This window comes from Juglans microcarpa x Juglans regia, chromosome 7D (genome assembly GCF_004785595.1).
Source record: "Juglans microcarpa x Juglans regia isolate MS1-56 chromosome 7D, Jm3101_v1.0, whole genome shotgun sequence".
NCBI classification, from domain to species: domain Eukaryota; kingdom Viridiplantae; phylum Streptophyta; class Magnoliopsida; order Fagales; family Juglandaceae; genus Juglans; species Juglans microcarpa x Juglans regia.
The window spans coordinates 20,494,183-20,546,750 of NC_054606.1; the positions used below are offsets into that span (position 1 = coordinate 20,494,183).

A 52,568-nucleotide genomic window follows, 5' to 3' on the forward strand; every position below is an offset into this window, starting at 1 on the left:
TATAAAGAACAAGAACTTCTTCTTCCAAGGTAATGTGAGATCTCATACACCACCTACCATTACCCTTATCATATAAGATATCACAATCTACCCCCTTAAATTTCCGACGTCCTCGTCAGGCCTATCCGTTGTAGGTGACATGACTCAACTTCCACATTTCTAGTTTTGATAGGTTCTAATTTCATTTATAATGCCGTAATGGAAGACCCAAACTACATGACCTATACTCTAAAAGAACTAGTAATGATACAATTGAAGCCCTATTAGAACCTTATAAAGAGCAAGAACTTCTCATTCCCAAGCAATGTAGGATCTCATACATCAGTTACTCTTATTCTTATGATATGAGATATCACAAAATCCCTCTACATTTTCTCAGTGTATTGAGAGTTTGATAGTTTTTTACTCTGTGTACCATCATTGGTTGTAGAAGTTTCGTAACTTAACTTATTCTAATCATTGGCCATTGACTCTTCGTGTATCTTATACCGCTGACAACCCATAAGATATACTATTAACACATAAGTGTCTTACTTTTTACTAGGTCATGGTGGTCGACCGATATCAATATTTAACTCCTTTTCCTCACTAAGAATACCCTCATCTTCTATATCTATAGGTACCCAACTACTTGCACAGGAAGTAGCTGATCCAGATGTAGGTCTAGGGATGGAAGTACCTATCGGTGTAGAAATTGTGGCATCCTTTTGTGGATGATCACCTTAAGCAAGTGTAGCATCCATATCCATATAAATTGCACTGAAATAATTAAGAAACAACAAATAAAAACATGTTACGAAAATAATTTAGACATTGGAAACACATTAAGATCATTTTGTCGATAGACATATTGTTTTATTTTTTATTTTTTGAGAAAATACCTCAACTTTATTGAAATCCCTTAGTTTTGGTGGAGAAAAATCGTGGTAACAAAAACAAATACCTAAGGGTTACATATATTCATAAAACCAAAACCCATGCATAAAGAAGGCATATTGTTTTGAAAAGAAAAAACATGTGTTATGTGTATGGTTTTAAAAAGAAAACAAAAAAAACTAAAACTCATACAGGATTTTAAAAAATACAAATCACTCATATTCATTGTGGAAAGACAAAACTCGTTTAATTAAATTAACCTATTGTTTTTGCTTAACTGAGTAGTTCGCTCAATCAAGCATCGAGCAAATAATCTGTATGAAGTTTGCTCGAGCCACAATTGAGCAAGCATCAAGCGAACAATTTGTATGAAGTTTGCTAGAGCCATAATCGAGCGAGCATTGAGCGAACATTGTTTGGATGGCGTTTTCAAGTTTTCAACAATAAAATCCCCCAATTCAAAGGCTACAAACCCAAATCCCCCAATTCAAACAACAAATACAATAAACAATCAACCCAATGCAATTTTGGAACCCTAAATCGGAAAGGACAATGATGCCCTTCCAACTAGTTAAAAACCAGTTTACAACCAAGATAACAAAATTATTTTGTAAAATTATAAGATATGTTTTATGTCATTTTTTGTTGTTGTTTGATTTGTGGTTTTTTCGTAGCTTGAATTGTGATGGCCACAATACTTAGCTATTGTTGATCCCCAAGAAGCCTTTAGTTGAATGTTCACACCTAATCCACCGTCTACACTTTCTACATTTACTCCCGAAAATTGAAATAGAAAAACAGCAATTGTAACCTTCCGGTCCGCTAAAGTCAGCCTCACGGTGTGTCACATGACGATGTCAGGCAACAGTAGGAAGGTACGACATGGCTGAGTCCCTATCGGGCAGAGAGATCCAAAGAAGAGAGAGAAAGTTCACGAAAGTGAGGGGGAGAAAGGGGATCATGCATTTTGGACTCCCGATGTGCACAAAATGAAATGGAAATACTTCATTTAGTTAACTTAATAATTCAAACTATCTAAATAAATAATAATAATAATTCAAACTATCATATACATTTGACCCTTTTTTTTTTTTTTTTTTTTTAAGTCTGAGTTTGGAGTCCATATGGACTCTAATTCCAAATTCTGACTATTCCGATGGAGTCGGAGGTGGAGTAGGTGTTGGAGTCGGAGTCGGAGTCGGTGGAAGATTGTTATTGCCCTAACAGTTCCCTTGGGTGAGGGCCAAATCGAGCCACCACTGTGAACACTTTCCCTTTTTTCTATTTTTTATTATCAAGTTTTTGTACTTTTTATTCTATTTTATCATATATATATATATATTAAAATTCTACTTAGCTAATATTTATATTCATTTGAAGTTTTATTTTCTCAATTTTAGTCTATTTTTCGTTTTTATATTAGTTTTATTTCTGTTATTTATTATTTTACTATTTATAATTATTCTTTTAACAAAATTATTGGCATAAATATGTGACATATTAGTTTTTTATTAAAAAAATGCTAGTTTTACTTACATGACCATAGGTACTGTTATGTTGGTTTTTCTGTAGCTTGAACTGTGATGGCCACAATCCTTAGCTATTGCTAATCCCCAAGATGCCTTTGGTTGAATGTTCACACCTGATTCACCATCTGCACTTCCTACATTTACCCTTGAAAATTGAAACAGGAAAACAGGAATTGTAACCTTCCGGTCCGCTGTAGTCAACCTCACGGTGTGTCACACGACGATGTCAGGCAACAGCAGGAAGGCACAACATGGTTGAGTCCCTGCAGGGCAAAGAGATCTAGAGAAGAGAGAAGGTTCATGAAAGTGAGGGGGAGAAAGGGGATCATGCATTTTGGACTTGCATGGACCCCCAATGTGCACAAAATGAAATGGAACGACGTCGTTTAGTTAACTTAATAATTCAAACTATCTAAATAAATAATAATAATAATAATTCAAACTATCATATATATTTGATCTCTCTCTTTTTAAGTCGGAGTTTGGAGTCCATATGGACTCTAACTCCAAATTCTGACTACTCCGATGGAGTTGGAGATGGAGCGGGTGTTGGTTGGAGTCAGAATCGGAGTCGGCGAAAATTTTTTATAGCCCTAGCAGTTCCCTTGGGTGAGGGCCAAATTGAGCCACCACTGTGAACATTTTCCCTTTTTTCTATTTTTTATTATCAAGTTTTTGTACTTTTTATTCTATTTTATCATATATATATATTAAAATTCTACTTAGCTAATATTTATATTCATTTGAAGTTTTATTTTCTCAATTTTAGTCTATTTTTCGTTTTTATATTAGTTTTATTTCTGTTATTTATTATTTTACTATTTATAATTATTCTTTTAACAAAATTATTGGCATAAATATGTGACATATTAGTTTTTTATTAAAAAAATGCTAGTTTTACTTACATGACCATAGGTACTGTTATGTAAGTTATTGAAAATTGTAAAAATTTTAAAATTTAAAATTTAAATTAAAAAATTACTGATAAAATAAAATTATCACTCAATATGTATAATATTATGCATAAAATTATATTATTCTTTTTTATAACGGGAAGGGAATAAAATAAAAGCGTAACAAAAGTAAACGTATTTTCAAAACAATTGAAACCAGTTAATATTTGGTAAATGAAAAACATAATATGAACGGCCACGATCCAATCAAACTGACCCGTATCGGAATCAGCTCGAACCCTAGCTATATAAACCCCAACTGCGAAAACTGCTCGTTCCACCAGAACAAACCCTCGGCGCTACCTCACAGACTCCATCAGTTTCCAACGCAGCCTCTGCATCCGAATCTCCACCCGGTACTCTATTTCTCTATCCCCTTTTTCTGGGTTTTTCTTTACGTATGTTCGTGTGTATAAGTCCGAAGCTGATTTGCTGCATATGTTTTTGGTTGATTTAGCAGAGATGAAGGTTGTCGCATCGTACTTGTTGGCCGTGTTGGGAGGCAACACCACCCCTTCCACTGATGATTTGAAGCATATCCTCGGATCAGGTACTCCTTTCTTGTCTGATAGTTTTACCAGTGATTTTTATGAAGACAAATCGTTTGAGTTTCACATATTTATGTGCGTAAGAAATCGTTATGCGTTTTGAATTTGTGTGTATAATGTTTCTGGGTCTGATTGGTTCATCAGAATCATAATATGGTGTGTGAGTTTATTTTTTATAGTTGATTTGCATATGTTTCATACTGTTTTTCGTCTTGTTCGTAGAGCATTCTTGTAAAAAAAATAAAGATATCACAAATCGTTTTGGTACAGTTTCTTTGCTGATTTTTTTAAATGACCTTGTATGTGCTAAATATCAATATTTCCGATGTTCTGATCTTTTGTTTTTGGATTTATTTTGTTCCATACAAGTTTCTTGGTACAATTATTTGCTTGATGCAGAATTTTGGGGACAGTTTTGTCCCCAAAATGACTTTAATGATATTGTTTTGTTGATTATAAATTATTGTGAGTTGAGCTTGCATTTAAAATAATCAGAAGCTGTATGCAGAATCTTCACACCCCATTGGGTTGTTCTATTTGATTCTTGTGCAATTCTATATGAAATACAGCTCTTAGGGTTTATTAGTTGAATTATATGCAATTTTTTTTGTTATTATATGTTATTTATATCTGAGTTGTAGACACTTGCGTTTTGGCCACTATTACATTGAAAGATGTGCTTTGAAGCAATTTGTAAGCTTTTCTTTCTGCTTTATGTTGAAAGATGGGAAACCTGCTTTGAAAACATGATTATATGGATAAAATATTTTAATTAACAGGAACAAAAATTAAGATGCCACAATCTAGATGTTTAGTAATTTTGAATTGATGCTTAGATAAATGCTATTCAAAATAAAAATGCTATTGAAATGATATAGATTTTGAACTCATGCTAAAGGATATGAATTTCATGGGTTACAGTTGGAGCTGAAGCCGATGATGATAAGATTGAGTTGCTCTTGTCTGAAGTCAAGGGAAAAGATATCACAGAACTGATTGCAGCTGGAAGGGAGAAGCTGGCATCAGTCCCATCTGGTGGTGGTGGTATTGCTGTTGCTGCACCTGCTGGCGGTGCTGCTGCTGCTGCTGCTGCAGCTGAGCCAAAGAAAGAGGAGAAAGTGGAAGAGAAAGAGGAGTCTGACGATGTAAGATTTTGCAGAAAAGAATCTATATGGATTTTTTATTGCCACTTTCCATAACCCTGCCACATTCATGTTTCCTCGCTACTATCTCTTGTATTACTATTCTATTCTAACTTGTGGATTTGTTTTGCTGCAGGATATGGGTTTTAGCCTATTTGACTAAGAGATTGAAGCCTGGTGGCTTGTTTGCATTAAGACTTATCTTCGGCTAGTGTTTTTAGTAGAATTTTGAAGTTTTTTGAGTCTGTAGTTGGATGTGGTTTTAGCTATAATTGCCAAAATTTTGGATTTCCGTCAAGACATTTGAGTTGAACTATTAAAGTTTGCATTTCAGTTAATTTGAACGTTGAATTCAATTACTATAGAAGTTCATATAGCTTGAGGCTATTTGGGAGTGTATAATCTGCTTGTGCATCTGCAATCTATACTCGTCTGAATTGAACTTTTACACCCTGACCTTTCTCAGTGAGTTCGTCAGATCTGTGCTTGGTTCAATTGGTGTTATATATCAGTTGTTTAGCAGAGGTGCATCTGACTTACGTTATGGATGGCATGTTTAGCCAGGGCTTTACATCACCTACTAAATAACTAACTCTTTTGCTTAGTATGAAATATGAGGTAGGGGGCAACGTTTGTCGAATGCGTCGGGTTATTTGGGTCAATTTCAAACCCTATATAGGAATAATTAACAGGTGACTTTTTTAAATGAAGATGGCACTCTCTTTATTGTCTCTAGAAGTACCAAGAGCAAGTGTGAAAAACACACTTTCTCCTTTATCTAATAATAGGGCTATGAAACTGATGTGAGCTGCCCATCAAATCTGACTCTATTTTGGCTTCGCTCCAAATCCGATAAGTCGGGATTGGAGTATTTTTAATCAAAAAAGTCAAAATCAAAGTTGGAGGTGGGAGTGTACCGGCTCCAATTTCTATTTTATAAAAAAAAATATATTTTATATATATTAATCAATATATATTTTTTATATATCTAACTTATATGGTTAAGTAAATTTAATAATATACTAGTATGAATAAATTATTATAAAATAATATGATTATGCTATAAATTAAATAGATTAAATTCACAAGTAATAGTTTAGTATATGTAAATATCATGTTACTAACTATTATTATCATGTAACACTAATGTATAATAACAATTGGGGCTGAGCTCCGACGGAGTGAGTTGTCGTTTCCAAACTTCGACTCTAACAAGAGTCGGAGAGGAATTTTTACTCTAACTCCGAACAGAATTTGAGTCCTTAGAGGTCGGAGCTCCGACTGTCTATAGGGCTAATATAAATATTAAACATTGACTTTTGAGGAGATGATGACATGCATACTGTGTCCATGAATATGGGTTCAACAAAAGGGTTGGTAGATTCTTGTTGAAATCTTTATAATTGAATTTAAGTGGGCCTACATTACATAATATATTAGAGGATAGACTCAGAGAGAACAATTAATCAATTTAAGGCATCTTGGGACCCATGTTTTTTGTATTTTTGCTCTCTAATTAATTTGTATTTTTGAGGGTCTGATCAGGTTTGATCTCTAATTGACATGATATATGATATAATATCAACCAACATCAATCTTGTAATATTGTCTCCAAATATATTAATATAATAATGTGGTCAATTTCTTTTGTTAAATAAATAATGTACAAAAATTAATTTGACCCATTACACTACATAGCACTATTAACAAAGGTAGATGTGTCTATAACTTGATCTAAAAATAAATATAAGAGCATCAAGTGGTGGGTCCTTGTTTCAGTATTTGCTTGGATCGAGCACAATAAAATGTAGAAAGAATACAAGTTTTGTGCATTAGCCTGGGCTGGGGGAAGAGAAGAAAACTAAAAAAGTGCGAGAGGAGTGAGTAAAGTTGGCGCTGGAGTTTTGTGGGTAAATATAACTAGATAAATATGCTCACCAAAGCCTAAGTCCAAACTTGTAAAAAAAAAAAAAAAAAACTAAAAAGATAAAAAAAAAAAAGAAGCTTAAATACAATAGTTTAAAAACTAAATAACATATATGATGTAGCCTGAGTTATAATAGTCTCATTTATAACGTAATAACAACATTGACTTAGCCTTGAAAGATAATTACATAAATATTAAACATGGATTCTCAAATCTCAATAGTCCATTAGTCATACCTGAAATGAAGATAGAAAGTTGCAATCAATAAATGAAAAAAATTAATAATAAAAAATTAAATACGGTAAAAATAGAATTTGATTTTTACCAAAAAATAGGGTTCTCTCAACTCCATCCCAACTCTCAATGGGCGTTTGTCTCAGACTCTCAGTTATCGGCAATTATGTTAGAGTTCACAATTAGGTTTATAAAATCATAAAAAGTAAAAGTTAAAAACATTAAAAATAATTAAATAATCATTTAAAAGTATATAAAGTTACCCGATTCAAGTCTATAACTCTCGGCATCAACGCCAATGGTATCTAGTCCAATAGACGTTTCACTTATCTAATTCTGTGTGCAAACGAGGGCCTCCACGGTTGATGGTGACAATGAACTCCGATAAGCATCCAACACGCGACGTCCAGTGCTAAACGCCGACTTTGAGGCAACCATAGTGACAGGAATGGCTAGCACATCTCGAGCTATACGAGAAAAGACAGGATACTTGGTAGAATTAACTTTCCACCAAGTTAATAACTGAAATACAGCACTAGGTGCCTCGACAGCTTCCATAAAATATCGTTCAACCTCAGATGTATACTACATAATATATCTTGTTGCAATGAGTTGATGATACTGCTGCATAATACGATGGCCTGTAACCTATATAGATGGGTCAGTATCATCTAAGGAAGTTGTCGACCCCATTGGCCTCAGATCTAAGAAGTTACCAGCTGCGGATGAAGACTAACAACTATTGTTGTAGTGACTATATAGGTAATTAATATCACTTTTTAGCACTCTAATAAACTCTGCAGCCTTCACTGCCCCGAGGACGGAATTTACCCAAAATTCTAGAACGGCCAACTTATATCGAGGGTCAAGGATCACAGCCACAAATAATAATCTATTTATCTTCTCAATATTTCCCTAATATTGATCATATTTGGTCTTCATCTTAGTAGCCATAACAGATAACAATCCCCTAGAGTTTGCACAACTATTTTCAAAGTGGAAGTGAAGCTTTTAGACCTTCAAAGTGGAAGTGAAGCTTTTAGACCTCGCTGAAGTGCAAGTTCGCAGTCATATATTTGGATTCAGATATCCACATGGTTATGTCATTAAAAATTTTAAAAAATTGAACAAAGTACCTCACACTGGTCCAATCATGTGCGTTCTGCGCACCGAGCCCCTATCCTACTGGCTCTAACAAAGCATACATCAGGCCCCCATCCTCGACCTTCATTTGCTAGAACACTCTTTGGTACTTCTGTACTATATCCAACATCATGTATGTAGAGTTCCATTGAGTCAGAACGTTCAAGCACAATATAATAGAACATTCAATCTGAAGATCTTCAGCTATTACCTTAAACTTGGCAAGCCTTTGGGGGAACCCCTCATATATTGCACATTGCTGCGGACTCGAGTAATGGAATCATTAACCACTTTTAACCCCTCAACAATTATGAGGTCGATAATATGAGCACATCATCGAACATGACTGAACTTGTGGGCCAGAATGACATCATCTTTCACCTTCGTGTTCCACTTAAACCAATCAATTACTGTTTCATTGATACTGGCATTGTCAACTGTAATACACAACACTTCTCAAATTCCTCGGTCCTTTAACCAATCATCCGTCTTTGTCCCAATGGATGCACCTTTATGATCTACAATTTTTTTGAAGCCAATAATTTTTTTGTGTAAAATCCACTCACTGTTAATGTAGTGTGCTGTGATACACATGTAGCATATGTTCTGTATGGATGTCCATGTGTTAGTCGTAAACGACACTCTCTGGCCAGTGGTAATAAACATCTTCTTCATCTCCGCCTTGTCATTCGCATGCCTCTTCATACAATCTCGCATCACCGTATACTGTGATGGAATAGAAAATTGTGGCTCAACAAAATTTAGAAACTTTTGAAAACTGTGGTAAAGGGCATCTCATCAGTAATTATCATCTCTGTAAGCATGTCCTTCAACATCTTCACTGTATTGAGGGATGACTAATTTCTTAGTCTGTGTACCATCAATGGCTGTAGAAGTTTGGTAACTGAGGTTGGTCTAATCAGTAGCCGCCAATCCCTTCGTGATCTTATATCATTGGCAACCATTTAGATGTGCTATTAATACACTGGTGCCTTGCTTCTTTGAATGACATCCACAATGTTGCCCACAGTAATGACATCTTGTTACCGGGTTTGCAATATTACTAGAAATTTTGGTGAAATGCTCTCATGTCCACGACATTTTTTTAGAAGGCCATGGTGGTTGATCTTACTCAATGGACATCTCCTCCTCTTTGTTGAACATATCTTCATCCTCTATATCTATTGGGAGTGGGAGTTGACTACTCACACAAGATGTAGCTGCTCTAGATGTAGCTGCCCTAGATGTGGCTCTAGGGGTGGAAGTACCTACCGGTGTAGGAGCTGCAGTATTGGCATCCGACACATCCCTTGTGGATGATCATCTCCACTAGGTCTAGGATCCATATCACAATCAGAGAAGCTGAAAAAATAAATTAGAAACAAAAATTAGTTTAAAAAATAACTAGGCTATATTAAAAGGCATCAATTCATTTAATTAGGAGAAAAATAAATTAGAAGGTAAACATAAACAAACATACATGAAACTAGCAAAAACCAGAAAACCCATAATGAAACTATAATAAAAATTGAAGGTAAATACAAGCAAACCCAATATGAATATGAATAGAGATGTTAGATCGTCACCTTTCAAAAAAAAAAAAAAAAAAAAAAAGAACAAAGGAAGAAAGAAAGAAAAACCCCTTATTAGTCTACCGAGTGAAATAGGGCTGCTGCCCACAGGCACAGATGCCTATATTTGGTGAAGATGCTTGTCGGCACAGCTGGGTTTATTCATTCATTTATCAGTTATACCGAGCTTTTTCTTCTTCTTCTTTTTCATTGTGTGGTGAGGTCAAGTGTGTTGGGGTGGGGGGCTTCATATTGTCCTTGTGAATTGTAGTGTCGAGGTGTTGTATATTAGGCTATCCTGTTTCTGCCAAAATGATTAGAGCTTAATTATTTATTGTTAACTTGAAATTCTCGTGTGATTAGATAGTTAATTCGTTCATGTATATTAGGTGTTGTACATATAAATGTATATTAGATAGTTAATTCGTTTCCTCTCTTGACATGCTTTACCACCAACATATGGTCTGCTACTCAATCAGCTTTCTTTTTAGCTCGCATAAAGTCTAATCACTTGGCAATTTATACAACGTTATGTTTCAATGAAAACAGCCAACAGGAATAATGGTTTGCTCTTGGGAAAAAAAAACAAAGATACACAATACACATAGATTAAGTAACTCAAAATTCATTAGTGTTTGCAAGATTTGAATTTGGTAATACAAAAACTAGTGTAACTGTAATGATAACCCAAGATTTGAATTGGTTGGGTCATATGGTTTTGATTTTTGAAGGAGTAACATCCCTTACACATTTTATCAAACACATTGCATGCATACAACACAACTTACAAACACATCACACATTTTATCAAACACATTTCCTTACTACAAATTTACAAAACAACTTCACAAGAATCACAACAATTAATCCCAAAACAAACTAATTCCAAGCAATTAAATTCCAACAACATGGAAAAAAAGAATACATAAAATTAAATTCCTTGATTTAATTTTAGGGCTCGGAATCAGGTACTCTCACCAGAGGCTGAAGCTGAACGGAGGTTGAAGCTTGGAATCCTGTTGCGTACTACGGAGGCGCAAAGAGGAACGGTTGCAACAGAGAGGGAACGAGGCAGCGAGGAGGCAAGGTTCACTGTTCAGACTTCAGAGAGAATGAAGAATGAAGAAAGGAATGGGGGTCCTGCATTTTGGACCCCCCATGTGATGAAACGATGTCATTCCACATTAAGTGGAACGAAGTCGTTTAATATTTTTTTTAAAAAAAATTTAGATGTAAAACAATGTCATTTTACCTCTGGAATTTTTTCAAAAAAAAAAATGAAATTTGGAGCTACTCCGATCTCCAACTCCGATTTCCGACCACTCCGACTCTGTTGAAGTCGGAATCGGAGAAGAAGTCGGGCGAAGTCGAAATTTTTGGAAGTTTGCACAACCCTAATAACAACTAATGTATTAACACTAATGTATAATAATATGTAATACTAATTATTTAATAACTAACGTATAATAACATTTAATATTAATGTATTGTGTATTATCATAAATATATAAATTTATAATAACATGTAATATTAATATATAATAACTAAAGTATAACAACATGTACTAATAATGTATAATAATCATTGTATAATAACATGTAATACTAATGTTATAACAAAAACTTTATGTGCAGTCACTTTTGCATACTTCTTATGCACTCTACTAATATGATTGATTGCGTCAATTTTTTTTTAATATAAAATAACTGTTTTGGCCAATCATATCAGTGAAGTATGCAAGGAGTACGTAAAAGTGACTGCATGTAGTAGAACTCTAAAAAAAAATTAAAATCTAGAAGTCCAAATCCAATTAGTAAGAGCTCAAAATTGTCAAATTGAAATTTCAAATGGGTTAAAAAAAAAATCTAATAAAAAAGTTCAAATCTGACTCTGCTCCGACAAATTGGAGTTGGATCGGAGGCTATGCAAATCGGAGTGAAAGGTAGGACACTCCGATTGCGACATTGTCGGTACACAGCCCTACCACCAGCCCATGAACTGAACCAATGCTCTCTCACCTATAAACATCGTTGAATCAATGATCAGCAATGTTATTGGAGAAAGTGAAAAAAATTGTCGTCCTTGGTAATACATGTTTATTTAGAGTACAACATTTATCAGCAAAAACGTTCCAATATGTACATGTAACGCCCCGTCCCCGAGGGTCCGGAGAATTAACTCAAATTACCTGATAACCAACTCCAACATTGCTAATACTCTTCCCAAAAGCTCAAAATCCAACGTAAACACTTCAAATTTAATTAACCACGCATACTCGTATATAAAAATCATCAATACAGTAACCTCAAAAATTACCAACTTCTCTACATGTCACTTAAACTCACATTTCAACAATATAATTAAAAAATCACCAATATTCATCGAAAGCTTTCTATTCTCAATCCATTATTCTTAAATCATCTCACCCAAGTCTTCATAGTTCTGATCCTCAGCTGAAATATCCAAAAATCATCTGAAAATATTAGAGATAAGAGAGGGGTGAGTTATCAACAACTCAGTAAGCAGAGAACATATACTAGCGTGCAAACATGAGCTTTTTCAGAAAGTTCAGTATTCAGAAACAAAATAATATATTTTTATATACAGATCTCAGAAACGTGTTATTAGAAAATCAGAGCAACTTTTCAATCTTTTCATACTCCAAAAGAGTCAACTGTTCATATTTAAAGATTCATTTCATATTAAAAAACACTTTGGCATAACATAACCTAAACATTTTCGTCATATCAAAATAGAGTATCTTATAGAGCAAAGACCATGTTTCACTCCCATGGTAGGGTTATGATATCCCTAGTGGCCAAACCGAGTAGAGACAGAGGTGAAATCTTTCCCTTATTCTTCTTGGAGCCCCGAGTGTGCACACAAGAAAAACCATAATAAAACTATTTTGTTTCCAAAGTGGGTGCACTCAGAGACAGAGAAGTTGGTACCAACCCAAACAGAGCAGAGTATATCAGAGCAGAGCAGAAATAGAGTTAGATACAAAATCAGTACACCATGCCAAAGGTTTTCAGATGCCATATCAAAATAAAACAGTGTACCAAAACATAATCAGATCATTCTCACATACTGAAAATAAAACTTGGACCATCTTTCTAAATAAATGCACAATTTTTCAGATTCTCAGTATCGCTCTTTTTCATATTTCAGAGGCAACATGACAAAATTTAGCTTATGGCTACACAAAACATGTCAGAAAATATTTTCTCTTTTTCATGCAAATTTCATGAGTAATGCAAATAAGCGACCGAAGTTGGTTTTTCCCAAGTTCTCATTTCATCACAAAAATATGCAAAGTTTTCAGAAAGTCAACCTCAGTCTCAATAATTCGTGTAAGGTCTAGCATAGGAACCCCGCTTATCTAGAATTCTTAGCTTTTCCAGAATTTTCCTCAAAAATGTCGAGTCGACTATAAATCGTCACCTATGAGAATAATCACTTAATTTATGTAAGTTTCCAATCAATCACATATTTCGATATTTGAGCCTATACTTCTAAAATAACCTATTTTAATTCCTCAAAACTTAAAACCCTCATAATTCCAAAATATATCATTACTTTCTAAAATCATCAATATCCACCGTAACCAACGTCAAACTCAAAACACCAATATTTAAACCCGAAACCGCCAATAAATCTCACATCATAAATCAATCATACAAACAATTTCATAATCCAATCCAACCGATCCCCTTACTCTTCAGACTCAGTCCGGCACAACCAACTAATTCACAGTAAATATGAGTTAGCGCAAAATACATTTAAATCTCAAAAGTTCTTTGAGAAAATACTTACAATGCTATAATATAATTTTTGAAAGGTCACGGAGGTGTTAGAAATGGCGACACAGCAACAGAACAGTGCAACATGCACTGTGGCTGTGGGTCTCAAAAACTCACTTTTGAACGGAAAAAAACCAAGACCCGAGATTGATAGGGTATGCCTTAGGGATGTCGATGAATCCAATGGTGGTGGTGGTTGGCCGTGGGTGGCGGCGTAGAGGGAGGTCGAAGACCACAAAGTTCAAAACGGAAATGGAGTTGGATGTACTTCACCGGTGACAGATTGGGGCTAAGGATGGGTGCATTGGGTTGTTAGGAGGTTGATGATGAAGTGGTGAAGAGATGGTGGCCGATGGCGGCGCGCGAGCTCAAGAGGTGCCGCGGCTTAGTGAAGGGCATGGGGGCTAACGGCGGCGTGGGAGGAGCTGGGAATGGAGGGGGGTGGTCGCCGGAGGGAGGGGGAGCTAATGGGCTGGGCGGTGCCAGTCATGGCGGCAGTGGGCTAGGAGAAGAGAGAAACGGACGGGAAGGGAGAAAGGGAGGGCTGGTCGCGCAGGGGAGAGGAGAGAGAGAGGGAAGAAAAAAAGAAAAAGAAGAAGGAAGAAAAAGAGAAGGAAAAAGAAAAAGGAAAAGGAAAAATTGAGAGAAAGAAATGAGGTCTAATCCTCACATCTTGGGTTACAAAAATGATCCAACGAAAAATATTTTAAAACAGCATCTCAATTAAAATAATTTAAATGTAATGATAAAATGAAAATAGAATAATTAAATCTAACAATCAATTAATTTAAAATAAAAAGTAATTTAAATGCATAACAATAATTAATATTAAGAAAACATATCAAATTAATTTTTTCACAATTTAAAGATCATAAAAATAAACAATTTAAAAATCTGATAATTTTAAAACGAGAGAATAAATTTTTAAATTAATAAAAATAATCTTTCAATAAAAATACACTAAAATACAGGATGTTATAGTATATCAACTTGAAACAATACGTTTCACAACCGAATGACACACCATCATGATTTCGTACAGAGATCACTGTAGATGTCTGCATGGTGCATAAATAGTATGTATGATGAATATTTCTGTTTTTACGAGGAAGCTTTTCGTGTTTCTCTTTTAGCAAAGAATACGATCTAAGTAAACTCCAGGAATCTAGGGAAGGCAAGTGAAAGATAACAGCAGGAAAGGAAGGATCCATTGGAGGTAAAAGAAAAAAGATAAAAGGAAGAATAAGATACCAGAAAGGATAACCATTTAGGGCTATAAATTAGAGAAAATTAGGAAATACGAGTGTTATATTGACTTTCTGATTAAAACAAAGTTCTCGGCCATTGTCGTGTAACCTTATGATCCAAGTCTGTATCAAGGATTTTGTGATAAGAGTTTAGACTATAAAAGAGACAGACATATGAAATAAATCATATAATTGTCAGAATGAAGTCATCAGCATAATTAAATGCACAATAAATTCTATATGATCTATTTTATGTGTTTATCTTTGTTCACTCAAAACCCTAAAATTTATTGCTTTAATATAAATCCATTCTTCCACAAACTATCAAAGGTCTGTGGTCTAATTGACATAAACCTCCAACATCCAAAATGGAGGTCTCACCACTTTTTCAAACCTAAATAACAAAATTTTCATAAAATTTATATTCCTTAAATATATTTTTAATGGGTCTCACCACTTTTTGAAACCTAAATAACAAAATTTTCAGAAAAATTTCTTGATCCAAATACATTTTTAATGGTTTCCGTCCCATAAATACCATCTTCGAAAACATTCTAAAAAATTTCATATTTTTTAGAGAGTAATGTTAAGTACTGCGTGTAAGTACCGCGCAATCGTTTTGAAAAAGAATGTAGTTTACTATTAAATAATTATTATTTTTTATGTAGATTCCATATTTATTATTTTTATCAAAGAGATTATGTGGTACCTATATATTCCATGAATACAAATATCATTTCTCTTTTTAGAAAATTGAGGTCCGAACATCTCCAAGATACTAAGGTGACATCATGAGCTAATCCCAAGAAGTTTTGATTATATTACGTTTGGATAGTGAAGTATTCTCAGGTATTCTGTGAATAATAATGAAAGAGTAATGATATAATATTGAATAATAGTAAAAAATAATAATAAAATAATAAATAATAATTAAGTATTCTGAGAATACCAATACCTAATACTTGATCAGCAGCTTTATCCTTGAAAATTTCCGTCATCTTTTTAAACCAAGAAGTTTTTCCTTTGTAATTATGCCTTCCAGTTGTTGGGTTTATGCTCCTTTGGAGTCCCATGTCGGTGGGAGAAAAATAAGGAGGAGGCCCCATGGCCTATAAAAAGGAGGTTTAGCCTCCTAATTAATTACACCAAGTTATAAGCTTAATTAGTAACTTGTGACTTTAAGAAAAGTCTTCTATTAGCCTTTTCTTGTAAAAAGGAAAGAGGTGAGAGTTAAAGTTTTACTAGTGGGAAAGCTTTGTGGGTGTCATTTGGGGTGAGGAGAAAAATTGTGTGATTGTAATAATTTTTCACATAGTGTATTTTCTTCTCTAGATCTGGTGGTTTTTCTCCTGTTTTTGAGAGTTTCCACGTAAATTCTTGTGTTGTTATTATTTCTTTGATTTTCTTCATATTTCACCAAAAAGTGGATCCTATGGGTGAATTTGGTAGGTCCAAATTCCTAACAAGTGGTATCAGAGCCACTAGGTTCTTTTTGGTGGGTGGAGCTTTGGTGTGGTAGTGTGAATACGTACAGTCTAAGGAGGTTATGTCTAGGAGATTGGTATTTAAGTGGTCCAGTGTGACCCTCCAATCTTTCTTGAGAACCTTGAAGATCTGTCTAGGAAAGAATAATCTTTCCTGAGAACTTACTTAGTGAGTACTATTCATTTCTATGGTAAAAATTCATCGAAACAATGTCAGGAAGTAAGGTTTCAAATTCTATTAGATATGAGGTGAAGAAATTTGATGGGAGAATCAATTTTGGCTTGTGGCAAGTTCAAGTCAAGGATATTTTGATTCAATCAGGATTACACAAGGTGTTGAAGGGCAGACCAATCCCTAAAGTCAGCAGTGATACTAGCGTGACTGATGAAACAAAGAGCAGATCTGTAATGAGCGATGAAGATTGAGAGGATCTGGATTTGAGAGCAGCAAGTGCGATACGTTTGTGCTTGGCCAAGAATGTTCTTGCAAATGTGCATAGAATATCTACGGCAAATGAACTCTGGGAAAAGCTCGAAGAGTTGTATCAGACGAAGGGCGTCTCAAATCGGGTGTACCTGAAGGAGCAGTTTCATACATTGCATATGAGTGAAGGTACAACTATTTCAGATCATTTAAGTGTTGTCAATGATATTGTCTCTGAGCTAGAATCTATTGGAGTTAAAATTGATGATGAGGATCAAGCCTTGAGACTCATCTGGTCTCTTCCACCTTCCTATGAGCATATGAAGCCTATTTTGATACATGAGAAGGAGAAAATAATTTTTTCAGAGGTTACCAGTAAACTCTTTTCTGAAGAGAGAAGACTAGGTGGTGGAGGAAATGGTTCACCTGAGAACTTAGCATTGGTAGTAGCTGGTAATGGGAAGAAGAAAAACTCCATGAAGATGAAAGTAGTCTGCTGGGGGTGTGGACAATCTGGGCACGTCAAGAAAAATTGTCCAAGAGCAAGAGCAAGTTCGGCAAGTGGCTCCAAGTTAGTAAATGAAGATACTGATAATGAAACTAACGTTGTGTCTCTCTTCATGGAAGGCAATGTCTGTTAAAGGGACATGTACATCCTCATGGCATGCCGCTAATTCCCAAAATTGCCATGATAGAGGATGTGTTAATGTTAGTGGGTTCACAAGTTTGCACACAGGCATTGGTTTGGCATTAATGCAGAGTGTGCGGTGGAAATTTATGTCGATGGCTGATGAACTTCCAGGAAAGCCAAACGTGGAAGTTGCACTATAATTTTTCAGTAAAGTTATTTTCGACATGGGCCGAAATTGAAATGTTTGGAATTGATTTATTCTGAGTGGGTATGCTTTTATGGTGGAGCATGATAGCAGAAGTTATGAAGATCTTCATTGCGGTGGAGCGTAGCTGTGGGATCGGCCAAAGTCGCAAGGTGGAGATTGTTGGGTTTATGCTCCTTTGGAGTCCCACATCGGTGGGAGAAAAATAAGGAGGAGGCCCCATGGCCTATAAAAAGGAGGTTTAGCCTCCTAGTTAATTACACCAAGTTATAAGTTTAATTAGTAACTTGTGACTCTAAGAAAAGTCCTCTATTAGCCTTTTCTTGTAAAAAAAAAAAAAGAGGTGAGAGTTAAAGTTTTACTAGTGGGAAAGCTTTGTGTGTGTCATTTTGGGTGAGGAGAAAAATTATGTGATTATAATAATTTTTCACATAGTGTATTTTCTTCTCTGGGTCTGGTGGTTTTTCTCTTGTTTTTGGGAGTTTCCACGTAAATTCTTGTGTTGTTATTATTTCTCTAGTTTTCTTCATATTTCACCAAAAAGTAGATCCTGAGGTGAATTTGGTAGGTCCAAATTCCTAACACCAGTTGCTTCGTCCCGTCTACCTCTCTCTCCTTGTATCCTCTCAGCACCCACAGAGGTTGAGAAAGAGAACAGGCGCAAACCATTGGAACTAGTACGCACTCAACATCAGGCAATAAGCAAGAAACCACGCTCACAAAAATGAAAAATGAAAGAGGATTGGAGAGTTGAGCATGGAAAAATTAACTTTTGATTTATAATCATGAATAATTTCAGAACATCCCAAAATAAATTCGGATTACAATATAGGAGTAAAGGAATTTTCGCCCCTTCATTGGTGTTTTTTTTTTTTTTTTTTGGAGGGGTTTGAGATGGAGGATGTAGTAGTTTCATTATCAGAAAATGGCATGTTCGGGGTATAGTCATGGAGAGGGTGTTGCAACATCAACATCGATAACATTGCCTCGTTTGTTTTCGTAAATGAGATGAGTTGAGATTAAAGTTAAAAAGTTAAATAAAATATTGTTAGAATATATTTTTTAATATTATTTTAATTTTGAGATTTGAAAAAATTGAATTATTTATTTTATTTTGTATTGAAAGTTAGAAAAGTTGTAATAATGAGATGAGATGAGATGTTTTCTGAAAACAGACAAGGCCTAGTATCAATGATGTGATTGTATTTGCAAGTCGGCATAAAATTACGAAAGAGAAAACAGAAAAATTATATTTGCAAGTCGGCATAAAAGACAACTTCCATATCAATGATGTGACGTGATTTAATTTGTAAAAAAAATTGTAGATGGGTTTAGGTTGTGAGAATATTTAAAAAGTGTTGAGAATATTTGTGAATAGTAGTGAAAAAATAATAAAAAAAGTAATAATAAAATATTGAATAATAGTAAAAACTAAGTGAAAAGTAATGAATAGTAGAAAAATAAGTGAAAAGTAATAATAAAGTAAAGAATAATAGTGAGAGTACTTGAGATACTCTCAAACCCCATTCGTTGAGTAAGATGAGATGATTTTTTATGAAAGTTGAATAAAATATTGTTAGAATATTATTTTTTAATATTATTATTGTTTTAAAATTTAAAAAAGTTGAATTGTTTATCATATTTTGTGTGAGAATTTGAAAAAATTATAATAATAAGATAAAATGAGATAAAACCATTTTTGTATCCAAACGGATCTTATATTCATAAAAAGTTATTGAATGTTAGAAGGTAAAAAAGCTTACAAGTTATATAGCCAAAAAGGAAAGTTAGGTGATAAAAATTAAAAATGCTCAACCACATTTTGGAGATCAATATCTTAACATTAACACTCTTTTTAAAGGTTTTATTTATCATGTAACGAGTTAAATAACTAGTTATGCATAGTATTTATTCATGAAATAAATTTAGCTATACCTCATGTCTCTGATTAGCTCGTTTAGATAGTAAAATGAGATAAAATGATTTTAGATGAGATAATAAAATATTGTTAAAATATTAGTTTTTAATATTATTATTGTTTTGAGATTTAAAAACGTTGAATTATTTATTATATTTTGTATAGAAATTTAAGAAAATCGTATTAATGATGAAATGAAACGAGATAAGATGATAATGCTTCTCTATCCAAACGCGGCCTAAAGATACGCTTATTTCCTAGGACCTAACCTGGTACTCAAACTCAAATTCAGCAGAGTTCTAATCCAACTGTGAAAAAGTTACTTCCAGCTCGAAGAGGAACAAAAAAATTAGACAATTTTTGCTTTATAAGTAGTATTAGCCAGCATGAATTATAGTATTCTGTCATTGCAGTTTCATATTCTAATGGCAGTGCTGCATTTAGCACACTGCTCTCTCATTTCAGCCTTTTGCATGCTCCTTATGTTTCAGATTCTTCTTTCGAGAACGAACTAAAGAGTTTTCCGGTGATAAGAAAGAACGGAAATCGGGTGGATTACACAGATGTAAACTAATTATCCAAACCCCGGCATTAGATAATAAGGTAAGGAAGCACTTTTATATTTTAGTACAGTAGCTGATACAGACACCACTGATGAAAACAGATAACAGAACAAACAAGACACTGGACTGCTCAGAAACAGACACCATGTTCACTTATAGTGAATTTGCTTACTTGGGGAACAAGACACTGGACTACTCTCACACAGACACCATGCTCACTTATAGATGAGCTTATTACTTAAGGCTTAACAGAAAGTTTGATATTCAGTAGATGCGGCGCTGATGGCACAAATACTACCAGATCTTCAGAAGATGCCCGCCATGGCGTCATCAGTATGGATTGACCTCTCCATCTGTACATGATTATGAATAGAAAAAGTTATTAGAGAAAGTTTACAGTTGCAAGTACTAAGAAGTAATACAACAGATATTGATAAAAGCAAATCAAAAGATGACAAGGAAATAGATTTTTTCAAGTAGCTGGACTACTGGATCATTGAAGGGATCTAATTTATAGAGGGAATTAAGCATCAAAGATGTGTTGCTTTGACTTACCAAACAGTTTTTTTTTTTTTTTTTTAAATTAATTAATTTATTTATTTTTATATCATCTCCCTTTCAAAGTTCTCTTTTCTCTGTAGATTCCAGAGACTCATGCTATAAAGATTTTAGGGTATTTTTCTTGTTTATTAACTTGCACCCATATCTCTATCTTGCACATTTTTTTAGCAGATCTATATGATAAGATATTCACTAGACGTATATAAAACATGTATACTAAACCCAACAGGTCAAAGTTCATTCTAAGTATTACCTTAGCTATGGCATTGAGATTGTCACGCACAATGAAGTATTCACGTTTGATCTTGTTGCAGGCTTCAATGCACCTAAAAGCAGAAAGGTTAGCTTAAAAGAGGATTATAAAAGAAAAAAACGTTTTAGATGTATAAAGATATAAGAAGATGCTAGGAGCACTGAGAGTAGTGTTAAAAACACTATGCATTGGTGCACTAAAGATTTCATAATGGAGTTAAGAGTAGGACAGATATAAAATGACCTCATCTTCTTGAAACTTTGGCCTCATTTTCGTACTAATATAAGCAAAGGTTGTTCAGCTGAAGACATAACCTTAGCAAATACATGAGGTCGAATGTAAACCTTTATCAATCATAAAGTATAAGGTTAATGGCACCTTGACAAGGATACTTGGGCACCAAGGTTCTATTGCTAAAAATGTTTATACCGATGATCTCATGGTCACTTGTCTATATACACAACTGCTTGACAAGACCAATAGAGCTGCCCTAGACCTACTACAAACCAGCCTTTCTAATCCAAATGTTACATGAAACCTTCACAATAGTTAGGGCAACAACTAGTTGTGATTTGGCCTGAACATAACATCAGAACTTGTATCCAATTGCATATACCTGGGAATCGGGAACCAAAGTACAAGCATTTCAATCATTTATGTGTTCTATTAAAAGAATGCAAGAACTCAAAAACTATTTGTTTGAAAATGAACAGAGTGGTACTTTGTAAAAAAAACAAACATGTGACACGTTTGGGTTATGAGATAGCAAATTAATTAGGATTATTTTCTCAATTAGTAACCATTTATATGGTAAGATCAGATATTTTGCAAACACATCATTGTAATGATAATAGTGCGGGAATGAAAAGTGACTTCATACCTTTCCTTCATTTTGTTTTCACTAGCTTTTCGAAGCTCACGACAGGCAACGACAATCCGACAACCACCGACGCTTAATTACATTACACCAAATAAGATTGAGATACAGTCAATATACAAATAAATACAACTATAGTATAGGAAGAAAGAAGCATTCTCTTAGGCCTGTATCAATGGGATGAAAAAATGGGATGAAATACTTGTAATCGTATTTAATGCATCACGATTAAGGATGATAAAGCATTATTCCATATGAAAACCTACTCTGTGGGTTTGCACTTTATTAGCGTATAAAAAACTGCCAACTGAACAGCTCAGATTTAGAGACTTGCAGCTACTAACTTCTTTACTTGGCCCATCATTCCACGTTTTACTTCCAAGTGAAACTATATTAAGCAGCATTTTATTGGTTTTATTTATGCATTAGTAACATTTACTTCACAATTAAAAAACAAATACTACAGAGTCATATTCAAGCCGATTTATGAGAACGCATCATGATAAAAAGGGGAAGGCCATAACAAGGTTGCTTAAGGCAGTAATAGAATACAAGATTGGTTGTGATTCAACAAAGGATCCTCCTCCCCAAGATAGAAGTGCTGCAAGAAAGAGTAGTTTGTCGCCTCTTCTAGGTGTGTGTCGGAAATGATCAATTGAGGGGGAAAAAGAACTGAAGTAAATCTCACGCGCCGGTATGAGCGCGTCCACATGCAATTTCTTTTAACTCTCGATTCAAGGTACTTCCAAATTTGGGTATGCATGACATGCCAAGCTACGTATATGCTGAAATGGAAAAACTATAAAAGATGAGATTGTTCCTAGACTTTTACAGATCCGATCATATGCTAAATAAGAAAAGGTCTAACTAATGATTGCTCCCCGTGTTTTGGTATAAAATGTATGGAACTGGCATAACTAGTGATTGCTCCAACTGTTTGGGACATACCGTGTGCCAGCCGCATATACTTCTTAATTAATGATCTCTTTTGTATGTCTAAAATGGAAAAATATTAACGAACTCACGATTCATACCGTTGTTAACACGTGTCAAGCCCCACACTCCTGTCTATAATGAAAAGTTCTTGACTAATGCATGATCCGCCCCATGCAATGCACGTAAATTTCTTAACTTGAACTCTTTTAACTAATTTCATTTTTTATTATATCTACATGAAGCTCTACTAACTGGTCGCATGCAAACAAGAGAAGGTGAACAGAGCTAGTTTACAAAATGCTAAAGTACCTTGAGCTACTTCCCTTCAGTTGGTGGATAAAACAAGTCACCTTGGCATAGTCTACAACAGGCTCATCCCTGATTTTAGATCAAATACACCAAAACTGATAAGAACATAGGGGGAAAAACAGTTGCATGAAATGAGGCACCATTAGAAGATTTGGTATATAGAAAAAATTACACATATTTGGTCATTTCTGCTATGGAAATTTCTGCATCACGGCAGAACATTTCGATGATTTCCAGAACAAAGTGAGGATTTTCTTGACACTGCAAATTTTGCACATTCTCAAAATTGTGGTCCAGTATACCCTGCAAGGAAAATGCTCGGTGATCAAATCAAAAGCTCACTTATCAACAACATTAGCAAATTATCTCAAACTTTTTTCATATAGTCAACTACAACACTCTCAAATTGACAGGCCCCCCTCCCCCATAAAAAAAAAAAAAAAAAAAAACCAAACAGAAGGAGAAAGGATCTTTTTGGTGGAAGTGGAAACAGCCTTCTTGTTTCCTTGAAAAATTTTATTTCATTTTTAGACCAAGAAAATTCACTTTAGCAGCTCATTCAACTCTTTTTTCATGACTTAATCGAGTAGTTTCTTCTTTTTTCTTGTTCTCTCATGGGTTTTCAGCCAGCTACCAAACAGAAATTAAGTAGCAGAGTTATTGATTTACAGTAAAATCACAAGATTCAAACAAAATCCCTCAATCTGATACCTTTAACTGATTCAAACTAATAGATTGACATTCAAACAAAAAACCTACCAAGCTTTTGAAAAATAAAAAAATCAAAACCGAGGTCTTTAATCAAAGATTAAAAACCGGATTTGAGCACACCTGCTCATGCATGGTCTGGACGTAGTCCTTGATTTGTTGCTTGACATCAGTCTCCGCCATTTGCTTGCCCTGAGAGAAAACTAGAAGAAAGCAAGGAAAGCCAGAAGAAGGCAGTTGTGTGCAAGATGAAGTGCCACACCCCCTCTATTTATAGCAGCGACCCCTCCACACATTTAAGCCATGTGTCAGTCTTCAGAGCAGTCTCATTTGGGTTTGTTTCTGAGCAAGAGTAGCACAGAGGATAACGAGCGTTTCAGTTTGAAGGTGACATTGCTATTGTTATTTTGTCATGATTATCATGTTTCTAAACTGGCAGTTTCTTCCAGCTTTGGCAGTCAGAGCTGCCCTCTCCCATGCATGGAAACAAACACCTTTACTCCCAGCAGTTACCAAGACAACTCTGAAAGACAACTTCACTGTTGTAATAGCCAAGCGCTCGCATGTTTTTCTGTGGCTTACAAAGGAAACGGCATAGCTATTTTTTTCCAACAATAATTCCATTTTTATATTTAATTCTATTCTATTTGACTAGAATCAAAATGTTGTGCTGGTTTTATTTAGTTTTCAAAATAAGATAATGATTTCTTTATAATTATTTAATCCAAAACATTTTTTCTGTAATCTAGAAGAGATAAATAGAAATAATACCTGAATTTCACGGTATTTAATTTTATATGTAATTAATATACACCTCAATTTAAAATGCTGCTTCTCTCTCTCTTTTAATTGGAAAAGATTACTCCTTTAGTAAGAGATAAACAAAGCAAGAAATTATTCAAAAATTATTAATGCTCAATAAATACTACACAACTCAATTTATTACAATGCAATAAATGCCAATGAAAATGAACGATTAAATGAAACACCTCAAATTATTGTCAATCTTTAAAGAACACGCACACACACAGAAAAGATGAACTCTTGCACTTGTCTTCACCTTCATTAATAGATTACTGAGTTGGTAAATATGGTCTTAATTAAGTAGAACATTGGGTTAATGACATTGTTACACAATGGCTTTAAATGAGCTCCATTAATGAACTCTATTAATGGCAGAATATGGGATAAATGCACAAGTCATTAAAAGAAATGCACCAGATAATGTTATTCTTGGGCTTCCATATGTGTTCTTAACAAATATAATGGACGCTTTACTCCATTAAGTACTTACTAAAAAAGAATATCTATGATTTTGTTGGCAGGGGCCATGGGGAAGGAGCATTTATTTATAAATAATGTTGAAAGTCCAAGAATATTTTAAAAAATTAAATTCGAAATTCGTTTCTTGAAATTCAAAGCTAACATTGTGAAAGAATATGTACTCCAATTTCAAAAGAGAAGGTGTCAAATTTAGAACCGGTTTTCTAAACCCAAAATCTTGCCAACCTGCAAACAATTAAAACTAGTTATATTATTTGGTTTAAGGGTTTAACCGATCCGGTTCAATCCAAATCCAATTGTAGATAAATTTTAAAACTAAATCGATATATACCACAATTTTAAAAATTTAAAAATTGATACAGATCGATTCATCATCGAAACCGAAACTTTTAATTCTTCCTATATCGATCCGATTTGATATGATTTTTTCGATTTACCATTTATACATGTGCACTATAAGTTGAGGCTTGAGAGCTAGTTTCCCTAATGTTTGTTTTCTTCAAAAGTAAGTTTATATCAATAACTTAATATTAATGTTCACGTCTTAGATTAAAATTTTATGTTATATTAATTTTATGTTATAAAATTAATAGACATGAATAATAAGCTTAAAATTTCATATTATAAATTAACAATTTAGCATATAATATATATAATATAATATAAAAAAAATTAAAAATATATATATATATATATATTAATCCTGTTTGGTTCAAAATATAAAAATCAGTACCGGATTGACCTGGTTATGAATCGGACTGGTCCGGTAGGTTCAACCATTCCCCTTTTTTTTTTACATCTCTAATTGGCTTAAAAAGTAAAATCAGCTCTGCTTTTTGACATATTTGTAAAAAGCTCTATGAATTTTCGATTTTAGCATCTTAATTCTTGATTTTAAAACTTTTTACAATTAACTCCATTCGTCCAACTCCGGTTAGAACCACAAAGGCATAATTATCGCATTAACCAATATCCGGCACGGCAAAAAATGGCACACTAACCACCTTATTAGAAAAGTTGTAAAAAATTAAAAAGCATTTTAAAAATCCAAAAATGATTTTAAAACCCCAGATTCATTTCTTAGACAAAAAAAAAAAAAAAAAAAAATAGGAAAGAAAAATCTCTCAATAAAACAAAAACTATAAACACGTTTAAATAAAACAATAAAAAATCCAAATATTTATTAACTAATAGAAAATAAATAGATCCTCCACATGCGAGAGGAAATGTGGGGATGAAAGGGGTATAACCACCACCCCCAACTCGGGGGTGGTGGTTATAGTTATTATGTTTATAATGTGAGCTATTGACTCGGGGTGGTGGTTATAGTTATTATGTTTATAATGTGAGCTATTTTATTCTTAAGTCGATGTGGAGATCACACTATCTGCATTATTTAAATGATAGAATTTAGTTTGTAATATTCACATTTTAAAATTTATTTTCCAAATCAAATTATTTCTTGTAATTACTTTATTATGTGTGCTATAAACATCAACTTGAGAATAGATTTTTTCCGTGACATTCTTATGCATGGTAACCCGCATAGTTTTAGTGATAGTTGGAAGAATTAATTACAAAAAGTTTCCAAATGAAGGGTTAAAATGAAAAAAAAAATGCGAAAAAAAAAAAAACCAAGGCTAATTTTGCCTTTTAAGTTTTTAACAAGGCCAAGTGATAAGCACATCGTGACTCGACAAGAACCCTTACTATTTCAAGTGAAATAGATACTATGCATTTAGTATAAAAACATGAGCTACTTTAATCATTTCACATTATGGTAACATGTAATAATGACCAAAATATCCCATGATTTACATTTACAACATTTCACTTGAATTGAAGAGGAACAAAATCTTCCATAGTAAGTGGATCTATTGAGAGTTGGACCAAGGAATTAATTGCAAAGAATTTCAAACTCAAGATTAAACGCGAACTGATTAAAAGTGACAAACCAAAAATCCCTGTATTATTGACCAACCAAACACTCCTAATTCTTAAAAGTGAAACTTCATTGAGATACGCTACAAAAATCCATGAATGAATCTCAACAACCTCTATCTTTTCATATAAGGATTGGAATGCAATATGAATAAAAGTAAAGTTAATACATCAGCTTTGTACCGAATGATAAATGTAAACACCTACACTTGATTCAATATACTAAAAATTAAAAGAACTAAAATTAAAACTTGGAAAAAATACATACTGGTGGTTGTCCACCCCAACAAGGGTTAATCTGCCCACCCCGACAAGTATGGTCACAGGCCACCCACCTGGCCTAGCGTGGCTGCAAACCACCCAAAATCCACCCTGTCGGGGTGGTCTACGGCCATCTCTCACTCAAGGTTGCTCCTACCACCCCAAGAGGCAGTAGGAGTTGTGGTTTGAGGTGATCTTAACAGTAGTCAAGGTTAGGAATCTTGGCTTAGGCTTTATATTTTAGAGATTTATTATAAGATTTTCAGGAAAAAAAAAAAATTGATAATCTTGTGTAGATTTTCCTAAAAACAGTAGAATCATTAGGTGGTTATTTGTTATTGAAGGGCGTAAGAGTAGTTTAAAACCGCCTGTTGACAGCAGACAAATGAATTGGGTCGAATGTTCCAGCGAGAGAAACTACTCGTACATAGACAATACCGCATCTCATAGGAACTACGTTGAGCAAAAGATTTTCAGCTGACTACAAATTCAATAAATCACTCTCCATGCATTCATTCATATGCAAAGCGTACCTGACAAAAAACGAGTAAATCACAGTGTGCTGTGCGTTGCAGGTGATTGATTACACATCATCGAGTGCACTATACACAATAGAGAAAATGGGATTTTGATTCCCTAGAGTTCCTATTTGGACTTTAGGACCTAAAGTAGGAGAGAGATAAACACATAAAATGAGTCTCATAACATTTATAGCTGCCCAAATAAATTTATTGGACAACATTAAATACTTAATAAATGGTGTAAGACCCACTTTATGTGTCTATCTCTCTCCCACTCTAGGCCTTAAGAGTTCATACAAAATCTCTAAAAAATCCAAATCCAAGAAAATGTGGGTTGTATGATCCAATTTTTATGTGTGAAACTATTCTAGAATAAGAAATGATATTTACAATTATGGCCTATGGGTTGCGTAAGTGCCGCATACTCATTTTGAAAAAAGTGAGTAAATATGGGACCCAAATAAAAAAATTTAATTTTTTAATGATGGACCCCACTCTTTTTCAAATGACGTGCGCGGTGCTTGCACAAGCCATGATTGTATCTAACATTACTCTTCTAGAATAATGGAAATAGATCTTCATGCAGGCACACTGGTATCAGCATATTTAAGGACCTTATGAGCAGTGAAGTTTCTTTCTACTTTGTTCCGATAGATGTTCCCCAATAAACATAGAACAAAACCTCAAATATGCTCCAAGGTAACTGCCTAAAGAAGATAGATAAAACAATTACCAGATGTATGCCCAAAGGTCAGCAATAAGGAACCACAAAACATATCTTGATTCTTAAGAGTTCAACCATTAGCAGGAAAAACCTTTAAGACTTGGGAACAGTCATTCGGAAATTTCACATCTTGGTATCGCTTGATGTTTATTTTGTGTCTATCAAGTAATAATGATGTGGTAAATAGCTAAACTCAACAATACCTGTAAGACATCCATTTAACTGTATGCTTCTTGTCCAGCCAAGGAGTAGCGACTGTGGTTATAAAGAACAGAGATCCATTGGTGTTAAAGGCCAGCATTTACCATTGACACCGTGAGAGGCATGTCATGTCGTAAACAGCAGAAACACACATGATTCATCTTATGTAACTACCAATTAACATATATAATTAAACAAATAACAGTGATCAGTTGCAGAAGCAAAAGGAAGTGTCAGTTCTTATCCACGAACTGATTGCCACTCATTTGGCACATTTGTAAACCAAACTTTATCTTCTTTAACATCAAAACTCTCTGAAGGTCCATTGGCGTTTGACCATGTTTGCAAATTATTGCCAAACATGGATTAGAGTGGAGCATCAACAGAGTAAAACAAAGCACAAGTAACTATTAAGTGGTTTAGACGAAAGCCTACCTCTGTATGCCAAGGCAAGTTAGAGATTTCAAGAATGGAAAAATTACAGAAATGGTACCCAAAGTTCAAACCTGAATAGTAGTTGACACAGAAGATGAGACTCTATTTACAGTATACAGTCTTATTTGTCCCGCCTTATTATTTTGAAGTATTGACACCATTCTCATGGTTGGAACTCCTCCAATATCTTGAATGCAGGTACAGGGCATAAAAGACTGTTGAAGTAGAAATGCAATTCATATCATAATCTAGGGTCACTTTAAATGCTTGTCAGCAACCAAAACGAAGAAATGCAATGAATATCATAATCTAGCGTCACTTTAAATGCTTGTCAGCAACGAAAACGACCTCACCCTCTACCCAAAGATATATCTAATATAAGAAATTCTCTTATGATAGATAGAGTACCAACCCTAGGGATTGGCTCAAGTGGGTAAGGGCCCTGGTCATGGGTCTATTCCCCTCCCCCCAATTCCAAGTCCGAGGTTCGAATCCCTGGGGCAAACAATTTTAAGGGACATGCTCCATTGGTAAAAAATTGATGATTTACCTAAACGTGTGATGAGAACACGTTACAACTTACACAGGTCTGAAGTTTAAACTGGATTAAAGAAATATTCTGTTTGCACGTTATCCAGGGTTCCTAATCATAAAAAATGATAGATAAAGCACCAAATAAGTCAACAAGAAGAATCTCTTTTCCTTTTATCTACTATGCAGCATCATATCTCAAGCTAACTATGTAATGCCCCAAAGGAGGCCCAAGCCACATATGCGCCCAACTCCAAAGGGACTAGTCAATAATACAATTGGAGCCCATTTGAATCATTATAAAGAGCAATAACTTCTCCCTCCCAAACAATGCGGGGTCCCATACACCACCTACACTCATCAGTCAATATAGGGCATCACAAACTATAGACTACAACAAACTGTCCAAGTTACAACCCAAAATTCTTTACTGCCTCCCATTGTACTCATTCCATGTGAAGAAACAATCTTGGCCAAATTTCTCGATTATCTTCAATCATAAAAACCTGTAACTAGGTACATAGGCAACAAATTTTTTCACTTCCCATTACTTTTGACACTCATCCATCTCAACCACCTCACCTCAATTACACTCATACCATACAATTGTCCTGGTTTTGTCTTGCCTACCAAAGAACAATTTACTCAAAAGCATATCCCACCGATTTTAATTTGTACGCAATTAAAACAAAGTCCCTGACCCTAAGGGGCATACCTTAGGGTCAAACACCACAGCCACCAAATAAAATTTGTTAAACAAAATGTTGTCGACACACCACTTCATGTGCAAACAAACTTAAACTTATACTACACCAAATAGGATTTGTATTACTCCATTTCCACATCACATTAGAATACCACCATGATATTTTTCTAGACGCTAATTTATGTACTAGTATAAGAAAAATAAAGCTGGTTATATCTCTTCGATGAATAGAAAGTATGTACCACAACGTGTGTTAATGAGGGTAGTTTGTGTTAGCTAGTGGTTACACTTAAGTTTGCAGTGTTGTGTGTAGTTTATATGCATCTTGTGCTAGTAGAATACAAAGGTGCTTTACCCACCCATGCGTAGCCCAAGTGGTAAGGGCAAAATTATGTGAATGAGCCCCCCATGTCACAGATTCGAGTCCCCCTGGGATCAAATCGCGATTTAAGTGGGAGACCATGGCCGTGGGTTGCTGTGCTAGAGTCTCTCCAGGGGTTTAGGTTCCATAGGTGAGTCCTAAAGACTAAGTCGTGGGTGGTTCCCCATCATCAAAAAACAAAAACAAAAATACATATGGGTTTCGAGACAGAGGATGTGAAATATGAAAGATTTCATCGTCATCAGCCCACTGATTATGCCCTAACTCTTCATTGTCCCTAAGACCCATTGGCTATGCACAAACTAAATAACAATATCTCCTACAAAAATTGGGATTGGAAGAGTGTTTGCATAGGTGCTATGGGTTCCATGTACTTGGGTTATGCCCGCTTCTTTCATCAATAAAATGTCTCTTTACCGGTTCAAGAAAAATAAATAGCGTGAGACCGAGGACCCCATTTCCTTCCAATGAGTACGTAAATTTATTTCTATGAAGCAAACGACTCATTAAAACTCTATACTAAGACTACACCTTAAATAACAAGTCCAGGTTGATTATTAGGGGTTTATGAAATAAAAAATAAAACGATAATTTTGGTTTTACCATCAGCGCTCCTAGTGATGAAAAAATCTGCCGAAGAGACAGCAACATGCGTAACCACGCCACGGTGCATAAAACTTTTCTCATACCTGTAAAACCAAGCTTCAAGGATGAGAAATCGTCTATAATACACACAAACTGTTATACCATAACTAAACAATCTTGCTTCAGAAAGCACAAAACATTCTTAAGCACTTCTATGGAACCCGAGTTTGTCCAACTAATAAAATTAAAACCTCGAATTGTAAATATTTTGAAAACTTAATTCATAATCACATAGCACAAGCCTTAAACCCTAAGCAGAAAATTCAAATCCAGCAAACCCAAAACCCTCGACAACACAGAGAATGTACCAATCCTACAAGTTAGCGGAGGGAAGCGCGTCGAGGTAGGACTACTTGAACTGGAGAGGACGTTTGGAGCAGGCTCGTGCGGCGGGACCCGGTCCGATTAGGGGGTCTTCCTCGGTCTCTGCTCGTGGGGTCGAGTTTACGGTGCCGTTTTGTGCTTCCTCCATTATCTTGCTAGAGTTTCGAGTGCCTGCAGAAGAGGAAGAACGAAATGGAGCGTAGGCATGTATGGATGTTATCAGACTTTTTCCCACTTATCAATGCCAGTGCATACTCAAAAACCTAATCTCAAATTATTGAAAAAAAAAAAAAACCCTAATCTCATATCATGGACATCTTAAAATCTAATGAGGTGGGAAGTCTGAGTTTTACGGCCATCAAGAGGGAGACACGTGTGCGTTCTAATATTACTACGTATCTAAATATAATGATAAATAGTAATAATACATATATTTACAGTTTTATTTGTATTTTTATTTACAAGACTCATTTTATTAATTTTATTTTGAATTTCAAATTTTATAATTTTCAACCTATCAATAACTGACATGTGAAGAAATAAATTTTTTATAAATTTTTCTTAAGTACATTTAACATTTTTTTAATGATAAAACTCACTTGTAACTCCTTACTTTCCCACCGATCTCTCACAAATAGGGGTGAAAAAAAAATCGGATCAGACCAAACTCGATCCGATACCGATTTCATTTTTCTCAAAACTGGTTGAAATTGGTCTGGTTTCGATTTTCTTTTTTCTAACACCAGACCGACCGGACCGATTCATATATATATTAATTTTTATATTGTATAAAATATTTTTTATATGATTTTTTATATAATATATATAATATATATAATTATATATAAAATAGTTTTGTATTATATGATAAATTACTAATTAAGATAATATTAAATTTTAAAATCCTATATAAATAACTATATATTATCAATATAGTCTATTGTATTAGTAGTTATACTAATATATCACTATATATTATAATATACTATAATATATCACTATATTATATATTATAATATATATTATAATATACTACAATATATTACACTACATTATTATATACTACACTATAATATATATATATATATATATTATATACTATATAACATACTGGAAAAATTAGATCTAATTGGACTGAAACTGGTAAAATCGGAAGTATCGGTTTATGAGTGTAACCGGTGCAGTATTGGTATTTCAAATCTCAAAACTAGTATACCGATTTAGCGATTTGATTCTAAAACATGTTCAAAACCAGACCGAACCGAACTAGTTACACCCCTACTCACAAATGCTCTCTCGCCTTTTCTCTCTCTCTCTCTCTCTCTCTCTCTCTCTCTCTCTCAAGCCTCAAGACCAACAGTCTCTCAAGCCCGTCGCTTTTTGATCCAATGCTAATTTGTGTCTTTTTCCATGTATAAATCATCTGCTTAGGCTTATATATATTTGTATATGAGATCAATGAAAATAAGAGAATTATTTCTACCAATTTATTTCTTAACATGGTATCAGGCAAAAATCGACCCTGACATACCTTTTACGCAGCCATGGCTTCCTCTTTTGATGCTTCTCCAATTTCCTTCACTGGAGATAATTCTTTCAAATGGCAACCTGTACTTCGTTGAGCCCTCAATGTCAAAAACAAACTCTGTTTTGTTGATGGCACCCTCAAAGCACTAGCCACCACCTCTGCCGATTATGCCCCATGGAGTAGGACCAAAGATATGGTCCTTACTTAGATTATAAACACCATAACTCATTCTCTAGCCAATTTTTTGGACTATCATGATGACCCCTGCGATGTATGGCTTGACCTTGAGTCTCGGTTTTGCCATGACAACAACACCCGTCTCTTCCATCTCAAACGAGAAATCTCCAACTTCCACCAAAATCAACTCTCAATCCCTAACTATTATAACAACATCAAACAATTATGGAATGAACTCGGCAACATTCAAACCCCCACCGACACCAACGTCTTGGAGAAGAGAGTAGAGGACGAACGTGTCTTCCAATTTCTACTGGGACTCAATGATTAATTCGCTACCCTTCGCAGCCAAATCCTCGCTATCGATCCACTCCCACCCGTCAACAAAGTCTTCTCCACTCTTTTCCAGGAGGAACATCAGCGTCTTCTCCAAGTTCCAATTTATTTCTTAACACCATGTGGCAATAATCATTAAGAAATAAAATTATAAGCAAATAGAGAAAATACATCTAATTCAAGATCCAATCTGTGATCAACAACATGCAATAACATAAAATATTATTAATTTTCTGAATTTTTTATTAGTTTTTATTTAATTTATTTTGATCAAATATTAGAGATTTACTGGTAATGTTTTAATTTTAAAATTAAATTAATATATTTGAGTAATACTAGATACAATCATGGATTGTGCAAGCACCATGCACTCATTTTGAAAAATAGTAGAGTCAATCATTAAAGAATTAAACTTTTCATGTAAATTCTATATTTTTTCACTTTTTCCAAAAGGAGTGCGGCGCTTACATACTTAATAACTGTAAATATTATTTCTCGAATATATATCTTTTAAAATAAGTATTGTATGAGAGTTTGTGAATGTGAATATATAAAGTTAAATTTTTTATATTATTTTGTTTTTAAGTTTGTAAAAGTTGTATTGATTTTTATGTTTGAGTAATGATTAGATAGTAATTAGATGAAAAGTTTAAAATTTAAAATAAAGAAGTATTTCGTATTTGAATGATGTTTGAAAATGAAATTATGATATATTTTTTTTAGAAACAATAGATTTTATTGATAACTTCCATCAAAGAAGGAAAATAATATAGGAGGGACAATCCTCCAAATCAATGATATCATTCAATAGCTAAGAGCATTCTTTGCAAAAAAATGAGCCACAACATCAGCTTTCCTTGTAATATGTTGGACAGAGCAACTATCAAAGTGTAAAAGTTGTTGTTTAACATATGTGATTAGCACTCTTGCACCGTTCCAAGAACTTTCAAATTGTGTAATGTTATTGACAACTTGGAGAGCAGCACCTTCTAAAATAATCTTCCTTGAACCAATTTCAGCCACAAAAATTGTTGCTCGAAAAATCCCAAAAGATTCAACTAGGTTAGGGTCAGGAAACAACTCTTTATGCATTCTTTTTTTGACTAACACTTTTTACCTTTACCGTCTCTAGCTACTATCCCAATGCCAACTTTGCCAAGAGTAATGTTACGTACAGTCTTCAGTTGGAGACTGTATTGCAAGTCTAGTTATTAAACGTTTCTAAAATAATAAGCTTCAATGTCATTTATGTATCCCAAATGATGTTATTGGGCTGGTTTGAATAATGAAATAAGATGAGATAATTTTAGATGAGTTGAATAAAATAGAATATTATTTTTTAATATCATTATTGTTGTTTAAGGATTTGAAAAAGTTAATTTTTTTATTATATTTTATGGAAATTTGAAAAAGTTGTAATGATGAGATGAGATGAGTTTATAGTGTTTCTGTATCCAAACGGAACCTAAGTATTTGATATATACTAATATTTGTTTATCTGATATATTCTAAATAACTTTTGATTTAAGTATTTGATATATGAAATCACTTAAAATGTAGAAAATCATCAAGTGTGACTATGGAAGAAAAAATCTAAGATTAATAATAACATTTCTTATTTATCTAAAATATAAAAATTGTTGTTCTTTATTTTGAATTTTATAATTTTTAGTCACATTAATTGATGTGTTATATTTTAAGAAATTACTTTTCATTTAAATGGTTGACTTACGCAGCCAATTAAAACATGTCTGCTCAATTTGTGTGAATGAAGATAATAAATTTCAAGATCAAGACTAATTTTGCTCTAACATATATTTGTTAGAAATTCTTTTATGGGGATTTTTCAGAAATTGTATTTTCTGTTTATGTAACATTTTGAGCTTTAAACGTAAAAACACAAAAGTAATAATTAAATATGAAAAGAAATGCAGATAAAATTTCAACTTATTTTTCTTTAAAAAAAAAAATATTACCTTGCTTTTTGGCTATTTCATCGAAAGTTCTTTTGTAGAGAAACGCTACTTCAACCGAATTTTTATACCGTACGTATTGTATTTTTATTTATTTTTGCTTAATGGTTAAGAAAATATTTTTTAATAAATTTGTAAATTTTAATTTTTTTTAAAATGATTTAAAAAATGTTTGAAGAAAAAAAAAAAAAATTTACACTCTTCGATACCCATTCGGTGCCAAACTTTCGGTGGAAGTAGCACCGCTCTCTTTTTTATTTCTTTTTCTTCTTCGTATACAAATTTAAGCTAAGATTATATTTAATAAACTGGATAATCGTATTACTTTTTCTAAGAGAAAGTGGGATAAAAACGTAAATGGAAAATTTAATTTATCTATTTTCTATTTTTTTTAATTCAAATGAAAACTTTTGATTGTCAACAATATATCATTTAAAAAAAATTCCAAATATAATCAAATAATTAATTTAAAATATACATTATTATTTGGAAAGAGATATAATCAAATTATGATAATTTAGATGTAAATGGGCAATTTTAGTAGTTTAGATTGCAAATTAGAGTTACTAGTTTATTAAATAATCAAAATAAAGAGAAAATATAAATTAAAAATAAATAAAATTACAAAAAAATACGTGAAGAACTAAGTCGAATTGACAAAAAAAATATAATATAAATTATATATGTAATCAAAATAAAGAGAAGAAAAATTATAAAAACTAAAATTTAAACACAAAGAAGAAAGATATGATGACTTAAGTCGAACATACGAAAATTCTAATAATGATATATATAGGAAAATGATTTAAAACACTTAGTTTAAAATCATTTGTATGAATCGATCGCTTTTAATTTCATAAAAAATATTGCATTTGAAAAAAAAAAAGAAAAGTAAACTCGAACTTGGTTGTATATTCAAGCTAAAAACAATGAAACTTGTTCGAGATCGTTCGTTAATTAATGAATAAAATTATACCTTAAAAAGATTCATGGTTTTTGCTTGTTACTCTCCAAATTGCAAATAAGGACTTTATTTTCTTCCAATGATGTCTTGTACCACAATTGGTAGTCGGTAATATTACCCAATAAATTCTATCATAAGGGATATACATTAGCAGTATTAATGCCCGTAATACATGATATTTTTTTATGATAAAATGTGAGTAGCAAGTCATTTACACACGAGTACTATCGATTAGTGTGTATAGTAGCAAAATGATTTAAATTAATATGTTTTATGGGATTTTGAAAAACGAAAAAGAAAAAGTTGAATAAAAATATTATAAAGTAAAAATATTATTAGAATATAATTTTTTAATATTATTTTTAGTTTGAGATTTGAAAAAAAGTTGAATTGTTTTTTGTATTTTATTTGGATTTTGAGAAAGTTGTAATGATTAGATAAAAACATTGAAAATTTGAAATTAAAAAGTGTTTGTATTTGTGGTGTTTGGATATTGAGATAAAATATGATGAGATGCGATGAATTTAAAAAACTTTGCTATCCAAATCAAGCCTAAATGGCATGGATCATCCGTGCATATATATTAAACGAGAGAATACATTAAATAGAGAAGAAAAATATATAGAAATAAATAAGATTTCACGAATCCCGACTTTTAGAAAAGAGGAAAATGAATTTTCTTTACTTCATTATTTTCATTATTATCATTATTATTAGTGTTATTGTTATTGTGGAAGAGAAGAAGCAAGTTGCATGTGAGTTTATGAGCTAAAAGAAAAGCAAAGAGTAGCAGCTCGTAGAAGACACAAGCCATTTTCCATCAGCATAAAGCTGCAAAGCACATGGTGGGGGCATTGTCTTCACAACCAAACACACAAACAAATACATTATACACCCTCCGCGTTGGCTTTGGGTGTGTGTCTGAGTACATCAACCAATGCCCATGTCTCCACCCCACCCGCCATGGGTGGACCTTGACAGCCTATCACGCGGTGCCACTCTCTCTTTACCCTCCCAATCCAACACCATTCTTTATGTTTTATGTTCTTGGATCCACTTCCCCCCACGCTCTATTTACAATAATAATTGAGTTTTATAGGTACTTACTTAGCACTTGTTGTGGAGTGCATTATAATTATAAATATATATATATATATATATATATATATATACACTTTTATGCTAATTATGTATCAAGTTTTCATTTTTTTGTGAAAAATTATTTTCGTCCGTCACTACTCACTACCTCACATCTTATGAAAAAAAAAACTGTAAATATAATGTGTTGATGAATAATGGTTTATTACAAGAAACTTTTACCCAAATATGTTGAAAATTGGAGCACATTTTTTCTGATCAAAATTATCGATCAGACGGTAATCAACTTCCTGCCACCTTGATTGATTGATTGAGGCAAGTTTGTGAATATCCATCTGCTGATATTCTACTATTTTTGTTTGTCTTTTTATAAGCAATAGCAACTCTTAATCATGCTCACAATCATTTGTCCCATTTTCAACTCAATACTAGTAGAATCACCAATGCAGCTACAAATGATCAAATCAAAGTGGGTCAAATTATGGTAAGTGGACCAACCAATCAAGTCATTATCTATGTTTTGTATTGTGAGATCTTCTTTATTTAATATATATATTTCTTTTTATTTATTTATTTATTTTTTATTTTTTATCACTAATAATAATCCATACGCGTCTCTAGACAACTTTCATCTACTTCTCTAGTGAATGGTGGGGGAACAAAGGGTGGGGCTGTACATCTTAACAATGCCCAATTGACCCCTTGGAAAAAGGGGTGGTGCTTGATGGCTGACGCACCCATTGTGTTCCCTAGCCGCCTCACCGGATCTTTAGCCAATAGTTGAGATATGAGGTCCTTTGCCGAGGCAGGCACGACAGGTTCCTTTGGAAACTCGAGGGCTCGAGCCACAATGTTAGCCAGGGTTAGATCATTGCCCACACCCCTAAAGGGTGTGACCCCATAAAATAGCTCAAACATAAATATCCCTAGTGTCCACCAATCAACAGCACTCCCATGGCCCTCACCGGACACAATCTCCGGTGCCAAATACTCGTGGGTCCCAACGAAAGACATGGACCGAACATCAATAGGCTCGGCCACGAATTCAGGTCTACCATGCATGCCCAGTTTCTTCTTGCGCTTGCGCCTTGGTTGGAAACATGACACAGCAGGGACCATACAATTAGGAATAATGCATGAAGTTGAGGTGAAAGGGGGTGGATCGACCTGACAGTCCTTCTGAGGGGCGGGACTTGATAGGTCCTGATCAGAAACAATCTGAGCTGCCGATGAAGAGCTGTCACACTTTAACGAGAGGTCAAAGTCAGTGAGCATGATGTGGCCGTCCGACCTAACGAGCACATTTTCGGGCTTGAGATCACGGTATACAATCCCCATCATGTGAAGGTATTCTAAAGCCACCACCACCTCTGATGCATAGAACCTGAAGAGGCACCAACAGATTAAGATTATTTTCAAGTAAAAATGATAAGATCATAAACAGTACTAAAAGATCAAACACAATATGGCTGGTGTCGAGAACACCGTTATGCAGCCAATGCTTACTAGTTTTCTTAAAAAAACAACCATTACCATACGTAGACATTAAGGTCCGTTTAGATTCAAAAAGTGTTTTATTTCATCTTATTATTACAATTTTATTAAATTTTCACACAAAATATAATAAACAATTCAATTTTTTTAAATACCAATTCAACTTTTTCAAACTCTAAAACAATAATAATATTAAAAAATAATATTCTAACAATATTTTTTTCAATTTTTAATTTTCATCTTTCATATAAAATCATCTCATTTCATGCCTGAATCCAAACCAGTCCTAAATTTTTTGATAAGTCAAACCAGTCCTAAAATTAAAGGAGGAAAAGAATATATGATGAATCAATCTCTAGTTTGTTCCATAAAGGACTGATATGACCGAAATGATGAAATAGATTGGTTTTGTTATCATGTTGGATGTCTACTTTCCATATTTGTTTAAGCAGATGAGTTCGAAATCATCATCAAAATCTAGTGCAACACTGTGTTGGGAGTCTGATACCCATATTGCCGTTTACTTTCCAAACCTATAGTTATTTGCAAGAAATTTGCTACCTACCATCCATCTTGATGTCGTATTCTTTCCAAATGTTATTTGAACGGCTCAAAATCAGGATAAAGGAATATACAGGAAGTGGGAAAACAAAGTAATATACAGGTGTTCTAGAAGTGGCGGGAAAAGGGGGTGAAAAAGTAAGATATTTTAAACAATTTAGGTGCTCTAGAAAGGCAATAAATAAAAATAAAAACGGGGGGCCAGAAAGCAATAAACTAAATACTAGGTGCCAATGGTATCAGATAAATTTACCCAAAAAAAAATTAAATTAAATCCAGAAATCCAGCGAAAGCTCACGGATTTCCTGGACGTGTAATTGGCCTCATGAACAGTAGAAATAAATAAAAATGGCAAGATATGATTCCAAGAAAACAAACTAGATTTAAGGATTTCGTGTCCCTCAAACAACGTACGTTTCTGTTTTATGAATTAGAACATAATCTAATTAATGCCGACCAATCAAGAGTAATTGTAAAGCCCGAACCACCATGAATTAGCGCCTGCAGGTTAGCCCAACTGTCGCAACAGCAGAATTTAAGGAAAATGGGATGGGACATAAAACCTTGGATTGATGACTCTTAAACGAACTACCAATCGTACGTATGTACCATTAATTTCGGAAAATGATATAATTATCTCAATCTACCATATCTATTAAATTTCTTAGAATTTTTATACGGAATTTAGACAGATAATATTACATGTAGGAGTTTTTCTACTGTTTCAAATGCTCATTTGTTTGGATTAAGAGATGATATAAGATAGTTTTAGATGAAAAATGAAAGTTAAAAAAAATATTATTAAAATATTATTTTTTAATATTATTATTATTTTGAGATTTAAAAAAATTATATTATTTATTATATTTTATATAAAAATTTAAAAAAAATTATAAAAATGAGATAAAATTCTTTCTGAATCTAAACAGTTCTAAAACTCGTGTCTTTCCCAGAATATACATTGAAGTCCAGACTTATATTTTTCAGTAATTTTGATATATACGAAGATAACAAGCATGCATACATCATGAAAGAGGGATTTTTCTTCAACAAGTGCATGCATTATCTGGGTATTGTCACTGAATATTCCTTATTACTCGGTGTTCAGTATTAATTAATTTCCTCCTCAAGAAAAGCTAATTGTTTATCAAAAGGCAGCCCTACAAGCTTAGTGATCATGGCGATCCGAATTATAGTCAGAACAATAACTACTAATATTATAAATGAATCAAAATTCCTAAACATATATGATTAAGGAAAGGAAATAGCTAGCTTGATGTGTCCGAGGATTACATTAAGATCTGAATGTAGAAGAAAGAGAGACATTAAATAGGTAAATCTTATAAAAGAGTTTGTTATTTTGAACAAATTTAGAAGAGTTTTTATTTTATTTTTAGTTGAAAAGTTTAATAGGAATTATGGCGCACCTGACGGCAGATTGGTGGAAGCGTTTGGAGGGCTGGCGTTGCCGGAGCACGTGGAGGTCGCCGCCGGGGCAGAACTCTGTCAAGAGGCAGAGCCACTTGGGGGCGTCGATGCTGGCGTAGAGCGCGGGCAAGAAAGGGTGGTCCAACATTTCGAGGATTTCCCTCTCGGTTTTGGCGCGACCTTCTTTACTCCGGCTGGCGAGCTCCTTCTTGTCCATCACCTTGGCGGCAAAGAGGCAGCCCTCGGAGTCGGCCGGTGCGGACTTGACCTCTGCCAGGTAGACGGAGCCGATGTCGCCGGAACCGAGCCGGAGGACGAAGCGGAGGTCGGAGAGGCCGAGCTGGCGAGTAGGGGACTCGGACCGGATCCGGTGGATGGCGGACCAGCAGGGATCGGAGGAGGGTGCGTGGGGCTTAGAGGTGGAGCCAAGTGAGCCGGAGGAGACAGTGAGAGTGGCCTCGGAGCCGAAGCTAGTGCCGCGGTTGATGTCGGCTGTGGCAGTGGTGGCGGTGGTGGCTGTGGAGGTGAAGCTCAGGCTCTGGAGGTCGTCGGCTAAGTCGTCGAGCCAAGGCTCCATTTTACTCGGATGAGTAAGAGAGTGTGTAGTGGGAGCGGAGAGGGAGAGGGAGAGAGACAGAGGTTTTGAAGAGTTGGGGAGGAGGGTGTTGGGAGTGATGGGCCAATAAGAGTAGTTTGGGCCATGTGCGGGGGCCAGGTCCAAACTTGGTTTTGTGTGGAATTTTGGTACAAGATGGTCCGGGTTTATGTGAGAAATATAAAAAAATAGTCCTACATATATTTATAATTTTTATTTTTATTTTTATTTAAAAAATTCTAGATATAAATTTTATACTTTATACACCATTTAAAAATATGTGATTTTATTTTTTTATCTTTATATTATATATTGAAATTCAATATGAAAATTTTAATATGAAATATAACGATAAAAAAGTAAAATCATATATTTTTAAGTGATATGTAGGAGTATCAGGTTTTTGTGTAGCACAACTCTTTTTATTTATAAGAATCATTTTGTCAATTTTGTTTTCAAATTCAAATTTGGAATTTCATATTTTATAATTTTCAACATATCAATAATTGACATATAGAGAAATAAATTTTTCTTTAGTATAAATATCATTTTTCATATCAAAATATCGAATTATCACGTACCCACATGCAATAAAAATCAACTTTTGCAAAATTGAAATCGGATTATTTAATTTAGAATCGGATATTTTAATATTATTAAAAATTATTAAAAAATAATATAAAAAAATGAGATTCAATCATTTAAATTCGAGTTTAAAATATGAATTCATTAACAAAATCCTTTCATATATTTGGTTTAAGTTGTTCAAGTTGAAAGAATATTTTAATAAAAACACCCCAATCCCTAACTAACAAAATAAGTTTATTTTAATAAGCTTAAGGATTAGTTTGGTTATACAGTTTAGATGAGATGAGATGTTTTATTAAAAATTTAATAAATATTGTTATAATATTATTTTTGTTTTAAAATTTGAAAAAGTTGAATTATTTATTATATTTTGTATAAAAATTTTAAAAAAATATAATAATTATATGAGATGAGATGAAATGGGATAATTTAATTTTATGTAATAAACCCACCATATAAAAAAAAAAAAAAAAAAAAAAAAAAAAAAAAAAAAAAAAAAAAAAAAAAAAAAAAAAAGCACAATTCACCCTCAAAACGACGACTTTTCTGCGTACTGCCAATTCTGCCTTTTACTAGGAGAAGCCCCACAATTTAAAGACAGTGAGACACGTTCCCCCCGTATGACAAAGTGTTATTTTAGCAGATACGGTGTCGTCTACGAGGCATGCTCCAATTGGAGTGGTCAGCATCTTGTGCTTTTGTGTTGCTGCTGAGTGCTGAGACATGTACGTACGTACGTACAGTGCGCAAAAGATATGCCTATGTTGTGTTTTTAGGGGATGGATTTTTTTTTTTTTAGGATCAAAGAATTTCATTCATTACGAAGAAAATAAAGTGTAATACAAAATATAAGATAAACAAACTTAAAAAATATATTAAGCCCGTAGACTAATTTCAGCATCAACATCCAAACTGGCTTAAAGAAAATCTGGAGGGTAATGCCACCATCGAAGAGTACTCTCCACCACCCTTGCATATCTGGCCAATTTATGTGCTATCCCATTTCCCTGCCGTCTAACATGTAAGACATCATAAGATTGGAATTGAGATAATAACAGTTTAATCTCCCTAATAATAAGACTGTAACTAAACTTTTCAATAGTATTTGATTGAATGGCTTCAACTACAACAAGTGAATCTCCCTCCAAAATCAAGTGGGAAATTCCTAAGTGAGAAATAAATTGTAAGGCCCGTAAGGCTGCAATAGCTTCAGCATCCTCTACCAACAGGATACCTTCTTCCATTCTAGACATGGCCGTAATCATACCTCCCTTGTCATCCCTTAAGACAGCACCCACTCCGGACTTAACTTCCTGGTAAAAAATAGCTCCATCAAAGTTTAACTTCAACTGCCCAATTGGTGAAGGTTGCCAACACAACTGAGTTTGAGGCTGTACCACTTGCATGCACTGCCGAGCCAATAAAAAAAATCAACATAGGAAAAGCAGCCATTCACAACATCAGTGACTGTATCTAAAGATTTCTGAAAAATCTTCAAATTCCTAAACTTCCAAATACTCCAAGAAACAATAGCAAAGCAAGAAATAGTACCGGGATCATGTAGAACCAAAATAGCCTCAACCAAGCTGTCAATCCGAGAATAAGAATTCAAAACATGAAGATATTTTCCAAAGTATTTCCTCCACACACTTGAACTGTTGGGACATTTACAAAGTGTGTGATACACATCCTCAAGAGCCACATGGCATAACTCACATATAGTAGAATCAACTATTCGACGATAATGCAACTGATTTTTTGTGGATAAGCCATTAGTACAAGCTTTCCACAAAAAATTCTTAACTTTATTAGGAAGATTCAAAAGCCAAATGTTCTTCCAAAAACCATTATTCAAGCCTACAAGAGAGCTACTTTCAGTATCAGCAGTACTTCTCAACTGAAGCATTAAATGGTAGGCAAACTTCACACTAAACTGGCCGTTACGCATGCAGCCCCATACCATTTTATCAACAGGCCAATTATCCCTCCAAATCTTCACTTGTTCACCATTTACAATGCACCACAAATGACGAGCCTGAATAATAGGTTGAGACTCAAATATGCTACGCCACACATAAGAAGGATTAGTGCCAATAGAGGAAGATAAAAAATCACTATGTGGGAAATATTTAGCATTGAAAACAAGGTATAACAGAGAATTAGTATGGGTTTGCAACGCCATTCTTGTTTTGCTAAGAGAGCCAAATTAAAAGCTTCTAAGTCCCGGAAACCCATCCCGCCAGAAAATTTAGAATAGCACAAACGTTTCCAGCTCATCCAATGAATCCTCCTCGTTTGCTCTCATTGTCCCCACCAAAAATGAGCAATCATTCCCTCCAACTCGCTACATAAACCCTTTGAAATTTTAAAATAACTCATTGCATATGTGGGTATGGCTTGAACAACTGCTTTTATCAAGATTTCACGATCAGCTTGTGACAAAAGTTTCTCTTTCCAACCTTGTAACTTCGCCCAGACCTTGTCTTTTATATCCCGAAAAATACTTAGTTTTGACTTGCCTACAAATGAGGGAAGTCCAAGATATCTATCATGAGAATGGATAGAAGTAACTCCCCAAAGTTCCTGAATGGCAGTCCTTACTCCCTCATCCACATTTCGGCTAAATAATAACTCAATTTTCTCCATATTTAACAATTGCCCTAAGGTAGCCCCATAAAGATTCAAAATATTTTGCAAATGCACATTTTCTGCCACTGTAGCTCGACAAAAAACAATGCTATCATCAGCAAAAAATAAATGACTAATCCATGGAGCTCTATTGCAAACACGAACCCCTCTCATCAAGTGACTTGATTCAGCCCGCTGCAACATTGAAGACAAAGCCTCAGCGCATAAAACAAATAGGTATGGAGAAAGTGGGCAACCTTGTCTTAAACCACGTGTTGGGATAATTAAATCGGAAGGTGTACCATTAATAAGAACCTTATATGAAGCTGTAGAGATACACATCATAAGTAGCCGAATAAAATTAGAAGCAAAATGCATCTTAGACAAAATCTTCTCTAAGAACACCCATTCCACCCTATCATAAGTTTTGCTCATATCTAATTTAATCGACATACAACCTGTTTTGCCCCTTTTTTCTTCTCCGTATAGCATCTACTAACTCATAAGCCACTAAAACATTATCCGTATTAAGACGACCCGGGATAAAAGCACATTGAGATGGTGATATGACAGAAGGGAGCACAAGCTTCAACCGGTTGGCTAAAACCTTTTTAGGGGATGGATTTTGTTGGAAGAATACATCAAAATTATGGGTTGAAATTTGTGAATAATAAATAGTAGTGAGATGAGTCTCATCTTCTAATCCAAACCACTCCGAGTAAATAAGAAAAATGCAAGAATCGATGCATGCATTCCTAGCTAGGCTAAACATTTTTTTTATTGTTTTCATGAAAATAATCACTAATATTCCAATATTCAAGCATTTTTTTTTCTTTTGAAAAGCGAATTAATGGGAATTCCAGGAGCAGGAAAATATTATTAAAAAGAGAAAATATATATATATATATTTATTTTTATTGTGATCATCATCCATATATATACATGTATGCATGTATGATGGTGTATGATCATCCTGCATCATCAGTCGATCGATGATATAGCAGATAGAGAGAAGTTATATGATCCAATATGGACTTCTTTTATGACCCTTGATCATTTCTTGAGGGGCTAATTAAAGTCATAGTTCTTATGCTCATACTTCTTTCGGAAATGGGATTTGTCATGATCTAACACATGCTAGTTGAAGTGGGTTAATTAGTTTCGAGAACTGTTATATATACAAATAGATTATACAAAATAAACTTACAAACTGATATTGTTTCATGGAATCTATTAGATCTACTTTATAATAAACGTAACTTTACAATTTAACATACCATATCAAGCCACATCAGTTTGTAGGTTTATTTTTATATAATCACTTTGTGGCTAAAGTATTTTCTATTAGTTTCACAGTAATTGAGAAACTATATATATAATTAACACTTTAATTAACATTTTTATAACTATAATGATCAATCCCACAAAAAAATTATATTTGGTAAATTAAGGGTAATGATATTTTTCATCCAAAATTTTGTCATTTCCCGTCATACATGTTGATATGGCGTATTTTTAATACTTTCATATATTAATTCACATGGAAATGAATAGAAATTCTATTAGTAAGTGTGATCAAATGCAAAATCTAAAATGAAAAACATCGTTATTTCTCTTTTGCAAATTGAATATTAAATCTTTGATTTCCACTTCTTTGAAAATGGGGGTTTGTCATTGTCATAGTTGATTAAAGAAGACATGTTTACAAGTCTAATTTTTAGATTGTATTTGGGTAGGGAGGTAATATCATATATTTTGTGAATAGTAGTATAAAAGTAATTATAAAATATTGAATAGTAGTAAATAGTAGTAAAAAATAATGAAAAATATTTGAAAAGTAATGGTAAAATAATGAATAATAGTGGAGTGTTATTAGAACAAATACTATTTGGACTTTTTACAATTATAATAAATCGCGTAAAAGATATCATGCATTTTGCAAAATGGAATACTATTAATCTTCATTCTAAATTTTATCATCTCTAATCATATTTATTTACGTGATATATATATATATATATGTTGTAATACACAGTTTCAATATATATATATATATATATATATATATATATATATATATACCACTTAAATAAACAACTCATGTTTCGCATCATGAATTGTCGCAACAACACTTTTGTCTGCTAACCGTTGTCATAAAATCTATTCACACCGGCCACCAATATGCATGCCACATGGAAAACCAAACCACCATGTTAGTTGATTGCTGCTGCGCATGCAATATCACGCACAGATTTTGAAGGCCATGCACTTTATGAATATGCATGGAATCGTCTGGTTCGTGGATGATCTGCTGCATGCTGCATTCATGCATGTCTTTAACATTAAATACATAAACAACAGACATAAGCATCTCTCTCACCCACCTCATCCTTTTGTTTCCTTCATACGTCGCAACCCAAGATTACTCCCATTAATGAACAATACATTAACGTATGATTAATTTAATTATCATATATATATATATATATATATATATATAGGTCACAGTCTCACAGAGTTGAGGGCTATTTTATTATCATGTATTAACAAAGATTATAATATAATGATTTGGGACTTCTATTAACGTTGTTTACTTCTTGTTCTTGTCTTCGCATATTGCTTTCATATGGACACGGACATGATCATGTAATGGATGTAAGAGAATGATCCTCTTAATTAGCATTGTTGTCTTTTACCTAAAAGTTTAGAAACCGAAAAAAAGTGTAAGTCATATATAGGTGGTGCAGATGGTCAGGAAAAAATGCAAATCATATGATGATCTAGGCCTATGTATATTCCAAAAGAATTAGTGTAATTGAAACGATTTGAAATCACTATAACCAATTAGAAAGCATATTATATAGTAGTTTGGCACGAGCAAATAATACAATTATTCATTTTTAATGCTCTAATTTACTACTTTAAACCGATTTCGATTCCTAGCCGGCCCTAGTTTTAGAGAGAGAGACTTCTCATTCCTTCTAGAAACCACCACCAAATCAAAACCTACGCAGATGGGGAGCAATTTCGGCTCCTCTCTCCTCCCTCCTTCATCCCTCCTCTATCTCCTCTCTAGTTTTCTTCTTTCCTTTTCTTTTTTTGGTTGTTTTTTCATGGCTAAGTATGGTGGAAGGCCGATCTGCTACTCTCCGGTGCTCGACTACCACCACGTGCCTTATCGCAGGTTTCTCAAGATGTTGATCCTTCAGACGGGCGAAAAATTAAGCCGAATAGCACTGCTCGTGAGCCACACGCGAGGTCCAAAGTGGGCTCGTGAAATCCATGCGCCACCGCTAAGTGTGCTCTTCTGCCGCCACACACAACTTTTCTAGGTCCAAGGCCAACGGTTACTTCAAACCTGACTGACCGCTATACTCTTAGGGTGGCGCGTGGCTCTCACGCGCCATCACAATCACTTTGTTTTTTTTTTTCCTCCAAGGTTGAAAATGTGGTTCTATGTCTTTTCAAGATGTAATTCATTTTTTTCTATGTATCTTTAATTTTTGTTATGTTTTTTGTTTTAGAAAAATAGAAACAAAAAACACAATCTCTTGAACTTTTGTCAATAGATTGTGTTTTGGACTTTTGTCCATAGAGTGTGTCATCTACTCCGTCTTAGACAGAATATGAGATTTGTAAATTTTATCTTGGACAAAATTGTGCTGTCTCTCAGATTGTGGTTTATAGAGGTTTGCAGTATGGACTAGACCATGCCAATCACAGTTGTGTACTGGAAAGCTATTAATGTTGTAGTTAGCTTGTTATGTATGTTTTAAGTCAAAATTATAATGTCCGTTATTAATAAATGCAATATGTTTTATAAAAAAAAAAAAAAAAATTTACTACTTTAAACCAAACGCGTGGATTCGTAAATATCAAGTCGTACGTACGTAAGAAGCCGCTCGATGGATCGTTGTTTGACATATTCATGCAATTAAGCAATGCATGCAATATTTATTCATTTGTAATGCTCTTCACTAGTACTTTAACCACATATATATATATATATATATACACAAAATATATAAAACTGTTTAATTATTAAAATAGGGTTGTTCATGATATATAATATTATATGGATTATTAATAAAAGAGCAAGAAATTAATGCCAAAAAAGGTTTTTCTACCTGCAAATTAAGTCTTTAATTTTATATTATATGCAAGTAAATTGACTACTTTATTGGATCTGAGTTAGTAGGTAAAAAGGTATGTATTTACGTAGTTTCTTTCAAGGTTCAGCGCCACAACAGTATGCATTCATATTCATGCATGCACACTACTACTGCTTTATTGCATGTGATAATATAACAGTACTGTGGTAATTAATATTAATTGTATATCTCATGAGGCCAGTAAAAGCAATTCATGTATAATATTATTCGCAGAGTGTTCCAAGAAAAAAGGGGGGGGAAAGGGAAAAAAGTAACTTGATTATTTAACTCGGAGACCTTTCAAAATCTAGGGGAATTAGGGAAAGAATGTCTAAATTATTTAGTTGATATTGATAGGTGAAAGCAAGCAATTAACGTCTTCTTCGCAATCATTATAACGTACAGGAGATCGGTGTTTTTTCTTTTTTTTATCATCTCTAATTGCATGGTTGACTGACCCTAGTTTGGGTTGAATATTGGTAAGTTTAGAGTTTATTTTTCTTTAATTAAATGCGTTAGATATTTTATATAAAGAAAAAAAAACTTAAATTAAACAGTTATATATATATATATATATATGATCCCTAATTCCGACTATATTATTATTATTATTATTATTATTATTATTATCAATTTTCTTTATATTTCCATTCCATAAATCTAAATCTAGGACTAAATTATCTCAGTGATCTAGCTAGCATTTATATTACATTTTTTAGAATTTTTATTTGAAATTTAGAATCTAAAATGAAAGAGATATATATATATATATATATAATGGACTTAAAATATTTTCTATTACATGTATGAGTTTTTTCACCGTTTCAAAATTACTTAAAATATTTAAATAATTTTGATATATATGAAGCTAGCTAGCTAGCTAGCTAATTACAAGCACATGATATGCATACATGAAACAGGGTTTTTCCTCCATAAAAAACATTAATATCAGGGTATTGTCACTCAATATTCCTTACTCGAGGTCGTGTTCACTGCTCAATATAATTAAATATTTCCTCTTCAAAAGCTAATTGTTTATCAAATCGATGGCAGCCCTACAATTTTTAGTGATCACTGATCATGACGCGGATCGAATTAGTCAGAACAATAACTACTAGTATTATAAATGAATCAAAATTCCTAAACAGATATATAATATATATATATATATATATATATATATATATATATATATGGAAAAAACTACTTTGCCTCTCAAGTTGTACCGCTCAATTTGACTACTTGATAATTTTTTTTTTAATTTTTATACTTAGTGATTAAAGAAGTGATTTTAAGTGTATTGAAGTATTTTTTTTAAATATTTAAATATATTAGAAAAATGTAAAATGAAAAATGAAAAAAAAAACCCCCCAAAAAGTAACAAACGGTCAATTTGAGCGAGTTACTCTAGGCGGACTCTATAAGGCTTGCCATGGGTGTGGTTATGCAAATCTATATTGTTGGATAGCAATCATTCCTATTGCTGTAAGTTCTCTTTTTTATTTTTTATTTGTAGCTTTCACAGTTACTTTTAGGTTGATTGAATACGTGTATACATTCTAAGGTGGTATAATAGATGTATATTCCCAAATGAAAAAAAGCATGAAAAGTCAACATCACATAACTCTGAGTTCCCCTCATGTAAATGTCTTGTCATCTGGTTCTACATGTTTGTGTGCAGCTTGTTCTTCTGGTGGGCACAAAGCTGCATCATGTTATTGCAACATTGGCATTAGAGAAGACAGGTATTACTGGATTCTTCACAGGAGCAAAGCTAAGGCCTCGAGATGATCTTTTATAGTTTAAGAACCCATGTATTTATTGTTGTCCTTGATCCATTTTATTCTGTTCCAGGTTGGAAAAAGCATGATGCATTTGCAGATAATTGCAAATCTATTTTCTTGTTCTTTCTTAAATTTCTATGGATTGACTTTCAATTGAGAAAGCAAAATTGATTTGCATGTTCTTTGAATTGGCTTCAATCTATTGGTTCTGGTTACTCTCTTTTCTTCCTTGACTAGGCTTATTGAATATTGATACTTATTTCTACTCTTTTTAATATTGAGAAGATCTTCTCTTTTTAATCTTTTATGCTTAGTGTATTTATAATGTATCGTAACAAATTTTTGTGTTCAATTAGGTTATGAAAGCCATACACTTCCACTAGTATTTTTTTTATTTTTTTATTTTGTAACAGACTTTTTCCGGCGACTACAATTCACTGCAAAAACTAATTTTCGCCACAATTCCAGCAACAATAACTTGCTGGGAACATTTTTTGCTGACGATAAATTAAAATCGTCAGAAATACATATTTTTGCGATAATTTTAATAGTATTGGCGACGATAAGTAAGCGCTGTAAAAAAGTTTTACTAGCAATTTAATTAGATCGTTGAGATAGATTTATTCATTTGAGGCAATTTATTTAATATTTGCGACAACCAAAATTCACCGCAAATATGTTTTCTCAACAATTTAATGGGCAAACAGAATGACCATTTGCGGCATTTGAGTTGTTATTTGTGGTGTAAAAAAATCGTCTGTAAAGATAAACTTTTAGTAGCGATTTTTGGCTTCTTTAGGGTAGATCAGAAGTGGGGGAATAATATCGGTGAACATGCAGCGATGTGTAAATCACTGAGAAAGGTCAATGGTAGTGATTTATAAGACTTTTAGCAAAAATAATCGCTAGAAAAAGTCACTTCCCTTGTAGTGTAGCTAGTATGTAGTTTTATGTCTCCGAGGATTACATGCATTACCATAATAATCTGAATGTAGAAGAAAGAGATCAGACATTAACACAAATAGGCCAAGATCATGGCCGGAATTATATGGGGTTGGTTCACAAGAATATGTCCACATGGTGGAGTGCTCATGTTTTTTTCTTTAAACGTTGGCTCTTCACTATGATCATGAAAGCAAAACTCATACAATAAAAAAAATCTAGATTAGTTACTTTAGTTTTGTGCAAATTCTAATATCTAAAATGGGGAAGAGTAAACATATGAAATAGATGTTACAACATATAGTGAGCATGATTTAATGTTATATGAAAGATTTAGAGAGACGGATTTGGATCCTCTATATATAGTTATTGACTGAATTCTATGGTTTAGAGTGGAGGAGAGATAGACATATGAAATGGGCCACACAATATTTATAACTGCCCAAGTAAATTTCTTTGTAACATTAAATGCTTAATAAATATCGGGAAATCCACTTCATATGTCTACTCTCTCCTATTGTAG

The 52,568-nt window shown here is 33.6% G+C and overlaps 3 protein-coding genes across 7 annotated transcripts; 1 reads left to right on the top strand and 2 right to left on the bottom strand.

Moving 5' to 3' along the window:
- The first annotated feature begins 3,559 nt into the window (after nt 1-3,559).
- On the top strand, nt 3,560-5,424 carry LOC121239891 (60S acidic ribosomal protein P2A-like). 2 transcript variants are annotated; one of them, XM_041137254.1, is made up of 4 exons: nt 3,560-3,714; nt 3,816-3,908; nt 4,828-5,051; nt 5,185-5,424. In XM_041137254.1, the coding sequence occupies exons 2-4, from the start codon at nt 3,821-3,823 to the stop codon at nt 5,209-5,211; spliced, it is 339 nt and encodes a 112-aa protein (XP_040993188.1). In that variant the 5' UTR covers nt 3,560-3,714; nt 3,816-3,820; the 3' UTR covers nt 5,212-5,424. The 2 variants fall into 2 exon arrangements, with proteins under 2 accessions (XP_040993188.1, XP_040993187.1); XM_041137253.1 differs by having other exon boundaries at nt 3,561-3,714; nt 3,819-3,908.
- Nucleotides 5,425-20,227: 14,803 nt separating this feature from the next.
- Nucleotides 20,228-32,062, bottom strand: LOC121239380 (histidine-containing phosphotransfer protein 1-like). 4 transcript variants are annotated; one of them, XM_041136629.1, is made up of 9 exons: nt 31,918-32,021; nt 31,783-31,817; nt 31,433-31,518; nt 29,282-29,425; nt 23,308-23,438; nt 23,136-23,204; nt 21,894-21,965; nt 21,014-21,086; nt 20,228-20,552 (listed from the first exon to the last, which is right to left on the bottom strand). In XM_041136629.1, the coding sequence occupies exons 1-9, from the start codon at nt 31,944-31,946 to the stop codon at nt 20,505-20,507; spliced, it is 687 nt and encodes a 228-aa protein (XP_040992563.1). In that variant the 5' UTR covers nt 31,947-32,021; the 3' UTR covers nt 20,228-20,504. The 4 variants fall into 4 exon arrangements, with proteins under 4 accessions (XP_040992563.1, XP_040992565.1, XP_040992564.1 ...); XM_041136630.1 differs by lacking the exons at nt 20,228-20,552; nt 21,014-21,086 and adding an exon at nt 21,113-21,756 and having other exon boundaries at nt 21,863-21,965; nt 31,792-31,817; nt 31,918-32,062; XM_041136628.1 differs by lacking the exons at nt 20,228-20,552; nt 21,014-21,086 and adding an exon at nt 21,116-21,756 and having other exon boundaries at nt 21,863-21,965.
- A 6,291-nt stretch (nt 32,063-38,353) lies between these two features.
- Nucleotides 38,354-42,012, bottom strand: LOC121239966 (serine/threonine-protein kinase D6PK). Its single transcript, XM_041137380.1, has 2 exons — nt 41,357-42,012; nt 38,354-39,258 (listed from the first exon to the last, which is right to left on the bottom strand). The coding sequence occupies exons 1-2, from the start codon at nt 41,932-41,934 to the stop codon at nt 38,469-38,471; spliced, it is 1,368 nt and encodes a 455-aa protein (XP_040993314.1). The 5' UTR covers nt 41,935-42,012; the 3' UTR covers nt 38,354-38,468.
- Between the last annotated feature and the right edge of the window lie 10,556 nt (nt 42,013-52,568).

What these genes read in the sequence shown, in the direction of transcription:
- LOC121239891 (XM_041137254.1), top strand. Translation starts at nt 3,821, where the DNA reads ATGAAGGTTGTCGCATCGTACTTGTTGGCCGTGTTGGGAGGCAACACC. An exon ending in GAAGCATATCCTCGGATCAG is followed by an intron (nt 3,909 to 4,827) that starts GTACTCCTTTCT and finishes CATGGGTTACAG; the next exon opens with TTGGAGCTGAAGCCGATGAT. An exon ending in AGAAAGAGGAGTCTGACGAT is followed by an intron (nt 5,052 to 5,184) that starts GTAAGATTTTGC and finishes GTTTTGCTGCAG; the next exon opens with GATATGGGTTTTAGCCTATT.
- LOC121239380 (XM_041136628.1), bottom strand. Translation starts at nt 31,946, where the DNA reads ATGGAGGAAGCACAAAACGGCACCGTAAA. An exon ending in GCACAAAACGGCACCGTAAA is followed by an intron (nt 31,818 to 31,917) that starts CTCGACCCCACG and finishes AAGTAGTCCTAC; the next exon opens with CTCGACGCGCTTCCCTCCGC. An exon ending in CTGTGTCAACTACTATTCAG is followed by an intron (nt 23,439 to 29,281) that starts GTTTGAACTTTG and finishes TTTTCCTTGCAG; the next exon opens with GGTATACTGGACCACAATTT.
- LOC121239966 (XM_041137380.1), bottom strand. Translation starts at nt 41,934, where the DNA reads ATGGAGCCTTGGCTCGACGACTTAGCCGACGACCTCCAGAGCCTGAGC. An exon ending in TTCCACCAATCTGCCGTCAG is followed by an intron (nt 39,259 to 41,356) that starts GTGCGCCATAAT and finishes GTGCCTCTTCAG; the next exon opens with GTTCTATGCATCAGAGGTGG.